General features: G+C 41.9%; 1 protein-coding gene across 3 annotated transcripts; it reads right to left on the reverse strand.

Annotated features, from left to right (window-relative positions):
* Positions 1 to 2,883: 2,883 nt before the first annotated feature.
* Positions 2,884 to 50,577, reverse strand: axin2 (axin 2 (conductin, axil)). Of its 3 annotated transcripts, none has more exons than XM_061885266.1 (11): positions 50,185 to 50,577; positions 45,357 to 46,294; positions 37,358 to 37,480; positions 27,270 to 27,372; positions 22,368 to 22,484; positions 21,770 to 22,257; positions 21,522 to 21,695; positions 19,468 to 19,686; positions 19,240 to 19,380; positions 13,723 to 13,890; positions 2,884 to 3,912 (listed from the first exon to the last, which is right to left on the reverse strand). In XM_061885266.1, the coding sequence occupies exons 2-11, from the start codon at positions 46,163 to 46,165 to the stop codon at positions 3,786 to 3,788; spliced, it is 2,469 nt and encodes an 822-aa protein (XP_061741250.1). In that variant the 5' UTR covers positions 46,166 to 46,294; positions 50,185 to 50,577; the 3' UTR covers positions 2,884 to 3,785. The 3 variants fall into 3 exon arrangements, with proteins under 3 accessions (XP_061741250.1, XP_061741249.1, XP_061741248.1); XM_061885265.1 differs by having other exon boundaries at positions 19,468 to 19,683; positions 22,344 to 22,484; positions 50,185 to 50,576; XM_061885264.1 differs by having other exon boundaries at positions 22,344 to 22,484; positions 50,185 to 50,576.
* Positions 50,578 to 65,826: the final 15,249 nt, after the last annotated feature.

Here is a 65,826-nt window from a genome sequence, read left to right on the forward strand (position 1 = left end):
TGTATGTGTGTGCATATGTATGTATGTATGTATGTGTGTGCATATCTATGTATGTATGTATGTATGTGTGTGCATATGTACGTATTTTTTGCGTATGTATGTATGTATGTATGTGTGTGCATATGTATGTATCTATGTATGTGTGTGCATATGTACCTATTTTTTGCATATGTATGTATGTATGTGTGTGCATATGTATGTATGTATGTATGTATGTGTGCATATGTATGTATCTATGTATGTATGTTTTTGCATATGTATGTATGTATGTATGTGTGTGCATATGAACCTATTTTGTGCATATGTATGTATGTATGTGTGCATATGTATGTATGTATGTATGTATGTGTGTGCATATGTACCTATTTTGTGCATATGTATGTATGTATGTGTGTGCATATGTACCTGTGTATGTATGTAATAATGTATGTGTGTGCATATGTATGTATGTATGTATGTGTGTGCATATCTAAGTATGTATGTATGTGTGTGCATATGTACCTATTTTTTGCATATGTATGTATGTATGTGTGTGCATATGTATGTATCTATGTATGTATGTATGTGTGTGCATATGTACCTATTTTTTGCATATGTATGTATGTATGTATGTATGTGTGTGCATATGTATGTATCTATGTATGTATGTATGTGTGTGCATATGTATGTATCTATGTATGTATGTATGTGTGTGCATATGTACCTATTTTTTGCATATGTATGTATGTATGTATGTATGTATGTGTGTGCATATGTATGTATCTATGTATGTATGTTTTTGCATATGTATGTATGTATGTATGTGTGTGCATATGTACCTGTGTATGTATGTAATAATGTATGTGTGTGCATATGTATGTATGTATGTATGTGTGTGCATATCTATGTATGTATGTATGTGTGTGCATATGTACCTATTTTTTGCATATGTATGTATGTATGTATGTATGTGTGTGCATATGTATGTATCTATGTATGTATGTATGTGTGTGCATATGTACCTATTTTTTGCATATGTATGTATGTATGTATGTGTGTGCATATGTATGTATCTATGTATGTATGTATGTGTGTGCATATGTATGTATCTATGTATGTATGTTTTTGCATATGTATGTATGTATGTATGTGTGTGCATATGTACCTATTTTTTGCATATGTATGTATGTATGTATGTATGTGTGTGCATATGTATGTATCTATGTATGTATGTTTTTGCATATGTATGTATGTATGTATGTGTGTGCATATGAACCTATTTTGTGCATATGTATGTATGTATGTGTGCATATGTATGTATGTATGTGTGTGTGTGCATATGTACCTATTTTGTGCATATGTATGTATGTATGTGTGTGCATATGTATGTATGTATGTATGTGTGTGCATATGTATGTATGTATGTATGTGTGTGCATATGTATGTATCTATGTATGTATGTATGTTTTTGCATATGTATGTATGTATGTATGTGTGTGCATATGAACCTATTTTGTGCATATGTATGTATGTATGTGTGCATATGTATGTATGTATGTATGTGTGCATATGTATGTATGTATGTGTGTGCATATGTACTTATTTTGTGCATATGTATGTATGTATGTGTGTGCATATGTACTTATTTTGTGCATATGTATGTATGTATGTATGTGTGTGCATATATACCTATTTTGTGCATATGTATGTATGTATGTATGTATGTATGTGCATATGTACGTATTTTGTGCATCTGTATGAATGTATGTATGTGTGTGCATATGAACCTTTGTGGTGCTTATGTGTGTGTGTATATGTATGTCTATATGTATGTGAGTGCATATGTACCTATGTATGTATGTATGTGTGTGCGTATGTATGTATGTGTGTGCATATGTACCTGTGTATGTATGTAATAACGTATGTGTGTGCATATGTACCTATTGTTTGTGTATGTATGTATGTATGTATGTGTGTGCATATGTATGTAAGTGTTATTTTTATGTATGTATGTGTGTGCATATGTACCTATGTGTGTGCGTATGTATGTATGTGTGTGTGTGCATATGTACCTATATATGTGTATGTATGTATGTGTGTGTGTGCGTATGTACCCGACGCCTTAGTGTGTAAATGCCATGTTTGCAGTAAAGGAAGGGTATCAAACATGCGGCCCAATACCCAGAATCCCATGCAGCTTTTCTGGACTACAATATAAACATCTACGCCCCGCCCCTTATTCTATCCCGGAAGAGTTATGGCTGCATGAGATGCTGGGTATTTGTTCTGTTGTGTTTATGTTGTGTTACGGTGCGGATGTTCTCCCAAAATGTGTTTGTCAATCTTGTTTGGTGTGGGTTCACAGTGTGGCGCACACTTAAAAGATGCACGCTTTAACTCGCACTCGGCTCTGATGGACAAATTAAAGCTACATGCTTTCATTTCCAACAGGGAGTAAATTAAGAGCTGATAATGGATGCAAATCTGACGGAGATTTCTCTACGGATCTTTTGTTTACCGACATGACGTCACGTAAAGAGTCGTCCACCTCGCCGGTCATCAGGGCAAAGATTAAATTACAACAATCAATCATGGCATTTACACACTAAAGTGTCGGGGCCGACACTTTAGTGTGTAAATAGCATGTTTGCCTTAAAGTCTCATTACTACACACTTAAAAGATGCACGCTTTGACTCGCTCTCGGCTCCGATGGACAAATTAAGGCTACATGCTTTCATTTCCAACTGGGAGTAAATTAAGAGCTGATAATGGATGCAAATCTGACGGAGATTTCTCTACGGATCGCCTCAGCAGGATGGAAGCGGATTGAAGTCAATGCAAGGCACACAATTAAAAAAGGCAGGAAATCCATACATTGCAGGGGGAAAACCAAAAGGAGGCTGTTTGCTCATTTGAAAAATAGAACATTTTATTTAATAAAGGCTACATCTCTTCATAATTACAATAATTAAAAGTACCAAGCTCTATAGGACGCATAATTTACAGTTTAAGTGGAGTCGAAGAAAGCCATGAAAAAATATTAAAAAAGGATGAGGAAACAAGATACTAATCATAAAAATGGCATAAAAATATCTTTTTTGAGGGGGGGGGGGGCGGCCCTTGTGAAAACCAAGGGAGTAACAGGACCCCTTAGAACGGGGTCAAACACGGCAAGAATCCATGTAGGCACAGCTGCTGTCCTCGATGTGACATGTACATCGTCATCACTTGCAACACACAAATCCGCTCAGTCTGGCGTACACAACAAGCACATGGGGGGGGGGGCTAACGTAGAGCTGCTGTTGGGATGTAAACACATTGTATATTTTTAGAGGGGCGGGGGTCTTGACGGCCTCTTGTGCGAAGGCTATTTGTGCAACGCCGGCGCCACTCAAACAAAAGGCACTAAGACGAGACAGATCAAGGCGAGCTGGGCACAATTAAATATTATATTTGTCGTATATGGTCCACTCTTAGCAGGGGGGGGGGGGGGGCACAAGTAGCACTGCAGTAGTAAATGTAATGTTCAACTTGGAAAGAAGAATGTGGAGTAGTTCTTGTCACTACCGAGCAGCAAGTCCAGAGTGTGGGCTTCTCTTCAATAAATAAACAATAAAGATCTTTACATGACAATACGATGCAATGTACACCTGCCGGGGGGGCGGGGCTTCGCTCACGAGTGGTCGCTCACCTTCAGAGTCCATACAGTTCCTTTTTTTTAAAAGAGTGCTTTGGTGCAAAGTCCACACTCTTTTTTTTTTTTTTTAAGTCCAACAGCCCCTTTTTTGTTTTGGAGGAGGTGCTCTCACTCCATCCTCTCCACCTTGCCCAGGATCTTGCCCTCGCAGGTGGGCAGCAAGGAGCAGTCGTCCGACACTTCCTCGAACACGGCGCCGCACTCGAACTCGTCGCTGGCCTTCTTGAAATAGTACCTGCAACAAGAACAGAGACGGGAGTTTTTAGTCCTGGATCTCCACACCTTGTAGTACAGGTCAGCCTGGGGGGTTTCTCTCGGACACGGCGCAGCCTTCCCTGTTTTGGGACTCAACGAGTACAGGAATACAAACCCTGTTTCCATATGAGTTGGGAAATTGTGTTAGATGTAAATATAAACAGAATACAATGATTTGCAAATCCTTTTCAAGCCATATTCAGTTGAATATGCTACAAAGACAACATATTTCATGTTCAAACTCATAAACATTTTTTTTTTTGCAAATAATCATTAACTTTAGAATTTCATGCCAGCAACACATGACAAAGAAGTTGGGAAAGGTGGCAATAAATACTGATAAAGTTGAGGAATGCTCATCAAACACTTATTTGGAACATCCCACAGGTGTGCAGGCTAATTGGGAACAGGTGGGTGCCATGATTGGCTATAAAAGCAGCTTCCATGAAATGCTAAGTAATTCACAAACAAGGATGGGGTGAGGGTCACCACTTTGTAAGCAAATTGTCGAACAGTTTTAGAACAACATTTCTTAACGAGCTATTGCAAGGAATTTAGGGATTTTACCATCTACGGTCCGTAAAATCATCAAAAGGTTCAGAGACTCTGGAGAAATGACTGCACGTAAGCGATGATATTACGGACTTTTGAGCCGTCAGGCGGTACTGCATCAAAAACCGACATCAGTGTGTAAAGGATATCATCACATGGGCTCAGAAACACTTCATAAAACCACTGTCAGTAACTACAGTTGGTCGCTACATCTGTAAGTGCAAGTTGAAACTCTGCTATGCAAAACCAAAGCCATTTATCAACAACATCCAGAAACGCCACCGGCTTTTCTGGGCCCGACATCATCTAAGATGGACTGATGCAAAGTGGAAAAGTGTTCTGTGGTCTGACGTGTCCACATTTCAAATTATATTTGGAAACTGTGGACGTGGAGTCCTCAAGAACAAAGATGAAAATAATCATTGTTCTAGGTGCAAAGTGTAAAAGCCAGCATGTGTGATGGTATGGGGGTGTATTAGTGCCCAAGGCATGGGTAACTTACACATGTGTGATGGTATGGGGGTGTATTAGTGAACAAGGCATGGGTAACTTACACATCTGTGATGGTATGGGGGTGTATTAGTGCCCCAGGCATGGGTAACTTATTAGTGCCCAAGGCATGGGTAACTTATTAGTGCCCAAGGCATGGGTAACTTACACATGTGTGATGGTATGGGGGTGTATTAGTGAACAAGACATGGGTAACTTACACATGTGTGATGGTATGGGGGTGTATTAGTGCCCAAGGCATGGGTAACTTACACATGTGTGATGGTATGGGGGTGTATTAGTGCCCAAGGCATGGGTAACTTACACATGTGTGATGGTATGGGGGTGTATTAGTGCCCAAGACATGGGTAACTTACACATGTGTGATGGTATGGGGGTGTATTAGTGAACAAGACATGGGTAACTTACACATGTGTGATGGTATGGGGGTGTATTAGTGAACAAGGCATGGGTAACTTACACATGTGTGATGGTATGGGGGTGTATTAGTGGCCAAGGCATGGGTAACTTACACATGTGTGATGGTATGGGGGTGTATTAGTGAACAAGACATGGGTAACTTACACATGTGTGATGGTATGGGGGTGTATTAGTGAACAAGACATGGGTAACTTACACATGTGTGATGGTATGGGGGTGTATTAGTGGCCAAGGCATGGGTAACTTACACATGTGTGATGGTATGGGGGTGTATTAGTGCCCAAGACATGGGTAACTTACACATGTGTGATGGTATGGGGGTGTATTAGTGAACAAGGCATGGGTAACTTACACATGTGTGATGGTATGGGGGTGTATTAGTGCCCAAGGCATGGGTAACTTACACATGTGTGATGGTATGGGGGTGTATTAGTGAACAAGACATGGGTAACTTACACATGTGTGATGGTATGGGGGTGTATTAGTGAACAAGGCATGGGTAACTTACACATGTGTGATGGTATGGGGGTGTATTAGTGCCCAAGGCATGGGTAACTTACACATGTGTGATGGTATGGGGGTGTATTAGTGAACAAGACATGGGTAACTTACACATGTGTGATGGTATGGGGGTGTATTGGTGAACAAGACATGGGTAACTTACACATGTGTGATGGTATGGGGGTGTATTAGTGAACAAGACATGGGTAACTTACACATGTGTGATGGTATGGGGGTGTATTAGTGCCCAAGGCATGGGTAACTTACACATGTGTGATGGTATGGGGGTGTATTAGTGAACAAGACATGGGTAACTTACACATGTGTGATGGTATGGGGGTGCATTAGTGAACAAGACATGGGTAACTTACACATGTGTGATGGTATGGGGGTGTATTAGTGCCCAAGGCATGGGTAACTTACACATCTGTGAAGGCACCATTAATACTGAAAGGTACATACAGGTTTTGGAGCAACATATGTTGTCATCCAAGCAACGTTATCATGGACGCCCCTGCTTATTTCAGCAAGAAACTGCCAAGCCACGTGTTACAACAGCGTGGCTTTGTAAAAAAAGAGTGCTAGTACTTTCCTGGCCCGCCTGCAGTCCAGACCTGTCTCCCATGGAAAATGTGTGGCACATTATGAAGCGTAAAATAGGACAGCGGAGACCCCGGACTGTTGAAGGACTGAAGCTCTACATAAAACAAGAATGGGAAATAATTCCACTTTCAAAGCTTCAACAATTAGTTTCTTCAGTTCCCAAATGTTGATTGAGTGTTGTTAAAAGAAAAGGTGATGTAACACAGTGGTGAACATGCCCTTTCCCAACTACTTTGGCACGTGTTGCAGCCATGAAATTCTAAGTTAATTATTATTTGCAAAAAAAAATAAAGTTTATGAGTTTGAACATGAAATATGTTGTCTTTGTAGCATATTCAACTGAATATGGCTTGAAAAGGATTTGCAAATCATTGTATTCTGTTTATATTTACATCTAACACAATTTCCCAACTCATATGGAAACGGGGTTTGTAATATTCCAGCATGCAGTATGTTCTAGAAACCCTTCTCTTGCGTTACAAATTGTGTGGCAGGCGCCCCCAACCAGAGCGATTGTTTTCCTTTCGCGGCAGCTACGTGTTTTTAACCGCAGTTGCAGCCTTGCGCCACTAGAGGCGCTGTATCGACCAGCGACTGGTAGGAAGACCACGGGGAAGACCCAGGACACATTGGGTAGACTATGTTGGAAATATGCAAACTTAGACATGCTAACTATGCAGAAAGTAGGCTCTATAGGACGGGTGGCCGATAAACGTTGAAGAAGGAGGAAGTGAGGGGGTTAGTATCATCATGTGGGCCGTTAATGATGCAACATTCTTATTGTGGAGGAAGAGAACGCAGCAGGAGTGTGTTGTTAGTGAAGAGGAGGGATGTCTCACTCATTAACCATCTCATGGAAAAATGCCTTCATTTGCTCCGTGTGTGTGTGTTCTTGTAATTCTAGCCTTCTTGAGACGTGAAGAAGGAAAAGTATCTTCCATATGAGGAGGTGTGAAGAAGTGATGGTCCCAATAACATTGCATCTAATAGAGAATGTCTCATTTGTGGTGACATCCATCAAAATGAGGGGAGTCCCAAAGAGGAGGGATTTAAAAGTGCTCCCCCTCTGGTCAACATATGAAATAACAAGTGTGTGGAAGAAATTGAAAATTTGGAAAAAAAAGACAATATGTTTATAGGGACAAACTGTAATAACTAGAATTTTTAATTTTTTTTACTTAGTAGTCTTTTTCGCACAATGTGTGGACTTTTTTCACACAAAATTCTCATATTCTTTCTGTTTCTGTAATATTGCAACATTTTCTCGTAAAATTATTACTTTTTTTATGTAAAATTCGTACTTTTTCATACAAAATGGTGAAATTTGTCATATAAAATTCTGACTTATCACAATATTGCCAATTATTTTGTTGTTTTTGTAAAATGTTTGAGTAAAATGATGACTTGTGTCATCATTTTGCCAAGTAAAATTCTGATTATTATTATGTTGCCAAAATTGTAACTTTTTCTTATAAAACTGTGACTTCTGTCGAGTAAAATTACGTCATTTTTTGAAAAAATTGCCAAAATGTTAACCTGTTCTTGTAAAATTGTGACTGGTATCGAGTAAAATTCCAACTTTTATCATAATATTGCACAAATGTTCGGTTTTTCTTGTAAAATTTTGACTTGCGTCGAGTAAAATGACGACTTATAATACTACCAAAATTCCAAGTTTTGTTGTGAAATTCCAACTCATTTTTCACAACAAGCTTTTTTATATTAGCATAGTATGTATATATTATTCATGTTGTAAATACACATCTTTATATATCTAGAAAGGCTGCTCCTAAAGAGGGAGGCATTTTTATCAGCTCTCAAGAAGGTAACAAATACAAGATTGTGTGTGTGTGTGTGTGTGTGTGTGTGTGTGTGTGTGTGTGTGTGTGTGTGTGTGTGTGTGTGTGTGTGTGTGTGTGTAACCATGTTCGTTTTTAACGAGAACAGGCCATTCTTATAAAAGGATAATGTTGAGAAAAAGCATTCTGGGTAAAGTTGCATGCATGGGGGGGGCCGGTACTAAAAAGCCGTACTATAAGGAAGCAAATGAAGAGAAGTCATCACGACCATCAAGAAGCGTCTCTCCGGGGTCAGCGACATGAGGAATCATCAAAAGAGCCATCATGATCCTCACACAGCCCGAGAGCCAGAATTTCCACTGGAACATGTTTTATGTGGCTAAACCCCCCCCCCCCCCCCCTTCTGACATCTGGCACCAATATCGCCTGGCAGGGCCCAGCATTACTGTTCTTTGTTGAACCGCTGCCATGCTGGAGAAATGACCAAACGTCACACATTCTCTGGCTGCTGCTAAACTTCTCTCCCTTCTGCCCCCAAACATGTGGACGTGCCACACAGGGACCTGAGATAGAGAGGAAGGGGGGGGGAGGGGCACACCCTCGTCACAACTGTTACTTTCCCGTTTCTAGGGAACAAAATAAGCAGGCTTGATCACGTTTGCTAATTAATTCCACAGCATCTTCCTTTAAAGTCCTACTGAAAGCCACTACTAGCCACCACACAGTCTGATAGTTTATATATCAATGATGAAATATTAACATTGCAACACATGACAATACGGCCGCTTTACTTTACTAAATTGCAATTTTAAATCTCGCGCCGAAGTATCCTGCTAAAACGTCGCGGTATGATGACGTGTGCGCGTGACGTCACGCATTGTAGAGGACATTTTGTTCCAGCACCGATCCCAGCTATAAGTAGTCTGTTTTCATCGCATAATTCCACAGTATTCTGGACATCTGTGTTGCTGAATCTTTTGCAATTTGTTCAACTAATAATGGAGACGTCAAAGAAGAAAGCTGTAGGTGGGAAGCGGTGTATTGCAGCCGCCTTTAGCAACACAAACACAGCCGGTGTTTCATTGTTTACATTCCCGAAAGATGACGGTGAAGCTTTACTATGGAACAGAGCGGTCAAGCGAACACGGTTGGATTGGACCACACACACAAAGTACAGTGTATTATGCAGCCATCATTTCGAAAGATCGTGTTTCGAAGAGGGTCCCTTGCGAAGGGCAGAGATGGGCATCGCCACCACCCGTCGACTGGTGCTGAAGAAAGGTGTGGGGGCGACCTTCAGGTTGTACAGGTACGACCATATAATCTCACTAAAACACTAGTAACACAATAAGCAAATAAGTGATTTTCCAGAAGTATACTAGTAAATTTGTCTAATAACATCTAGTCCTTCACTCTCACTTTCCTCATCCAGAAATCTTTCATCCTCGCTCAAATTAATGGGGAAATCGTCACTTTCTCGTTCCGAATCGCTCTGGCTGCTGGTGGCCATGATTGTAAACAATGTTCAGATGTGAGGAGCTCCACAACCCGTGACGTCACACGCACATCGTCTGCTACTTCCGGTACAGGCAAGGCTTTTTTTATCAACGACCAAAAGTTGTGAACTTTATCGTGGATGTTCTCTACTAAATCCTTTCAGCAAAAATATGTTGAAATGATGAAGTATGACACATAGAATGGAGCTGCTATCCCCGTTTAAATAAGAACATCTCATTTCAGTAGGCCTTTAAGTATTCCACTTAGAGATATTTTGGGGGGAAAATGTTGCTTTTTTTGTGTTTGCCATACAAAAAATACAGTTGTTTTTTTTTCTAAAGAAGGGCCCAATAAGAACGAACAAGAAACATAAACAACAATAAAAGTTATAATTGACGGATGGATCTGAAGTTGATCTCAAGACGGGGCGGTATAGCTCGGTTGGTAGAGCGGCCGTGCCAGCAACTTGAGGGTTGCAGGTTCGATTCCCGCTTCCGCCATCCTAGTCACTGCCGTTGTGTCCTTGGGCAAGACACTTTACCCACCTGCTCCCAGTGCCACCCACACTGCTTTAAATGGAACTTAGATATTGGGTGTCACTATGTAAAGCGCTTTGAGTCACTTGAGAAAAGCGCTATATAAATATAATTCACTTCACTTCACGATTGTGTTTAAAGTAAATAGTACCAAAAAAAAAGTTTGTTATTCTTAATAAGTAGGACCCTTTTGGATCCCCAATAATTTTAGTGCATTTTTTTCCGTCATTGCTAAAAAAATAATAACAAATTGTAATCAATGGTGTTATGTGTTGACATTTTTGAGGCTCCAATTATTCTATAATCTCAAATATTCCACTTTAAAATTCTATTAGGGGAAACTATTGCATATTTTGTGTGTTTTTTCCCATAACAAAACAGGGTTGTCTTTGACAAAAAGGGAATGCAACTTAAATCTTTAAAAACATTATATTGACAGACCTAATAATATATAACAATAATACAAAATAATGACACATTTTAAATATTTTTTGTCCAATATCCTTTGGGGTCCCTGGGATCAAGCCTGAGTGGAGGCCTACATGTATATTTTTACACATATTTTGTATTATTTGTTTTAAATAAAAACATATCAAAAGGGGCCCGACTTGCTTTGATTTTTCAGTGTGCGGCCCTCAGTGGAAAAAGTTTAGACACCCCTGGACTACGGCGTGTGTAAACATGGTGCATGTACACAGCAAAAAGGGCGAAGGAAGAGGAGTGTGTGTGTGTGAGCTGGGGGTGGAGGGGGTTGAGAGGGCCCCTGATAGCATCAGTGAAGCATTTGCATGCTGGCCATTTGTGAGAGTCTTTGTTGGTTCAAATGAAAGCGGCCGGGGCTTCAAAGCCGCGTATTAAGTGTGCCTTAGCATGGAAATCAATACCAGATGGGACCCAAAATCGCTGCAGTTCAAACTCTCCCACTAACCCCCCCACCCCCCAAACACCATACGCCCTCCCCTTCTCAAAACACACACCAGACACGGTCCTCGGTCTGAACCCAGCAGATAACATGACTCCCATGAACAAGCATTAAAACACAATAATAACCAAACATGGCCACCCTTTCAATTTGGACTACTTCTATTCCGTTTCCCGACCATCTTCTTCCGCTTATCCGAGGTCGGTTTACATTTAAAGCAGTGTGGGTGGGTAAAGTGTCTTGCCCAAGGACACGACGGCAGTGACTAGGATGGCGGAAGTTGCTGGCACGGCCGTTCTACCGACCGAGCTATACCGCCCCCACCAGGAAGGGAAATGACAACAGACACCCCAAATGACGACGAGAGAGTCGCAGAAGAGAAGAGGGAATATTCAAGCGGGTGATTTATATATAATAAAAAAAAACTAGTGTAAAGATGGCAGAGGGATGCTCTTCCTTAGATGTTTCTTTAAGCGATGTAGACCACGTGCAGGAAACCCGCAATGCGTCCACTTGGCCACATTTGGACAAATGTATGCGTCTGGATAAAACATTCATTTGACTTGTTTACCATGGAAGCCCAAATCTAAACTATTCTCCTTTTCGCAGCTGCCAAAAAATGTACACCGAAGTGAGGAAGACCACAGTCGCATAAATGAAGTCAAGTCACTTACTTGGCGCTGGCCAGAACATACATGCGTGACAGTCCAGTACATCCTACACCGGGAATTAAAAAGGGCCTGCCTGCAAATCATTTTTTTTATCTGAGTTTGATACATGTTGTATTATTTACACAGCTATGTTTTTTATTTTACGTTATGTCATTCTGTGCTACTGACACAGTTTATTTCCTGTGCTGTCAATACCCGTCTTGACTAACTGGGTTAATAAAAGTGTTTACACTACAGTTGTCATTCACTTCAATTTCACTGAATCTCGCTCAAAAATAAATATCATGTGTATACTTTCACCGGAAAATATATGGAGATATAGATCGAATATCGAGTTTAAGTGAAAATATAGTGTACTAGTAAATAGTACACAATAACTAAACCAATGCAAAAACTATACTTATTACTCAATTAAATATTTTGTGTGTGTACAAGGAATTATTCCTTGCCTTTGTAAACATTAACAACAACGACAAAATAAATGATCGATTTAATCACTCTGGTATCGCTCATATACTGATACTAGCCTTGGTATCAAAAGCACTGATTTCTGGATCAATCCGTCTTATTCATACGTGTATGCCTGACTGAGGTCGCTGCTAAAAACGGTTTAACTTCTGCTGTAACGCACTTCCATAACCAAATTCCTTAAGCTTTACTAAGCACTTATTTCTTCCGTTGCCATCCATCAATTTTCTTCCGCTTATCCGAGGTCGGGTCACGGGAGCAGCAGCCTAAGCAGAGAAGCCCAGACTTTCCTCTCCCCTGCTACTTCGTCCAGCTCCTAACCTTAAAGGCACTGCATTTGCGTGCCGGCCCAGTCACATAATATCTACACACAAGTGAATGCAAAGCATACTTGGTCAACAGCCATACAGGTCACACTGAGGCTGTTAAGACTACTAAACTCTGACGGTGCTCTGTAGCAACGGACACTACTACCAATATCCGCCTTGTGGTACTCAATGGACTACTAAATCTGCGACCTCGAGGACTCGATGTCGTGCCATCTCATGTGTGCTAGCGTGACAGAGTGTCTTAAATTAAATCAAAGCGTCAAGTAATGCCAGAGTTTGGCTGACGGATGACTAACAACTGTTGAAAAGTAACAAAACAACTATCCGAGAGGAGACTGAGGACGTACTGCATAACAGTGCGGTACGCCAGCTGCACTGAAGCAGACAAACAGGCGATTCAGAGGGTCATAAGTCTGCACAAAAAATCATCGGCTGCCCCCTGCCCTCCATGAAGGATTTACATAACTCCCGTTGCCTCAAGAAAGCAAAAAGCATCACCAAAGACAGCACACACCTTGGCTACCACCTGTTCCACCTGCTACCATTGGGCAGGGGCTACAGGTGCATCAGAGGCAGAACAAACAATCTGAGGGACTGCTTCTTTCCCAGAGCTGTCACCATCTTGAACTCTAACTTATAATAATAATAATAATAATAATAATTCACTCCTCTACAATATCCTGCCCTAATACCTACAGTGCAAGACCTCCCACACTGATTGTTACTTATTACTTCGGTACTCTTGTCTTGTTCTGTATATTGTACAGTATTTTGTATTTTGTACAGGATTGATTGTTATTTCCATTGGATAGTAGTCTGTTTATTTCAATTGTTACTTTTTCCTTTATTACTACCTCTTGTGTTATTTATTACTACCCCGTATTTGTTCCCACAACCACGACTTAAGTTGGAGTCTTTCATCTGGTTATATGCAAACATAATGACAATAAAGTCCATTCCCCCCTCGTTAAGCGCTACACACCTGTAGCTGCCCTTCTTGCGCAGCTGCTCCTTGAAGTGGCCCAGGGTGAGACTGTGGCTGTTCATGGTCCTCCTGTAGGGGATCTCCTCCCCGCAAAAGAAGTAGGTGACCACCGTCTCTCCGCTGCAGAGACCATGGCTTGCTGGACCCTTCCGACACTCAGGTGTGCTGCAGGAGAGAGAAAAGAAGACGGGTCAGAGAGAAATACGGGCAAGTGTGATAATGATAAAAAGTACTTCCTGTGGCAGTGTCAAGAGATACAGTCGTGGTCAAAAGTGGACATACACTTGTAGAGAACATCATGTCATGGCTGTCTTGACTTTCCAGTCATTTCTACAACTCTTATTTTTTTGTGATTGGAGCACATATACAAAACATTCATGAAGTTTGCTTCTTTTACGAATTGATTATGGCCGATTGTAGCTGAGATAGGCGCCGGCACCCCCCGCGACCCCGAAAGGGAATAAGCGGTAGAAAATGGATGGATGGATTATGGGTGCAAAAGTCAAAAGTATACATACAGCAATGTTAATTGCTGACATGTCCCTTGGCAAGTTTACCTGCAATAAGTCATCAACAAAATTCTGCTTGAGTTTTTTGGCCACTCCTCTTCACAAAAATTGGTGCCGTTCAGCTAAATGTGTTGGTTTTCTGATATGGACTTGTTTCTTCAGCATTGTCCACACGTTTAAGTCAGGATTTTGGGAAGGCCATTCTAAAACCTTAAAGTCCTACTGAAAGCCACTACTAGCGACCACACAGTCTGATAGTTTATATATCAATGATGAAATATTAACATTGCAACACATGACAATACGGCCGCTTTAGTTTACTAAATTGCAATTTTAAATTTTGCTCGGAAGTATCCTGCTGAAAAGTCGCGGTATGATGACGTGTGCGCATGACGTCACGCATTGTAGAGGATATTTTTTTCCAGCACCGTTCCCAGCTATAAGTCGTCTGTTTTCATCGCATAATTCCACAGTATTCTGGACATCTGTGTTGCTGAATCTTTTGCAATTTGTTTAATGAATAATGGAGACGTCAAAGAAGAAAGCTGTAGGTGGGAAGCGGTGTATTGCGGCCGCCTTTAGCAACACAAACACAGCCGGGGTTTCATTGTTTACATTCCCCAAAGATGACGGTGAAGCTTTACTATGGAACAGAGCGGTCAAGCGAACACGGTTGGATTGGACCACACACACAAAGTACAGTGTATTATGCAGCAATCATTTCGAAAGATCGTGTTTCGAAGAGGGTCCCTTGCGAAGGGCAGAGATGGGCATCGCCACCACCCGTTGACTGGTGCTAAAGAAAGGTGCGGGGCCGACCTTCAGGTTGTACAGGTACGACCATATAATCTCACTAAAACACTAGTAACACAATAAGCAGATAAGGGATTTTCCAGAATTATCCTAGTAAATGCGTCTAATAACATCTGAATCACTCCCACTTCCCTCGTCTTTTTTTTCCTACTCCTTCACTCTCACTTTCCTAATCCAAAAATATTTCATTCTCATTCAAATTAATGGGGAAATCGTCGCTTTCTCGGTCCGAATCGCTCTTGCTGCTGGTGGCCATGATTATAAACAATGTTCAGATGTGAGGAGCTCCACAACCCGTGACGTCACGCGCACATCGTCTGCTACTTCCGCTACAGGCAAGGCTTTTTTATCAGCACCAAAAGTTGCGAACTTTACTACTAAATCCTTTCAGCAAAAATATGTTGAAATGATGAAGTATGACACATAGAATGGAGCTGCTATCCCCGTTTAAATAAGAACATCTCATTTTAGTAGGCCTTTAATTCTAGTCTGATTTCGCCATTCCTTTACCACTTTTGAGGTGTGTTTGGGGTCATTGTCCTGTTGGAACACCCAACTGCGCCCAAGACCCAACCTCCGGACTGATGATTTTAGCTTGTTCTGAAGAATTCGGAGTTTATCCTCCTTTTTCCACTGTCCCATTTACTCTCTGTAAAGCACCAGTTCCATAAGCAGCAAAACAGGCCCACAGCATTATATTACCACCACCATGCTTGACGGTAGGTGTAGTGTTCCTGGGATTAAAGGCCTCACGGTTTCTCCTCCAAACACATTGCTGAGTATTGTGGCTAAACTGCGAAGACCGGGTCACATCGTGATGTGGGGTTTGTTCTCCCAAGGCTTCGGACACAGGTAGGAACAAATAATTTATTTAGAAATACATTTTAGAAAAACTTGCTCATAGCACTTAAGGCAAAAACTAAAGGAGCGCGGGAGCTAGAAGGTACAGAGCAGGAAACAAACGTCGTCCTCTATTGTATGAAAACAAAATAGGAAGCCAGACCGAGTGAGGCCAAGGCATGGACTAAATAGCCCTCTGATTAGTGACGGGGCAACAGGTGCGTGTCCCGAACATTAACCAGAGGTGAATGTAATCTGCCGTCGTGGCAACTGAGACACACAAACTCAAAAACTGTGCTGAGAACACGAGTGAACCCAAAAACGTAAATAGACTCTGATCCGGGCATGCAGATAATAACACAAAACAGCTCAATTTTTGTTTCATCTGACCACAGAACTTTCCTCCAGAAGGTCTTATCTTTGTCCATGTGATGGCAAAACATGTGGACAATGCTGAAGAAACAAGTCCATTTCAGAAAACCAACAAAATTAGCCGAACTGCACCAATTGTGTCAAAAGGAGTGGTCAACAATTCCAGCAGAAGCTTGTGGATGACTACCAAAAGCACCTTATTGGAGGTAAACTTGCCAAGGTCACATGTAAGCAAATATGAACATTGCTGTATGTATACTTTTGACCCAGTCACATTTTCAGTAGAGCCATAATAAATTCTTAAAAGAAGTAAACTTCATGAATGTTTTTTGTGACCAACAAGTATGTGCTCCAATCACTACATCACAAAAAAATACGAGTCAACAGCCATGACATTATGTTTTTTACCAGTGTACCGTATTTCCCTGCATTGCCGCCGGGTGTATAGTATGCACCTGCCTAGAATTACTGCCGGGTCAAACTCGTTTCGCAAAATAATTAGCGCATGCTTAGCATTACTGCCGGCTCAGGATTAACGCCAGGGTCAAACTTGTTTCGCAAAATATTATTTTTATTAGTGCATGTCTAGGATTTCCCCCGGGTCAAACTCGTCACGTCACGAGTGACACTTCACCTGTCATCATTTTCAAAATGGAGGAGGCTGATTTCAATCATTTGAAATCGCATAAAGGGAAGAAGATTAAGAGCTTTTCAGTAGGATTTAAGGTCCAAGCTATTGAATATGCTAAAAAGAACAGTAAGCAGCGATGTTTTATTAATATACCGTAGCTGTGTGTGTCAAATATGAGTCATTAAATGACTCCCGCCTCCTGGTGGTAGAGGGCGCTAGTGATCCTTCTTGCGACTACTCGGCTGCAGAAGAAGTGACAACAAGCAGCAAGAGTGAGCAGCGATCCTTTATTTTTTCCTCTCGCTTGCACTTTTAACATGGAGGATTACATATCTGTTACAACTGTTTTCTAAACTGGACTTTCAATCGAAGCAGGAGGTAATAAAGGAAGATCTCCATCGAGACAGAGAGACTTTTAAAACTGAAGAAAGATAAGGAAGACTTCTATAAACAAGTTATCGATGCTTTTGATCAGAAGGAGCTGCACATGGACTTCATTTATAAGTAAAGGTAAGACCATAATAACGTTTTTTTTTTATTAAATGTGCTTTTCATGATGGTATCCTTACATCACACTCAAATTTATAAGCGCAGGCCTAAATTTACCGCCTGCCTTTGGTAAGCGCCGGAGTGAGAACAGGTTTTAAATTAATTAGCGCCCCGGCGGCAGATCAAGGAAATACGGTATGTAAACTTTTGAGCACGACTGTATTATATTAGAAATGACCCCCGTTGGATGAAGACTGACCAAACTGGCAGTAACTAAGTGACCCAGTGGCGTGGCCAATAAATGTGTGTGTGCATGAAGAAAGGGGAGGGGTGTAAAGTGTTATCAATTCCCCTTCAGCTCGGTCCAAGGCTTTGTAGACTCACTTCAGAGGAGCTGCCTCTTTGCTGAGCTCTGCTTGGCCAACTGGCAGCTCAATGAAACAAAAATGATACATACAAATGAAAGAATATGTCTCGGTGTGGTGGTGCTGCCACTACTATCTACCGCAGGGGTCACCAACGCAGTGCCCGCGGGCACCAGGTCGCCCGTAAGGACCAGATGAGTCGCCCGCTGGCCTGTTCTAAAAATAGCTCAAATAGCAGCACTTACCAGTGAGCTGCCTCTATTTTTTAAATTGAATTTATTTACTAGCAAGCTGGTCTCGCTTTGCTGGACATTTTTAATTCTAAGAGAGACAAAACTCAAATAGAATTTGAAAATCCAAGAAAATATTTTAAAGACTTGGTCTTCACTTGTTTAAATAAATTCATTTATTTTTTTACTTTGAGAAAGACAATTTTAGAGAAAAAATACAACCTTAAAAATGATTTTAGGATTTTTAAACACATATACCTTTTTACATTTTTAATTCCTTCCTCTTCTTTCCTGACAATTTAAATCAATGTTCAAGTAATTTTTTTTTTTTATTGTAAAGGATAATAAATACATTTTGATTTAATTCTTCATTTTAGCTTCTGAATATTTGTGAAATATTTCTTCAAACTTATTATGATTAAAATAAAATAACAATTTTCTGGCAAATCTAGAAAATCTGTAGAATCAAATTTAAATCTTATTTCAAAGTCTTTTGAATGTCTTTTAAAATGTTTGTTCTGTTAAATCTAGAAGAAATAATGATTTGTCTTTGTTAGAAATATAGCTTGGTCCAATTTGTTATATATTCTAACAAAGTGCAGATTGGATTTTAACATATTTAAAACATGTCATCAATATTCTAAAAAAAATCTTAATCAGGAAAAATTACTAACAATGTTCCAAAAAAATATTTTTCAAAAAGTTTCAAATCAGCCAGTTTTTCTCTTCTTTTTTTCGGTTGAATTTTGAATTTTAAAGAGTCGAAATTGAAGATAAACTATGTTTCAAAATTTAATTCCTTTTTTTTTGTCTTTTCTCCTCTTTTAAAACCGTTCAATTAAGTGTTTTATTCATCATTTATTCTCTACAAAAAACCTTCCGTAGAAGGAAAAAAAAAGTACGACGGAATGACAGACAGAAATACCCTTTTTTGGGCGGGGGGGATATTTATCTTTCTATATATATTTATTGTGAGAAATCATTAAGATGATCAGTGTTTCCACAAAGATAAATATCATTCATTATTCATAATAACAGAGTTAAAGGTAAATAGAGCAAATTGGCTATTTCTGGCAATTTATTGAAGTGTGTATCAAACTGGTAGCCCTTGGCATGAATCAGTACCCAAGAAGTAGCTCTCGGTTTCAAAAAGGTTGCTGACCCCTGATTTCCCGGATGCACTGAAAATAAGCTTCAATTGTGAGTGAAGGCATGAAAGTATGGAGGTGAGTGAAGGTGGAGGAGGAAGGTGGAGGATGACATACTCGTTGGATTGAAGGCAGAGGCCGCCGCTGCTTTTGGTGGTTGAAGTGGGGTTAGGGTTGGCAGGAGACACGGGGGTGGACCCTGCACTCTGCAAAGGCACAAGGTGGCTCTTGTCCCGCTGGAGATTGGACACTGAATGCCTGCAAGAAAGCGTGGAGAAACTTCAGCAGAGAGCATCATCAAGAATACTATTGATGGCGCACACCGGAAAGTGTAAAAGAGGCTACCTTTGCTTGGTGGTCTTGACGGAGACCTCCTCCAGTCGACGGCAGGCCTCTTCCAGCTGGGCCAGGGTGTTAGGAGGGGGCAGCGGTGGCATGGCGGGGTCTTGGATGAAGGGCTGCGATGGCTGGTGGCCTCGCAGGTGAGCGCAGTTTCCACCTCCGCCCCACGTATGAGTCTGGGTCGAGGAGCCGCCGAATGCTTTTTTGGTGCTTTGGGGGCTGCTGGGAGAGAGAAGCACGGAAAATTAAGACATGAGTTAAAAAAAAATAAAATAAAAATGGCACATAGTTAGAATATTTATCACAGTGTTTTTTAACGGGTTTTTTTGTGTTTTTTTTTAAAAGGGGCCACATATTTTTTCATTGAAAATATCCGGAGGCACATCACCAGCAGAAATCATTAAAGGGGAACATTATCACCAAACCTATGCAAGTGTCAATATATACCTTGATGGTGCAGAAAAAAGACCATACATTTTTTTAACCGATTTCCGAACTCTAAATGGGTGAATTTTGGCAAATTAAACGCCTTTCTGTTTTTCGCTCTAGTGGCGATGACGTCAGAATGTGACGTCGCCGAGGTAACACACCCACCATTTTCATTTTCACATTACAAACACCGGGTCTCAGCTCTGTTATTTTCCGTTTTTTGGACTATTTTTTGGAACCTTGGAGACATCATGCCTGGTGGGTGTGTTGTCGGAGGGTGTAACAACACTAACAGGGAGGGATTCAAGTTGCACCACTGGCAAGAAATCTGCCGCCAGACCCCCATTGAATGTACCAGAGTGTCTCCACATTTGACCGGCGATGCTAAGACAGACATGGCACAGAGATGTATGGATAACCTGCAGATGCATTTGCAACCATTAAGTCAACCAAATCACAAAGGTGAGTTTTGTTGATGTTGTTGACTTATGTGCTAATCAGACATATTTGGTCGCAGCATGACTGCCAGCTAATCGATGCTAACATGCTATGCTAATCGATGCTAACATGCTATTTACGCTAGCTGTATGTACATTTGAAACTAGATACCCACATTTAATGTGAAACAAACACTTACCAATCGACGGATTTAAGTTGCTCCAGTGTCACAAGACGCGAAAGTCCTGATCGTTTGGTCCGCACATTTTACCGGCGATGCTAATAAGGCAGCCATGCTATGGGCCACTTCATTAGGTACACCCACACTATGGCCGAATAGCATCAATAGCTATTCGCTTAATAGCTTCAATTTCTTCTTCAATTTCGTTTTCGCTATCTGCCTCCATACTCCGACCATCTGTTTCAATACATGCGTAATCTGTTGAATCGCTTAAGCCACTGAAATCCGAGTCTGAATCCGAGCTAATGTCGCTATATCTTGCTGTGCTAACCGCCATGTTGTTTGTATTGGCAGCACTGTGTGACGTCACAGGGAAATGGACGGGTGGATATAACGATGGTGAAAATCAGGCACTTTAAAGCTTTATTTAGGGATATTACGGGACTGGTAACATTTTTAAAAAAACTTCAAAAAATACAACAAGCCACTGGGAACTGATTTTTATTGTTTTTAACCCTTTTGAAATTGTGATAATGTTCCCCGTTAATGCGATTTCAAATGATTAAAATCAGCCTCCTCCATTTTGAAAATGATGACAGGTGAAGTGTCACACGTGACGTGACGAGTTTGACCCGGCGGAAATTCTAGACATGCGCTAATAAAAATAATATTTTGCGAAAGGAGTTTGACCCGGCGTTAATCCTGTGCCGGAAGTAATGCTAAGCATGCGCTAATTATTTTGCGAAAGGAGTTTGACACAGCAGTAATTCTAGGCAGGTGCATACTATATATCGGCGGCAATTTAAGGAAATACGGTAGGTGAAATTACATAATCTCCCACGGCACACCAGACTGCAAAGTGGTTGAAAAACACTGATCTATCACATCAACTGAGAGCTGGTTAATCCAAAGAAGTATCTTAAGTCATTTAAAAGACATTTCATGCAAGAAAAGACTGAGGACAGCAAGAAAATCACATAGAAATTCCGCTGGAATCATCCAAGCTTACCTTGACTTGTGTTTGCCCTGACGTTTGCTTTCCAGGATCCACTGCAGGACGTTCTGAGCAGGGTCCGTGGTGTTGCTGGGTAGCTGGAGGGCCCCGCAGTCCTCCATGCACCTCTCGGCTACCCCGTCCTCGGCCCCTGAACGGCACACACGTCTGGACAGAGAGCTGGATCGCCTTGGGGGAAAGAAAATACGTTTATGCCGTGGAGAAAGAGGAAAGTGAGCTGGAGGTGTTTTGGGAGAACTGACCCCACGCTGGAGTCCGCGGAGACCACGGCGCACGTCTCTCGGCCCAGGCTGCGGCTGCGCTGGTAAGGCTGGCAGGGCGGGCACTCGCCGCTGCTGGAGCACAGAGCGTGCACCCTGAGCGCCGCCTCCCTCTCAAACTGCTCCTTTGTCTTGGGGCTGGCGTGATGGTGGATGTAATGGTGGTGGATGTGCTTGGTGGTGCTCTGCCTGCTCACCAGGGTGCCGCCGGGGCCCAAGGTGAGCGTGAAGGATCCCTGCTCGGGGCCGGAAAGGGACGCCTTTAGTCCGAACCCTGCTCGGGCTAAAGGTCGGTGCTCCGGCGAGCTGGAGCGAGGCGAGTGCCAGATGACGGCGGGGGACTGGCAGCCCGGCGTCTTGAGGACGCGCGAGAGGTGCTTGTCCAGGATGGCCTGGGGGTCCTCCTCGGAGGAGCCGGGCAGGAGGAGGAGTGGATGAGGAGGGATCTCCGTGTCCTCTCTCTCTTCCTCCTAGAGACAAAAGACGACATGCTCAGTGGAAGAAGAAGAAGAAGAAGCACCGAGGTGTACTTTACTCCACGGAGAAGCACACAAACCTCCTGAATCTGCTGCAGCCTCACCTCCAGGGAGCTGAGGGTGTCCTGTTCCCTCTTCAGGCTCTCCAGGCGGGAAATGAGCTGGGCCGCAAACTTTGCCGGCTCCACCGGGACCCCTTCTTTGGGAGGACAACGGGTGCGCTGTGTGCGGAAGGAGACTCCGTCAGCTGTGCCTTCATCGTGGAAGGCTTTTTTGTATTTTTCAAGAAAGGTACGGAAGACACGATTACGCGGTCACACTGGGCCCAAGAACTCAGGTCATCCTTAGCGGGTCTTTTTAAAGTCCTACTAAAATGAGATGTTCTTATTTAAACGGGGATAGCAGCTCCATTCTATGTGTCATACTTCATCATTTCGCCATATTGCCATATTTTTGCTGAAATTTTTTTGTAGAGAACATCGATGATAAAGTTCGCAACTTTTGGTGCTAATAAAAAAGCCTTGCCTGTACCTGAAGTAGCAGACGATGTGCGCGTGACGTCACGGGTTGTGGAGCTCCTCACATCTGAACATTGTTTACAATCATGGCGATTCGGACCGAGAAACCGACGATTTCCCCATTAATTTGAGCGAGGATGAAAGATTCGTGGATGAGGAAAGTGAGAGTGAAGGACTAGAAGAAAAAAAAAATACACAGCAGAGCGACTCAGATGTTATTAGACACATTTGCTAGGATAGTTCTGGAAAATACCTTATCTGCTTATTGTGTTACTTGTGTTTTAGTGAGATTATATGGTCGTACCTGTACAACCTGAAAGTCGGAGGGGTGTGGTGACCGCCAGTGTCTCCGAGAGAAGCCACTTTTCTTGACGAGGCGAAGGCAGCTGAGAGTTTTGTTTTTGTTTTCTTCCCCCTCCTCCACGGTGGAAGAATATGACGGTCGGGGGCAGCCGGTGGGAGGAGGCAAGAGAGTCCGCAGCTGCCTCTTTGACAGGTGCAGGAACGACGCAAGGTCTCCGCTCATGTCTACAGTAAGAGCCCACCATTTTGTCATCGAAACCTGCCTTTTGACATGTGGTAGGGAACCATGTTCGCTTGAGCGCTCTGTTCCATAGTAAAGCTTCACCGTCATCTTTCGGGAATGTAAACAATGAAACACCGGCTGTGTTTGTGTTGCCAAAGGCGGCCGCAATACACCGCTTCCCACCTACAGCTTTCTTCTTTGACGTCTCCATTATTCATTGAACAAATTGCAAAATATTCAGCAACACAGATGTCCAGAATACTGTGGACTTACGCGATGAAAACAGACAACTTTTAGGTGGGAACGGCGCTGGAACAAAATGTCCTCTACAATGCGTGACGTCACGTGTCATCATACCGCGACGTTTCAGCAGGATACTTCCGCGCGAAATTTAAAATTGCAATTTAGTAAACTAAAGCGGCCGTATTGGCATGTGTTGCAATGTTAATATTTCATCATTGATATATAAACTATCAGACTGTGTGGTGGCTAGTAGTGGCTTTCAGTAGGCCTTTAAGTCGGCTAACTTCAAAGTGTTGTCAAATATCAAAAACGCAGTAGGAGGGAGATGGTTTGATACTAGTGTGTGTGTGTTGGGGGTAGATAGATGGGAAGTAGTCACTTTACATCTCGGAATAAAAGGCACATATCGACAGGGGGTAGAAAGGAACTCCAGGGAGGAAGGATGGGGGATTAAAAAAAAAGATGTAAAGATGAGCGCAGGAGCCCAGAGAAAAGAGAGCAAAGGAGGCACATGAAGGTGCCACAAAAAAGGCTGCAAGATCAGAAAGGTTGAGATAATTTATCCCCCCCTCCTCTGTCACACACTGGGCACCTTTGAGCTAGAAAAGTGACAGAGAATATATATGTAGGTGTGTGTGTGTGTGTGTGTGTGTGCCCATATTAAATTATTTGCATTTTTTTTGCGCTGAGGCTTTCTTGATTTTTCCTTTTTTTTGTTTTCTCTCGTCCCTTTGTAGTAGAGATGAAGGGGAGGAGAGAAAAAAGTGAGAAAAAGAAGCGTTCCGATGGAGCCCGAGGCGCCGCGCGGCACCGAGGGAGCGGCAGCCATCGCCAAAAATCAGACGGGGGGGGAGAAAAACAAAAAAACAAGACTAAAAAAAGTGAAAATAAAAGCAAGGCGGGACAGCCGGAGAGAGGAGGAAGGGTTGCCGGATCCAATCCGCGGATCTATTCCTCCCGCACGTCAAAAATGGTGACGAAAGGCGAGGTTACGTGAAGTTTATTTTTGCGGCGGATACTTGTTTTAGCACTTATTCCAAACTCCGCGCCCAAGTTAGCTCCTATTAAGAGCCTTAAGCTACCGACTCCCCTTTGACCCACTGAAAGCTCACATGACATGCTCAAACTCTTCCCCTCAGATCCCGCACCTCCAGGGGGAGGTGGGGGTGCTGTGCTGCAGCAAAAGGGGGCCAAGCTCTGTTGGAAGTTGTCACTTTTCCTGCGCGCGTGCTCCATTCATCCTCAGATCAAAGCACCGCATGTGTGTGTGTGTGTGTGTGTGTGTGTGTGTGTGTGTGAGAGTGAACGTGTCGGAGAATCTTTGTGTTTTTGTTGGGCTCATTTCAGAGCCCTCGGGATAAAGCGGCAGAAGATCTTCCCCTCATCTCCACCTCGCTCTCTTCTCCGTATTTGCATCATTGGTTGGGGAAGAAGAACCCCGGCGCGTTGTGAGCACTGTGGCGATAAACAGCTTAGAGACCTCCTGCTCTCCCGCAGACTTCAAGGAACCCTAATGGGGGGTGTAGGTGACACCAAAGGTAGCGAGAGGGCTCGTGTTTGCATGTGTGTGTGTGTGTGTGTGTGTGTGAGTGGGAGGCGAGATCTTTTGACGGTTCTCCTCAGATCTTTGCTTGCCGCGCAACTATTCATAGAACCAAGGAGGGAAAAGAAGGTGGTATGGAAATGACGCTGGTTTAAAGGCCTACTGAAATGAGATGTTCTTATTTAAACGGGGATAGCAGCTCCATTCTGTGTGTCATACTTCATCATTTCAACATATTTTTGCTGAAAGGATTTAGTAGAGAACATTGACGTTAAAGTTGGCAACTTTTGGTCGCTGATAAAAAAAAAGCCTTGCCTGTACCGGAAGTAGCAGACGATGTGCGCGTGACGTCACGGGTTGTGGAGCTCCTCACATCTGAACATTGTTTACAATCATGGCCACCAGCAGCCAGAGCGATTCGGACCAAGAAAGCCACGATTTCCCCATTAATTTGAGCGAGGATGAAAGATTCGTGGATGAGGAAAGTGAGAGTGAAGGATTAGGAAAAAAATTTGGTACGTTATTAGACAAATTTACAAGGATAATTCTGGAAAATCCCTTATCTGCTTATTGTGTCACTAGTGTTTTAGTGAGATTATATGGTCGTACCTGTACCACCTGAAGGTCGGCCCCGCACCTTTCTTCAGCACCAGTCGGCGGGTGGTGGCAATGCCTATCTCTGCCCTTCGCAAGGGACCCTCTTCGAAACACGATATTTCGAAATGATCGCTGCATAATACACTGTACTTTGTGTGTGTGGTCCAATCCAACCATGTTCGCTTGACCGCTCTGTTCCATAGTAAAGCTTCACCGTCATCTTTCAGGAATGTAAACAATGAAACACCGGCTGTGTCTGTGTTGCTAAAGGCGGCCGCAATACACCGCTTCCCACCTACAGCTTTCTTCTTTGACGTCTCCATTATTCATTAAACAAATTGCAAAAGATTCAGCAACACAAATCTCCCGTCCAAAGGCAAAACCTAGTAACTCACTTCTAGCTGATTTTGCGAAAACAAAGGAAAACCAATCTATCTTGATGCTGTCTTACAAAGATCTACAAAGTCATCAAATGTAAAGATGTTTCCTTGAGCTTTCATTTTCTTGCTGATTGAGCCATGGATTGAATCTGCTCTCAGGAACGTGTGCACTTTCTCCAGATATTTGATCACAATCTCGGGTGGGCCCCATTCTGCGTTTGCACATTGGCCAAGAGCCGTGTACAGCGTCCACTTTTTATTTGGACCTCCACAGTTGTCTGCCCAAAAGAGTATGCAAGGGGAAGAATGAAGAAGAATACATTTAATGAAGGTGCTTGCAATCTTCCAAATATCTCCTCCTGCCATAATATCACATAGTCGGCCCCCATTCCTGCAAATGTCTCATTAAAGACAATAAGGCCACTGACAAAGAAGCTCCGATTGGTTCCTTGAGATACTAGGTTTTTCTGTTGTATCTACACGGTTATGTGAAGTGAATTATATTTATATAGCGCTTTTCTCTAGTGACTCAAAGCGCTTTACATAGTGAAACCCAATATCTAAGTTACATTTAAAGCAGTGTGGGTGGCACTGGGAGCAGGTGGGTAAAGTGTCTTGCCCAAGGACACAACGGCATTGACTAGGATGGCGGAAGCGGGAATCGAACCTGCAACCCTCAAGTTGCTGGCATGGCCGCTCTACCAACCGAGCTAAACAGCCCCAAAATGTGGTAGTTGCTAGGTCCTGCCATGCGAGTGACAGCTTACTTACGGAACAAATGATAATACCGCATACACTAATGTAAAGGATATCACCTAGGAACTCCAAAATTATTATCAGCTCAGTTTTGACCAAAATTTAGTTACTGGGTTTTGCCTTTGGACGGGAGAGAGTCCAGAATACTGTGGAATTATGCGATGAAAACAGACGACGGTGCTGGAACAAAATATCCTCGACAATGCGTCACGCGCACATGTCATCATACCGCGACGTTTTAGCATGATACTTCCGCGCAAAATTTTAAATTGCAATTTATTAAAGTAAAGCGGCCGTATTGGCATGTGTTGCAATGTTAATATTTCATAATTGATATATAAACTATCAGACTGTGTGGTCGCTAGTAGTGGCTTTCAGTAGGACTTTAACAACAACAAAAAAAAGGGGGCGCACAATGCGTGCACGTCGATGGATGTACTTACAGGAAAAGCAGGCAGAGACACTTGGCTGTTCATCCTCACGTTTCGCTGCATCTCCCGGTGAAGCTGCTTTTTGGAGCTCAGTTTGTAAGGAGGGATGCCATCGCTGGAAATAAACGGACAAGGGAGGGGGAGAAAAAATAGTTCAAGTTGTGCAAACGTCATGGAGGAACATTGTGTCAGTTTTATAGTGACATGGGATGGAGTCAACTAGGGATGGGTGATATGGCCTTTTTTTACTAGCCTGGAATGAATACTTGATGCATATAATGACAGCAGTATGATGATTCTATGTGTCTACATTCAAACATTCTTCTTCATACTGCATTCATATATGCTACTTTTAAACTTTCATGCAAAACTGGTTTTAAAACCCGTGGAGACCTGGCATTCCAGGCTATAGATCCCAGACTCTGGAACACCTTGCACCAGTCCCTCCATGATCTTGACTGTGTTGACACTTTTAAAGGGGAACATTATCAGCAGACCTATGTAAGCGTCAATATATACCTTGATGGTGCAGAAAAAAGACCATATGTTTTTTTTAACCGATTTCCGAACTCTAAATGGGTGAATTTTGGCAAATTAAACGCATTTCTGTTTTTCGCTCTAGAATGTGACGTCGCTGAGGTAACACACCCGCCATTTTCATTTTCAACACATTACAAACACCGGGTCTCAGCTCTGTTATTTTCCGTTTTTTCGACTATTTTTTGGAACCTTGGAGACATCATGCCTGGTGGGTGTGTTGTCGGAGGGTGTAACAACACTAACAGGGAGGGATTCAAGTTGCATCACTGGCAAGAAATCTGCCGCCAGACCCCCATTGAATGTACCAGAGTGTCTCCACATTTGACCGGCGATGCTAAGACAGACATGGCACAGAGATGTATGGATAACCTGCAGATGCATTTGCAACGATAGTCAACAAAATCACAAAGGTGAGTTTTGTTGATGTTGACTGCCAGCTAATCGATGCTAACATGCTATGCTAATCAATGCTAACATGCTATTTACCGGCGGTGCTAAAGCAGACATGGCACAGAGATGTATGGATAACCTGCAAATGCATTTGCAACTATATTACGTTTCCATCCACCCACATTTAATGCGAAACAAACACTTACCAATCGACAGATTTAAGTTGCTCCAGTGTCAAAAGATGCTAAAGTCCTGATCGTCTGGTGCGCACATTTTACCGGCGATGCTAACGCAGCTATTCGGCCATGCTATGGCTATGAATAGCGTCAATAGCTTCAGTTTCTTCTTCAATATTTTCATACTCCAACCATCTGTTTCAATACATGCATGAATCGCTTAAGTCGCTGAAATCCGAGTTTGAATCCGAGCTAATGTCGCTATATCTTGCTGTGGTATTCCCATTGTTTGTTTACATTGGCAGCACTGTGTGACGTCACAGGGAAATGGCCAGTGTCTTCGCAGAGAGCGAAAATAAGGCACTTTAAAGCTTTATTTAGGGATATTCCGGGACCGGTAAAATTTTGAAAAAAACTTCAAAAAATACAACAAGCCACTGGGAACTGATTTTTATTGTTTTTAACCCTTTTGAAATTAGTTAATGCACCTTTCAGCTATCAATTTTAATCCAGTGTTGTTTCAAATCGAATTGTTGTTTTACTTCTGCTCTGTTTGGTACAGCGCTTCGTGATTTTTTTTACTGTGAAAAGCGCTTTATAAATAAAATGTACTTACTTGATTAATTACTTACTAGTGATATGGGATGGAGTGAGCCCAAAAAGCTTTGTCGCCACTTGTACAGCAATAATAATAAAAAACGTGTTGGACTAGTTTAAAGTCTAATGTTTGTAGGTTTTATGGTACTAGCTGCGTTAGCTACATAAACAGTTGCGACATTAGAGACATGTTCGCCGCCAAGTTTTACGACAAACACACGACACAGTTGAGCGCAGCAATAAACCGATAATGACACTTTTTTGCTCACGTCTAGGGCGTACTCACACCCGGTGCTCCACTTGACACGCTGAACAAATGTCCTTTGTGCAAGATAGCATTGATTCCTTGCAGGAGGCACATGGCCTGTTTGGGTTATGACTTTCAGGTTATTTTTTGCATTCCGTTATGAAATATGTCCTGGCTCATGCAGACTGGACACTGGCTGAGAGTTGGTGGGCGGCTGAGGGTGAAGTCGGCTCTCTTGGTTGCTTTGTTGGGTCTGCTCCAGTCTCTGGCCATAGAACACGGCAGAGGCCACCACAGTGTATGTGGTTTTTTGTCTGTTTTTGTTGTTGTTTGACTTTTGTGGCTGTGTGTAGAAGTGGCTGCTTGCATCTGCTATTAGGGCTGCGAATTCTTGGGTGTCCCACGAATCGATTCGATTCAAAATCCTTTTTTTTTTTTCAATTTAACACGATGATCGATTTTAAAACGATTTTTTTCCCAATTTAAAAATATTCTGTATTCATTCAATACATAGGATCTACCCCAGTCTGCTGACATGCTAGCAGAGAATTAGATTTTTGTAAAAAGCTTTTATAATTGTAAAAGACAATGTTTTATCAACTGATTGCAATAATGTAAATTTGTTTTAACTATTAAACGAACCAAAAATATGACTTATTTTATCTTTGTGAAAACATTGGACACAGTGTGTTGTCCAGCTTATGAGATGCCATGCAAGTGTAAGCCACTGTGACACTATTGTTCTTTTTTTATAAATGTCTAATGATAATGTAAATGAGGTTTTTTAATCACTGCTATGCTGAAATTATAACTAATATTGATACTGTTGTTGATAATATTCACTACTTTTGTTTTGTTCTGTGTGGTGTTTGTGTCTCCTCTCAATTGCTCTGTTTATTGCAGTTCTGAGTGTTGCTGGCTCAGCTTTGCTTTTGGAATTGGGTTGCATTGTTATGGTAAAAAAAAATGAAAAAATGTTTTAAAAATCGATTTTTTAAAAATTAGAATCGAGTCTGAATCGCACAACATGAGAATCACGACTCATATTAGAATCGATTTTTTCCCACACCCCTATCAGCTATACTCTTTTAATGCCCTTTGATGTTTCCTTCTTACACACATGTTTATGTGTGCTAGGGCTATGAGTTTTTTTCCCCCCTTGGCCTCAGCCTGGGCCCCTGGAGACTTAGACAAAACTTTAATGGTAAATGGGTTGTACTTGTAAAGCACTTTTCTACCCCTTTTTAAGGAGCCCAAAGCGCTTTAACAGTATTTCCACATTCGCCCATTCACACACTGATGGTGGGAGCTGCCATGCAAGGCGCTCACCAGGACCCATCAGGAGCAAGGGTGAAGTGTCTTGCCCAAGGACACAACGGACGTGACTAGGATGGTAGTTGATGGGGATTGAACCAGTAGCCCCCAGATTGCTGGCACAGCCACTCTTTGCCACGCCGTCCCCTTAATGATCCACAGGGGAAATTGTTCAGACTTAGACTGAATGTACCTGCTTCTCAGCTTTTTTGTAAGGGGCACCGAAAGTTGGCAGACCCGTCAGCGATCCTGTTCCGTCTCCCTGTAATGTTTGATCCTGTTCTGTCTCCCTGTAATGTTTGATCCTGTTCTGTCTCCCTGTAATGTTTGATCCTGTTCTGTCTCCCTGTAATGTTTGATCCTGTTCTGTCTCCCTGTAATGTTTGATCCTGTTCTGTCTCCCTGTAATGTTTGATCCTGTTCTGTCTCCCTGTAATGTTTGATCCTGTTCTGTCTCCCTGAAAGGTTTTATCCTGTTCTGTCTCCCTGTAATGTTTCATCCTGTTCTGTCTCCCTGTAATGTTTCATCCTGTTCTGTCTCCCTGTAATGTTTGATGCTGTTCTGTCTCCCTGTAATGTTTGATGCTGTTCTGTCTCCCTGTAATGTTTGATCCTGTTCTGTCTCCCTGTAATGTTTGATCCTGTTCTGTCTCCCTGTAATGTTTGATCCTGTTCTGTCTCCCTGTAATGTTTGATCCTGTTCTGTCTCCCTGTAATGTTTGATCCTTTTCTGTCTCCCTGTAATGTTTCATCCTGTTCTGTCTCCCTGTAATGTTTCATCCTGTTCTGTCTCCCTGTAATGTTTGATGCTGTTCTGTCTCCCTGTAATGTTTGATGCTGTTCGGTCTCCCTGTAATGTTTCATCCTGTTCTGTCTCCCTGTAATGTGTGATCCTGTTCTGTCTCCCTGTAATATTTGATCCTGTTCTGTCTCCCTGTAATATTTGATCCTGTTCTGTCTACCTATAACGGTTGATCTTGTTCTGTCTCCCTGTAATGTTTGATCCTGTTCTGTCTCCCTGTAATGTTTGATCCTGTTCTGTCTCCCTGTAATGTTTGTCTGCTGTTAAATGGGGTTGCGCTGAAAATCTTCATTTCCCCTCGGGGATTATTCAAGTATTTCTGATTGTGATGTCAACAATTTGCAAGGAGGGATCGCATTACGGTCATTCAATGGTTCATTCAACGTGGAAGAGAATTGCGCCCAAGTTGACAACAACCAGACTGTTGGTGTGCAGGCGTGCTGCAATTAGCCTCGTGCGAGTACGCCCAGAAGAACACGACGCAACATGACTCTCATTATTTTGAAGCGCGTGTTGCTAAGCTACTTTTTAAGGCATCACAGGCGCTGATGAGGTTGAACAAAAGTCAACAAACAGGCCGACTTCAAACCGGAGCGAAACAGTTGTCTTTCCACCGCATTAAGCTGCCGTTTCCTGGTGGCCGAGCCTTAACTGAGGAGCACTTTTCTACTTTTGCTTTGAAATGCCACAGTCATGCGCATAAAGCCCCCCCCCCCCCCTGTACTGCCACCGCCTCCCCCGCCCCAATCTTCATTTGGCAAGCGCTGCCTCTGATCTCCGCACATCAAAAGGCTGGTTTGTAAGATAAGGTAATGTTTGAAGTCTGCGCAGCTGCATTCCCCAGCGTCCAAGCAAATCCATAAATAAGATATAAGCAAAAAAAAAAAAAAAATTCCCCCTCCACCGCTCTCGTTCTATTCCCACCCAACTGCGTCCTCTACTACTGCTGCCGCCCCTTTTTATTTCTTTATCCCAGCACGGGATTCTAACACTGCAATCCTGTTTTAACGTTATGAGGCGATGGCGGCTCGGTGCTAAGTACAAACCCCGTTTCCATATGAGTTGGGAAATTGTGTTAGATGTAAATATAAACAGAATACAATGATTTGCAAATCCTTTTCAAGCCATATTCAGTTGAATATGCTACAAAGACAACATATTTGATGTTCAAACTCAAACTTTTTTTTTTGTTGCAAATATTAATTAACTTAGAATTTCATGGCTGCAACATGTGCCAAAGTAGTTGGGAAAGGGCATGTTCACCACTGTGTTACATCACCTTTTCTTTTAACAACACTCAATAAACGTTTGGGAACTGAGGAAACTAATTGTTGAAGCTTTGAAAGTGGAATTTTTTCCCATTCTTGTTTTATGTAGAGCTTCAGTCCTTCAACAGTCCGGGGTCTCCGCTGTCCTATTTTACGCTTCATAATGCGCCACACATTTTCCATGGGAGACAGGTCTGGACTGCAGGCGGGCCAGGAAAGTACCCGCACTCTTTTACTACGAAGCCACGCTGTTGTAACACGTGGCTTGGCATTGTCTTGCTGAAATAAGCAGGGGCATCCATGATAACGTTGCTTGGATGACAACATGTGTTGCTCCAAAACCTGTATGTACCTTTCAGCATTAATGGTGCCTTCACAGATGTGTAAGTTACCCATGCCTTGTTCACTAATACACCCCCATACCATCACACATGTGTAAGTTACCCATGTCTTGGGCACTAATGCACCCCCATACCATCACACATGTGTAAGTTACCCATGTCTTGTTCACTAATACACCCCCATACCATCACACATGTGTAAGTTACCCATGTCTTGTTCACTAATACACCCCCATACCATCACACATGTGTAAGTTACCCATGCCTTGGGCACTAATACACCCCCATACCATCACACATGTGTAAGTTACCCATGTCTTGTTCACTAATACACCCCCATACCATCACACATGTGTAAGTTACCCATGCCTTGGGCACTAATACACCCCCATACCATCACACATGTGTAAGTTACCCATGTCTTGGGCACTAATGCACCCCCATACCATCACACATGTGTAAGTTACCCATGTCTTGTTCACTAATACACCCCCATACCATCACACATGTGTAAGTTACCCATGCCTTGGGCACTAATACACCCCCATACCATCACACATGTGTAAGTTACCCATGTCTTGTTCACTAATACACCCCCATACCATCACACATGTGTAAGTTACCCATGCCTTGGGCACTAATGCACCCCCATACCATCACACATGTGTAAGTTACCCATGTCTTGGGCACTAATACACCCCCATACCATCACACATGTGTAAGTTACCCATGTCTTGGGCACTAATACACCCCCATACCATCACACATGTGTAAGTTACCCATGTCTTGTTCACTAATACACCCCCATACCATCACACATGTGTAAGTTACCCATGCCTTGGGCACTAATACACCCCCATACCATCACACATGCTGGCTTTTACACTTTGCGTCTTTAACAATCCGAATGGTTATTTTCCTCTTTGTTCCGGAGGACACCACGTCTTCTGTTTCCAAAAACAATTTGAAATGTGGACTCGTCAGACCCCAGAACAATTTTCCACTTTGCATCAGACCATGTTAGATGAGCTCGGCTGGGCGTTTCATGCTGTTGTTGATAAATGGCTTTGACTTTGCATAGTAGAGTTTTAACTTGCACTTACAGATGTAGCGACCAACTGTAGTTACTGACAGTGGTTTTATGAAATGTTCCTGAGCCCATGTGGTGATATCCTTTACACACTGATGTCGGTTTTTGATGCAGTACCGCCTGAGGGATCAAAGGACCGTAATATCATGGCTTACGTGCAGTGATTTCTCCAGATTCTCTGAACCTTTTGATGACTTTACGGACCGTAGATGGTAAAATCCCTACATTCCTTGCAATAGCTCGTTGAGAAATGTTGTTCTAAAACTGTTTGACTATTTGCTCACAAAGTGGTGACCCTCACCCCATCCTTGTTTGTGAATTACTTAGCATTTCATGGAAGCCGCTTTTATAGCCAATCATGGCACCCACCTGTTCCCAATTAGCCTGCACACCTGTGGGATGTTCCATATAAGTGTTTGATGAGCATTCCTCATCTTTATCAGTATTTATTGCCACCTTTCCCAAATTCTTTGCCACGTGTTGCTGGCATCAAATTCTAAAGTTAATGATTATTTGCAACAAAAAAATAAAGTTTATGAGTTTGAACATGAAATATGTTGTCTTTGTAGCATATTCAACTGAATATGGCTTGAAAAGGATTTGCAAATCATTGTATTCTGTTTATATTTACATCTAACACCATTTCCCAACTCATATGGAAACGGGGTTTGTACAAACTGGATACAGTCAATATTCTTGAGACAACTCGTAAAAGCCAATGTGAGTGTTTGCATCCGAACGTTCGTAGTTACTCAAAAACTGATCAGAGCACTCCTGGATGTGAGCAATGACCACGGCGTGACCTCCTGTCACCTAAACGACACGTCATTACGCCCAGTAATCTGTTCCAGGAACTAGGCTGCCGGCACGTTCTTTTAACAATGATCATTGAACACTGCAGCACTTGGACGCCACCCAAACGGGTGTCATTGCTCCGTGACTGTGTGGCATTTTCAAAGGTTCCTGACATCATGAAAAAACAATGCGGCCTCACACTCAAACATCTTAAACGGGAATGTACGCATCGAGACTGTCATTTAGTGTAATTAGCTGGCGTGACACTTCCATTGGAGTGGCTGCATGGTAGACTTACACTACTCCCCTGTTACACACACGTTCAAAAGTAGCAAGTAGGCAGTATCCGATGTCACTAAAAAGGCCTCGACTTAAAGGGGAACATTATCAGCAGACCTATGTAAGCGTCAATATATACCTTGATGGTGCAGAAAAAAGACCATATTTTTTTTTTAACCGACTTAAACAAGCTGAAAAACTTATTGGGGTGTTACCATTTAGTGGTCAATTGTGCGGAATACCGTATTTCCTTGAATTGCCGCCGGGGCGCTAATTAATTTAAAACCTCTTCCCACTCCTGCGCTTACCAAAGGCATGCAGTAAAAGTAAGCATGCGCTAATTATTTTAAAACCTCTTCTCACTCCGGCACTTACCAAAGGTATGCAGTAAAAATTTGAGTGTGATGTAAGCTTGGACCTTAAATGCTACTGAATAGCTCTTAATCTTCTTCCCTTTATGCGATTTCAAATGACCGGTATTGAAATCAGCCTCCTCCATTTTGAAAATGACGACAGGGGAAGTGTCACTCGTGACGTGGCGAGTTTGAGCCGGTAGTAATTCAAGGCAGGCACATACTACACTGCTGCAATTCAAAGAAATACAGTATGTACTGTACTGTGTAATCTACTAATAAAAGTCTCAATCAATCAATCAAAATTATGTAATTTTTAACATTGTTGCGTATTTTCAATCCTATTTCATTTATTTTGTGGATGTTAGATGCACCGTAAAAGGACTACGGATCAAAATTAGCACAGCGCTAAATCTGGTGCAGCCTTTTTTTTAATGCAACTGCACACTGTCCTTCATATAAACAAATACAATACTAATTTCATTTACGTTTATGTGAAAACAATCAAAATTAAATCTGCAAGCAGCGTTGGTCGGGTCCGCCTTTGGCTGCTGCCCCCGAGACCCACGGCCGGATAAGCGTTAGAAGACGCCTTGGAGCCACTATTTTGATAATCTAATGCATTGTGAAAGTAATGCAGTTGTTGTATTGAAGTGAAAATATCAAACTTCCTGTTGATTTTTGCTAAAGTATGTTAATTATTAAAATGTAGGTCTAAGTGAGACCTACATAGTGGTTTTGTTTCATGTCTCTCTGACATTCCTACCGGAAGTTACCACCAGTTTTGTCTGTGTTTTCTTCCTAGGAGCAGTTTGTCCGTGTTGTATTCCTAGGGGGGCGGTAGAGCGCAATTTTGAGTTTTGAGGTTAGGTTTGTCAAGTTTGGTGAGTTTAGAAGCATTTTAAGGGGGTCAAATAACAACTCAAAGAGGCAAAAATGACATTTTTTAGGAGACTTTGCACAGGGGTTCTTTGAAGGTGCGTAAAATCAAAACCTGAGAACTTATCGAAACTCTGTTCAATACTTTTAATCAGAAGGGTTCAATCTCTCTCCTGTGCGAGTTTGAAGCCAAAACAACAAACGCAGTCAGAGGAGATAATGTTTGAAGAAAGGTGGCCGGTTTTTACAAAACTTTTTTTTGAAGGGGGATTGCAAACTTCCTGTTGATTTTTGTTGGGGGTTGTCAATCTATGAAATGTAGGTCTAAGCGAGACCTACATAGATGTTTTTGTTTCATGTCTCTCCGACATTCTTACCGGAAGTTACAAGCAATTGTGTCTGTGTTTTCTTCCTAGGAGCAGTTTTTTCAGTGTTTTATTCAAAAATAGCGCTAGAGCGCAATTTTGAGTTTTGGGGTTTGGTTTTTTCATTAGATCGCAATAATCGCCAGTCCTTATGTGGGCGCCATGTTTGGTGACTTTTGAAGCATTTTAAAAGGGGTCAAATTACAGCGCAAAGAGGCAAAAATTGCATTTTTTGCAAAAATTGCATTTTGAAGGGGTTTTTGCCAACTTCCTGTAGATTTTTGCTGAAAGAAGTGAGAGTATGAAAATTGGGTCTAAGTCAGACCTACATAGGAGTTTTTGTTTCATGTCGCTGTGACATTCCTAACAGAAGTTACATGCAGTTTTGTCTGTAATTTTTTCCTAGGGGGCGCTAGAGCGCAATTTTCATTTTGGGGGATTGGTTGCTTAATATGTTGGGAAGGTTTGCTATACCGACGTGTGTGTCAAATTTGGTAAGTTTTGAAGCATGTTAAGGGGGTCAAATTACAGCGCGTAGGTGCGGAATAATAATAAAACACAGCAGTTTCAATCGACACATAAGCAAAGATTGTTACATTCTATGGATTGCCACTATCCAACAAAAGGAGCTCTTCAAAGACAATGTTTTTTTTTGCAAACTTACACACTGCTGTCGGTGACGGACAGGGAATCGTCCGTCAAGGCGTCGCTGGACACCTCGCTGTCGTTGGTGCTGCTGACGGGGGCGAATGAGCCCATGTGACACACATCTCCTCCCTTGTGAGACCTGAAAGTTGCAACAAAAAACAAAAATCAGGCCAGCGCCCATGTTGTAGTGACCATCTAACACAGACCTGGGCAAGTTAAGGCCCGGGGGACACATGCAGCCCATTTAGATTTTCATTCTGGCCCGCTGGACATTCCCAAATAGTTTTTTTAGATGTTTAAGATGGAAACTGTAGCTGCAGTTATGATGTGTACTCATGTTTTCTAACCACCGCAAGTCTTGGACTATACTAAGTATTTCAATTGTCAGAATCCTACTTTATGGATGACATACTAGTTACTATGGTCATTTAATTAGTTACTATGGTCATCTAATTAGTTACAATGTTCATCTAATTAGTTACTATGGTCATCTAATTAGTTATTATGGTCATCTAATTAGTTACTATGGTCATCTAATTAGTTACTATGGTCATCTAATTAGTTACCATTGGTCATCTAATTAGACGAGGCACCAAGCAGTGTGGGCGGGAAGCGTTTCCACAGACCCGGAAGGTAGGGGTGTAACGGTACGTGTATTTGTATTGAAACGTTTCGGTGCGGGCGTACCGAACGAGTTTGTAAGCAGAAGTCTTCACAAGCTGCTCTGCTTTCTGCCTCTGTCTCAGCAGCAAGCATTGTCCCGCCCACACAACCATCTGATTGGTTACATACAAAGCCAATCAGCAGTGCGTATTCAGAGCGATGTAGTCAATGCTTCAGCGTCGAGCAGATATTCGTTTAGCAGGCGAGCGGCGGACAGGTTGCTCTCCCCAAATTTAAAAATACACTTCCCAGTCACAACTATTACAAACATCACTATGAGCCTTCTAGAAACTTAAACTGCAGCTCAGCTAGCTCACAGTATAGGCTTGAGGTTAAGGCTAATTACCTTTTAGCGTAACGTTAGCTCATTTGTTTGTGTGTGTGTGTGTTGGGGGCAGCAAAGCCCTGTCTGTTATTTCATTGAACTCCATGGTGTTCAGGGATGAGTAGTCTCTCCTATTGCTACAGTACTATTTTTTCAGCAATAGTTACATTAATCATTAGTAATGTAGCAGTCTAGTTTTGAAGGGCAGGGTCCCTGCTATCACATGTTGATAAAAATATAACATTTGCATAATAAAAGTCAACTACAGGCTTCCCAAATGCTGTAATAAATTAAGCATGATGAGTTGACTTGAAACTGTTTAGTGTTGCACTTTTTATATGTAGAAGAAAGTTTTTTTCATTTTATTTAATCAAAGTAACAACTTGAGGCAGTTTAACGTGGATTAACCTGGGCAGAATTATTATAGTGTTCCCAATGTTAAAAGGATAAAGCCATTGTTTACAAATTTGGTGAATAAATAACCCAAAAAATTGATATCTTATTGTTTTCTTACTGGACCGAAAATTAACCGAACCATGACCTCTAAACCGAAGTACATACCGGACCGAAAATGTTCTGTACCGTTACACGCCTAGCGGAAGGAGATTTTCACAACAAAAAGTTCTAAAGCTTAGTGACATATAGAATAGAATAGAATAGAATAGAACAGGGGTCAGGAAACTTTTTGGCTCTCTATTAGATGCAATGGTTTTCTGTATTGGGACCAACAGATGAGTTAAGTCCTTCTTTAGCTGCCGTCTTGTTTTATCATATATTGTTGCTTTTGCACCTATCAATGTTTACTTTTGTATGCGCATTAAATCAACAAAAAATCCTGACTTTGGAGCAATGTTCACAGACTCTAGTATTTGGCTCTCTATTACATGCAATGGTTTTCCGTATTGGGACCAACAGATGAGTTAAGTCCTTCTTTAGCTGCCGTCTTGTTTTATCATATATTGCTGCTTTTGCACCTATCAATGTTTACTTTTGTATGCGCATTAAATCAAAAACAAATCCTGACTTTGGAGCAATGTTCACAGACTCTAGTATTTGGCTCTCTATTAGATGCAATGGTTTTCCATATTGGGACCAACAGATGAGTTAAGTCCTTTAACTGCCAGCTTGTTTTATCACATATTGCTGCTTTTGCACCTATCAATGTTTACTTTTGTATGCGCATTAAATCAACAAAAAATCCTGACTTTGGAGCAATGTTCACAGACTCTAGTATTTGGCTCTCTATTAGATGCAATGGTTTTCTGTATTGGGACCAACAGATGAGTTAAGTCCTTCTTTAGCTGCCGTCTTGTTTTATCATGTATTGCTGCTTTTGCACCTATCAATGTTTACTTTTGTATGCACATTAAATCAACAAAAAATCCTGACTTTGGAGCAATGTTCACAGACTCTAGTATTTGGCTCTCTATTACATGCAATGGTTTTCTGTATTGGGACCAACAGATGAGTTAAGTCCTTCTTTAGCTGCCGTCTTGTTTTATCATATATTGCTGCTTTTGCACCTATCAATGTTTACTTTTGTATGCGCATTAAATCAAAAACAAATCCTGACTTTGGAGCAATGTTCACAGACTCTAGTATTTGGCTCTCTATTAGATGCAATGGTTTTCCATATTGGGACCAACAGATGAGTTAAGTCCTTTAACTGCCAGCTTGTTTTATCACATATTGCTGCTTTTGCACCTATCAATGTTTACTTTTGTATGCGCATTAAATCAACAAAAAATCCTGACTTTGGAGCAATGTTCACAGACTCTAGTATTTGGCTCTCTATTACATGCAATGGTTTTCTGTATTGGGACCAATAGATGAGTTAAGTCCTTCTTTAGCTGCTGTCTTGTTTTATCACATATTGCTGCTTTTGCACCTATCGATGTTTACTTTTGCATGCACATTAAATCAACAAAAAATCCTAACTTAGGAGCAATGTTCACAGACTCTAGTATTTGGCTCTCTATTAGATGCAATGGTTTTCCGTATTGGGACCAACAGATGAGTTAAGTCCTTTAGCTGCCGTCTTGTTTTATCATATATTGCTGCTTTTGCACCTATCAATGTTTACTTTTGCATGCGCATTAAATCAACAAAAAATCCTGACTTTGGAGCAATGTTCACAGACTCTGGTATTTGGCTCTCTATTAGATGCAATGGTTTTCCGTATCGGGACCCACAGATGAGTTCTTTGCAACACGGTAACCTCTAAACACCCGACATTTAACACGCGAGTGCACTGGGAGACCACCTTCCCCCCTTTTCTTATGCCCCGTTTCTTCCATCTTAAAAAGCCAGCAGCTTTCCACTTCCCTCACTCACTCTTTCCTGAACATTGATGTCCCGCTGTGCATGCATCCTTGCCACGATACAGGGGGAGGAGACCAGGGGGAGTGGCCATAATGGATGCATGAGTGTGTGTTGGGCAGCGAGGGGGTGGGCTAGCATGACTAACACTGTATAGGGACCCCCCCCCCCCCCAGCTCCAGGCTTGACCTTCAGAGGGGGGGGGCTTGCAAAGAGTCAGGTATTTAACGCAGCTGGCCTTGCATTCTTCCCCTGCCGTTTATCCTTTCTACTCCCTCGCTTTATTCCAAGAGGTGCCCCCTCGCTTTTGCACCAAAGGCATCCGTGACTTCTCCAAAAGGAAGGCGGGAAAAAAAACAAACACAAAGTGGAGAAAGGCAGGCGTGAGGGAACCAGGGGAGAGTTGACACAAACAAGAGGGAGGAAGAGAGGGCTGAGGGGGTGTGGAAGTGGAGGTGTGTGCCGGTTCTTTCTAAAGAGTCAGATGAGAAGATGCAAACACGGAGAGGGAGAACGCAGAAATGAGTTCCACATGTTTTGAATCAGTTTGACGACGAGAAGGAAAGAGACAGGGGGGGGGGGCTCACATCAAACCAGGACTATTCTAGAAGTAGGGGTAGGCGCTCATAAGAAGGTTAGGTCCTGTTTAACCCTTGCTTGTTGGTTTTTTTTGTAGGGTTTAAAAAAAGATAGTCACTGTATATTTCGGACTATAAGTCGCAGTTTTTTTCATGCGACTTATACTCAGGAGCGACTTATGTGTGAAATTATTAACATATTACCGTAAAATATCACATAATATTATTTAGCTCATTCACGTAATAGACTAAACGTATAAGATTTCATGGGATTTATCGATTAAGAGTGACAGATTGTCTAGTAAACGTATAGCAAGTTCTACAAACCCCGTTTCCATATGAGTTGGGAAATGGTGTTAGATGTAAATATAAACAGAATACAATGATTTGCAAATCCTTTTCAAGCCATATTCAGTTGAATATGCTACAAAGACAACATATTTCATGTTCAAACTCATAAACGTTTGTTTTTTTTGCAAATAATCATTAACTTTAGAATTTGATGCCAGCAACACGCAACAAACAAGTTGGGAAAGGTGGCAATAAATACTGATTAAGTTGAGAAATGCTCATCAAACACTTATTTGGAACATATGTGCAGGCTAATTGGGAACAGGTGGGTGCCATGATTGGCTATAAAAGCAGCTTCCATGAAATGCTAAGTAGTTCACAAACAAGGATGGGGTGAGGGTCACCACTTTGAGAGGAAATTGTCGAACAGTTTTAGAACAACATTTCTCAACGAGCTATTGCAAGGAATTTAGGGATTTTACCATCTACGGTACGTAAAATCATCAAAAAGTTCAGAGAATCTGGAGAAATCACTGCACGTAAGCAATGATATTACGGACTGCATCAAAAACCGCCATCAGTGTGTAAAGGATATCACCACATGGGCTCAGGAACACTTCAGAAAACCACCGTCAGTAACTACAGTTGGTCGCTACATCTGTAAGTGCAAGTTAAAACTCTACTATGCAAAGCCAACCCCATTTATCAACACAATCCTGAAACGCCGCCGGCTTGGCTGGGCCCGAGCTCATCTAAGATGGACTGATGCAAAGTGGAAAAGTGTTCTGTGGTCTGACGAGTCCACATTTCAAATTATATTTGGAAACTGTGGACCTGGTGTCCTCCAGAACAAAGATGAAAATAACCATTCGGATTGTTATAGGTGCAAAGTGTAAAAGCCAGCATGTGTGATGGTATGGGGGTGTATTAGTGCCCAAGGCATGGGTAACTTACACATCTGTGAAGGCACCATTAATGCTGAAAGGTACATACAGGTTTTGGAACAACATATGTTGTCATCTAAGCAACGCTATCATGGACGCCCCCGCTTATTTCAGCAAGACAATGCCAAGCCATGTGTTACAACAGCGTGGTTTCTTAGTAAAAGAGTGCAGGTACTTTCCTGGTCCGCCTGCAGTCCAGACCTGTCTCCCATGGAAAATGTGTGGTGCATTATGAAACGTAAAATAGGACAGCGGAGACCCCGGACTGTTGAAGGACTGAAGCTCTACATAAAACAAGAATGGGAAAGAATTCCACTTTCAAAGCTTCAACAATTAGTTTCCTCAGTTCCCAAACGTTTATTGAGTGTTGTTAAAAGAAAAGGTGATGTAACACAGTGGTGAACATGCCCTTTCCCAACTACTTTGGCACGTGTTGCAGCCATGAAATTTTAAGTTAATTATTATTTGCCAAAAAAAATAAAGTTGAGTTTGAACATCAAATATGTTGTCTTTGTAGTGCATTCAATTGAAAATGGGTCGAAAAGGGTTTGCAAATTATTGTATTCCGTTTATATTTACATCTAACACAATTTCCCCACTCATATGGAAACGGGGTTTGTAAATAACGACAAATAAAGATAGAATACTATTAACCACGCAACATGTAAGTGTAAAAAACAACATTATGATTTGTGCATTTTCAGAATGTGCTTGTTCTGTATTTAAAGAACGACAATAATCTGAAACTGTCTTTATTTTTAAGTTATCGTGCCGTGATTAAACAGTCCCGCCCACTTGGGAGTAGATTTTTCTCCATGTGCCCCCCCCCCCCTCCCCCCGATCTAAAATGTGCTTGAAAGCCCTGGTCTAGAGGGTGACTGTACCTCGTCTCTCGTACAAAAATTGAGCAGGGATAGGCTCCAGCTCCCCTACGAGACGGACAAAGACGTAGAAAACGGCCAGACGACAGCCGCCAGGAATTTCCCATTGAGATTAAGAATCTCTTTTACAAGGTTGAGTCCCGCACTCATAAACCGGCGTGGGCGGCACTGGAGGCAAAGGCGGGTGAAGTGTCTCGCCTGAGGACATGACGGCGGTGACTCGGGACGGCGCGAGACCTCGTCTCTCGTACAAAAATTGAGCAGGGATAGGCTCCAGCTCCCCTACGAGACGGACAAAGACGTAGAAAACGGCCAGACGACAGCCGCCAGGAATTTCCCATTGAGATTAAGAATCTCTTTTACAAGGTTGAGTCCCGCACTCATAAACCGGCGTGGGCGGCACTGGAGGCAAAGGCGGGTGAAGTGTCTCGCCTGAGGACATGACGGCGGTGACTCGGGACGGCGCGAGCTAGTATTCGCACCAGGAGCCCTTCAGGTTTCTGGATGACCGCTCTGCCATCTGAGCCACGCCGCCCTTTATAAACTTTATCCGTTTACGGAGTTATAAACCGAGCGCTTCATAGGCCATCAAACGTGTGCCGCCGGTGATGGTTTTACGAGGCTACAACCGAGCAAAGGTGCGTGATATCGTCATCAATCCGTTGGTGCCGCAGAAAGTGCCTCAAGGTCGGCGCGGCGTCATCAGGAAGCAGAGCGAGTCCTGCCAACACTGTGAACTTTTCCACTGGAAGATGATCCCCCCGCCTGTTCCACGGGACTATTTCAAAGTGCCGGAAATCCGGGTGGCCGGTGCCAGCAAACATGGCTGCCAGAGATGGTGACAGGGTGACATATGGGGGGAGGGTGGCACACACGGTAGAAGCCAATAGTTGCTTATGAAGCACACAAAATACCGTATTTCCTTGAATTGCCACCGGGGGCGCTAATTAATTCAAAACCTCTTCTCACTCCTGTGCTTACCAAAGGCATGCGGTAAAAATAAGCATGCGCTCATTATTTTAAAACCTCTTCTCGCTCCGGCACTTACCAAAGGCATGCAGTAAAAATGTGAGTGTGATGTAAGGAGACCATCATGAAAAGCACATTTAATTAAAATAAGTTACTACGGTCTTACTTTTATTTACAAATGAAATCCATGCCAGCTCCTTCTGATAAAAAAAAATCAATAACTTGTTTATAGAAGTCTTTATATCTTTCTTCAGTTTTAAAAGTCTCTCTGTATCGATGGAGATCTTCCTTTATTACCTCATGCTTCAATTGAAAGTCCAGTTTAGAAAACTGCTATCAGACCGCTGCTATCAGTTAGCTCAGCTCCTCAAGTGCTGGTGACAGAATTATCCTCGTACAACTCCCCCTCCCATTCTGCTCCGTGGGTGATCTCTATTATTATATAAATAATAGACTGGGTATTTAGGACTGGAACATGCTTTATTTCAGCCCGGTTGTTTACATAGCCAGCATAGGAGTGTTACGTCCGTCATATCCGTCCCAGCACATATCACGTCACTCATTGTCACTTCTTCTGCAGCCGAGTAGTCGCAAGAAGGATCACTAGCGCCCTCTACCACCAGGAGGCTGGAGTCATTTAATGACTCATATTTGACACACGCCGCTACGGTAATGTGACGGTTTCAAGCCGTGGTCTCGTGGGTTCCCAGGACCACCAAGGAAGGACATAGCTTGAGCAGTTTGACTTTACTTATTTTTCAATAAAACATCTGCTCGCTCGCCGTCTCCTCGTCGCCATCTGTCGGACCATTGGCTCCACTGGTATATTAATAAAACATAGCTGCTTACTTAATCATCTTCCCTTTATGCGATTTGAAATTACCGGTATTTAAATCAGCCTCCTCCATTTTGAAAATGATGACAGGGGAGGTGTAATACTAAGCATGCGCTAATTATTTTGTGAAGCGAGTTTGACCCGGCAGTAATTCAAGGCAGACGCATACTTAATACCCGGCGGCAATTCAAGGAAATTTGTCAGTCTTACCTGAAGCCCCTTTCCAGGACCTCTGCCCCCCTCGTGGTCACGTGCACCCTCTGCGCCTTCACCAGCAGCGCGGTCTGGGCTTTGGTTTTGAAGTCAAAACTCCACTCCTCCTCTTCGTTGAGCGTGGGCAGATATCCGCACATGACCTGCAGGTCGCCCAGGTTGCTGGGGTTGACGTGACCGGAGTTCTCCCCGCCGCTCCTGGCAAACTTGAAGAACACGTCCGACGTCAGGAACATCTGGTAGGCGTTCTCCTCCATGACGCTCTGGATCTCCGTCTGCGCCTGGTCGAACATGGCAGAGTCGATGTGCTGCTTTTTGATGTTGTCCCGGATGAAGGTTTTGGTCGCCGGCTTGAGCTGTTTGGCCACCACGCTGTTGTTCTCGATGTAGCGCTTGTAGATGGCTTTGGCCACCCTCTGCGTTTTGCCATCCTTGAGGTCCATCTGCCTGAAGCCATTGCAGGCGAACCAGAAGTCTAAAGTGTCGGCGCACTTCTCCCCTTCCAGGAATGTCCTGAAAAGAACGGCGCCGTCCTGGTCGCCCAGGAGAGAATGCAGGGATTTGGTCCACCGCGAGAGCGGCGAGTCCGGGGAGGCGCTGCCCTCCGGCTCCCCGAGACCGTCCTCGTTCCTCCTGGCCGAGGAGCCGGGAGGGCTGATGAGCTCCACAGACTTGGGGGGCGTCGGTTTCATCGTGGCGCGTTTGGAGGGGTAGCGGGGCGCCTCGCCCTCCTCCCCGGGCACCGGGGGTCGGGGAGCATCCTCTCGGAAACTACTGGCGATGTGGTCCATGAGCAGCCAGCTCATGGCTCTTGAAAGCAGCGGGGAGGAGGAGAGAGACCCGAGTGTTGTTCCGCCTTCCGAGCTTCTCCTGTAATCTCCTCACTCTCTTATGACAGCGGGGAGCTTCTTCTTCTCCGGCAGCCCGACTTCTCTCTGGAACACAAAGTATTGATCTAATCAAAACCTGATCCGGCGCAGCCTCAAAGGGAGTCTTTTTAGAGCCACATGCTGACTTTTACAGCAAGAGAGGAAATGTGCAGCTGCATTGCATCGTCAAGCACAAACAAACATGAACTGCACAATACATGTCAAACTAAAAAGTGTGTAACTGCTTGCTGGATCGGACTAACTTCTAATAAAGCTCGTTTGGAGCCTGCAGGGACTCAAATGCGGGACTAGGATGGAGGAATGATGGGAGAAGTTTTCTGGCTGCTACCTCACCCATAGAATGTCATTGTACTATTTCAATACATGTATGTGGAACATGCAGGTGCAACAATGTGATGCGTCACGCAATTCCAAGTTGTTTGATTACAGCACGCCCGAAAAGGAGCAGGAAGAAGCAGAGCTTATTTTATCTTAGCCCTTTTCATACCATTGCAATTGTATCCCTATTTATGGTTCTCTGTAACGGAAAACCATAAATAAATACAAATAAATAACATACCATAGTAAACAGACATACATTAAATACATAAATAACCCTTGTCTAAAAAAAATAAAGGTAAAAAAAGGGTTCAAGATGTTCATCATAATTATTGTACTATTTACGAGCATACAAACGTTTTAAATTACATTTTCCTCTAAGGCAGGGGTATCAGACACGCGGCCCGCGAGACGTTATTTTGTGGCCCCCACCTTAATATAAAAGATTAATGTTAGTGCGGCTCGCAAGTTTTATATGAATGGCGCATGACAGCGTTGTGTTATTTGGGTCCAAAATGGCTCTTTCAACGTTCTGGGTTGCCTACCCCTGCATTAGTGGATAAGCGGCAAATGAGTGAAAGCGACAGAGACGTTGCCATGGAGATGAGGGCTTTCTTACGTGCCTGGCTGCAGCCTCACCCAGACTCTGCGTCCGGTGGCCCCCCGGTAAATTGAGTTTGAGACCCCTGCTCTTAGGTTATATTTCTATGATTTTGTTGAGAAGAATTGTATTTTTATTGAACAAAAAATAGTAAACAAAACCCAGTAGGGTGGATTTCCGATTGAAATGTGTTACATTGTCAAAATAGATAGATAGTACTTAGTCATGCTGTTGGTTGAGTTGAGTTTATTTGGAACATGCATGCATGCAACATGATACATCACACGTGCATGCATACAACATGATGCATCACAGCATAGGAAGCGACTTAAATGTAAATTAGCCTTTTTTTTATGTTGGGATCGTGTTAAAAAGTCTTCAAAATAAACACAAAAACAGTTTTCGGGCTACCACCTCACACAGAATGAAATTTTACTACTTTTGGGAAGCAAAACATTCTGAATAAACAAAAATTGTCAACAACACCCAGATGGGTGGTTTTCCTGTTATAATGTGTCCATCCATTCATTTTCTACCACTTATTCCCGTTTTTGGGGTCGCTGGTGCCTATCTCAACTACAATCGGGCGGAAGGCGGCGTAGACCCTGGACAAGTCGCTACCTCATCGCAGTACTATAATGTGTTACAATGTCAAAATAGTCATGTTGTTATTGGTTAAAAATCCTATTGTATAGAAAGCGACTTAATGTAAAATAGCTTTTTGTATTGAAATCGTGTTAAAAAGTCTTAAAATAAACGCGAAAAAAGCTTTCTGGCTACCACCTCACACATAGAATGTAATTTCACGACTTTAGGGAAGCAAAGTATTCTCATTAAACAAAAAATGTCAACAACACCCAGTGGGTGGTTTTCCTATTATAATGTGTTACAATGTCAAAATAGTCTGTTGTTAGTGGTTATAAATCGTATCGTAAATAGCTTTTATTGTGATGGAATCGTGTCAAAAAGTCTTAAAATAAACACGAAAGAAGTTTTCTGGCTACTACCTCACACATAGAATGTAATTTTACAACTTTTGGGAAGGAAAGTATGTTCATTAAACAAAAATTGTCAACAACACCCAGTGGGTGGTTTACCTGTTTTAATTAGATTAGATTAGATAGTATTTTATTTATTCCGTCAGGAGAGTTCCTTCTAATGTGTTGCAATGTCAAAATAGTCACATTGTTAGTGGTTATAAATCTATATAAGGCGACTTAAATGCAAAATAGCTTTTTTTTTTTTTTTTTTTTTTAAATCGTTTTAAAAAGTCTTAAAAGCAAAAAAAGTTTTCTGGCTACCGCCTCACACATAGAATGTAATTTTACTACTTTTGGGAGACAAAGTATTCTCACTAAACACAAATTGTCAACAACACCCAGTGTGTGGTTTTCCTAATATAATGTGTTACAATGCCAAAATAGTCCTGTTGTTAGTGGTTATACATCCTATGCTATAGCATGTGACTTAAATTTAAAATAGCTTTTTTTTTTGTTGGAATCGTGTTAAAAAGTCTTAAACGCGAAAAAGGTTTTCTGGCTACAACCTCACACATAGAATGAAATTTTACTACTTTTGGGTGGCAAGGTATTCTCACTAAACACAAATTGTCAACAACACCCACCGGGTGGTTTTCCTAATATAATGTGTTAAAATGTCAAAATAGACATGTTAGTGGTTATAAAACATTTTCTATATAAGGCGACTTGAATGTAGTATAGCTTTTTTTGTGTTGGAATCATGTTTAAAAGTCTTAAACGCGAAAAAAGTTTTCTATCTACAGATAGAATGTAATTTATCTACTTTTGGGGGGCAAAGTATTTTCACTAAACACAAATTGTTAGCAACACCCAGCAGATGGTTTTCCTAATATAATGTGTTAGAATGTCAAAATAGTCTTGTTGTTATTGATTATAAATCAAATTCTAAAGAAAGCAACTTAAATGTTAAAATAGCTTTTCTGAGTTAGAATCGTGTTAAAGAGTCTTAAACGCGAAAAAAGTTTTCTATCTACAGATAGAATGTCATTTTACTACTTTTGGGAGGCAAAGTATTCTCACTTAACACAAATTGTCAACAACACCCAACGAGTGGTTTTTCTAATATAATGTGTTACAATGTCAAAATAGTCATGTTGTTAGTGGTTATACATCCTATGCGGTAGCATGTGACTTGAATTCAAAATAGCTTTTTTTTTGTAGGAATCGTGTTAAAAAGTCTTAAAAGCGAAAAAAGTTTTCTATCTACAGATAAAATTTAATTTTACTACTTTTGGGAGGCAAAGTATTCTCACTTAACACAAATTGTCAACAACACCCAGCGGGTGGTTTTTCTAACATAATGTGTTACAATGTCAAAATAGTTATGTTGTTAGTGGTTATACATCCTATGCAATAGCATGTGACTTGAATTTAAAATAGCTTTTTTTTTTAGTTGGAATCGTATTAAAGAGTCTTAAACGCGAAAAAAAAGTTTTCTATCTACAGATAGAATGTAATTTTACTACTTTTGGCAGGCAAAGTATTCTCACTTAACACAAATTGTCAACAACACCCAGCGGGTGGTTTTTCTAATATGTGTTACAATGTCAAAGTAGTCATGTTGTTAGTGGTTATACATCCTGTGCAATAGCACGTGACTTGAATTCAAAATAGCTTTTTTTTTCAGTTGGAATCGTGTTAAAAAGTCTTAAAAGCGAAAAAAGTTTTTTATCTACTGATAAAATGTAATTTTACTACTTTTGGGAGGCAAAGTATTCTCACTAGACAAATTGTCAACAACACCCAGCGGGTGGTTTTCCTAATATAATGTGTTACAATGTGAAATAGTCGTGCTGTTAGTGGTTATAAATTTTATATTGTATAGAAAGCGACTTAAATGTAAAATTTGTGTTTAAATTGTGTTAAAAAGTCTTAAAATAAACGAATCCCCCCCCCTTGCTAGCTTGGAACTTCAAAGGCAAGTCACCGCGACATCAAAGCAAAGAGAAAAAAGAAGGAGGGGGGAATTAGCTTACCATCGACCCCCGAGAGTTCACTCCTTAAATGTGTTGGAAAAGTATAAAAATGCTGAAGTAAAAGTAAGAATGTATCCAGGGGACGATATAATCCACAGCGGCAGCCGCGAGCTCCGCCACGTTCGCTGCGTCCACGCTTGTGCTGGCGAGGCGAGAGAGAGGGGTAAAAAAAAGTGTCCAGACGAGAGAAAGAAGGATCGAAAAGGGGGGAAAAGAGCGCTCTGCTCCCCGCCTCCTAGTCTCCACCTCCGCGTCCTGCTGGCGGTGTTTCAGGCGGCCATGGGGCGACTGCGGCTCTCCTCAAGGCGACTCCCGCGCGGAATGAGCCGCCAGTGCTGCGGGGCGGCGCACTTCAAAGTAAAAGCGCCGACTGGCGGGTCCTGGAAGCTACATAACAACACCGGCGACAGCTGTCTTTCCCTGCCTTATAAAAATCCAAACAAAGCGCGGGGGGTTTACCGCGTCCGCTCCTGGCACACGAGTGGACGTGGGGGGTTTTAATTTCCGGACTGCGTCTCCTCTTTTTTGTCAATTTGTTGCGTGTTTGCGGCCAGGACCTTATCAAAGGCCGGCAATCTTGCGCCAACTCCCTGAGGCTTTGGCGCGTCACAAGTAACTGATCCTGCCGCCCCAATGGCATTATCGCAACAATCCCTCTGATGCTAAATCAACTTAAAAAAGACACTTTTTTTTTCAGCTCTTTTCTTTTTCGACCTGCATAGTTGGAGAGATTAACCCGGGGATGCACAAAGGATAATGCTCTAATATGATTTAGCTGCTTCTTTTTTTTAATTGTTATTTGCTGAGGTAAAAGTTAACAATAAAAAATTAAGCGTGAGAGGACAAAAACAGCACTCAACAGCGCCCACCAGTGGCCACATGCACATCACATGTTAAAGTCCTACTGAAAGCCACTACTAGCCACCACGCAGTCTGATAGTTTATATATCAATGATGAAATATTAACATTGCAACACATGCCAATACGACCTTTTTAGTTTACTAAATTGCAATTTTAAATTTCGTGCGGAAGTATCCTGCTAAAACGTCGCGGTATGATGACGTGTGCGCGTGACGTCACGCATTGTAGAGGACATTTTGGTCCAGCACCGTTCACAGCTATAAGTCGTCTCTTTTCATCGCATAATTCCACAGTATTCTGGACATCTGTGTTTTTGAATCTTTTGCAATTTGTTCAATGAATAATGGAGACGGCAAAGAAGAAAGCTGTAGGTGGGAAAACAGGGTTTTCTTTGACAAAAAGGGAATACAACTTAAATCTTTAAAAACGTTATATTTACAGATAGACCTAATGTTGATCTAGAGATGTAAAGGCCTACTGAAAGCCACTACTAGCGACCACGCAGTCTGATAGTTTATATATCAATGATGAAATATTAACATTGCAACACATGCCAATACGGCCACTTTAGTTTACTAAATTGCAATTTTAAATTTCCCGGGAATTATCCTGTTGAAAACGTTGCGAAATGATGACGCGTCCGCGTGACTTCACCGGTTGTAGCGGACATGTTCTTCCAGCCCGATCCAAGCTATAAGTAGTCTGCTTTAATCGCATAATTCCACAGTATTCTGGACATCTGTGTTGCTGAATCTTTTGCAATTTTTTCAATGAATAATGGAGACATCAAAGAAGAAAGCTGTAGGTGGGAAGCGGTGTATTGCGGCCGCCTTTAGCAACACAAACACAGCCGGTGTTTCATTGTTTACATTCCCGAAAGATGACAGCAAAGCTTTACTATGGAACAGAGCGGTCAAGCAAACATGTTTCCCTGCCACATGTCAACCGGCAGGTTTCAGTGAGAAACTGAGGGTAATAAGTCGGCTCTTACCGTAGACGTGAGCGGGGAGCTTGGGTCGTTCCTCCTACATCTGTTAAAGAGGTAGCTGCGGACTCTCTTGCCTCCTCCCACCGGCCGCCCCCGACCATCGGATGCTTCCACTGCCTCATTGAGAAACGTGGCTTCCCTCAGATAAACTGGCGGTCACAGATAAGGGATTTTCCAGAATTATCCTAGTAAATGTGTCTAATAATATCTGAATCGCTCCGCCGTCTAGTTTTTTTTTCTAGTCCTTCACTCTCACTTTCCTCATCCACAAATCTTTCATCCTCGCTCAAATTAATGGGGAAATCCTCGCTTTGTGGGTCCGAATCGCTCTGGCTGCTGGTGGCCATGATTGTAAACAATGTTCAGATGTGAGGAGCTCCACAACCCGTGACGTCACGCGCACATCGTCTGCTACTTCCGGTACAGGCAAGGCTTTTTTATTAGCGACCAAAAGTTGCCAACTTTATCGTGGATGTTCTCTACTAAATCCTTTCAGCAAAAATATGTTGAAATGATGAAGTATGACACATAGAATGGAGCTGCTATCCCCCTTTAAATAAGAACATCTCATTTCAGTAGGCCTTTAAAGTACCAATGATTGTCACACACACACACACACACACACACACACACACTATCCATCCATCCAGCCATTTCCTACCGCTTACCATATTTCCTTGTATTGCCTCCAGTGCGCTAATTCGTTTAAAACCTCTTCTCACTCCGGCACTTACCAAAGGCATGCGGTAAATTTAGGCCTGCGCTTATAAATTTGAGTGTGATGCAAGGATACCATCATGAAAAGCACATTTAATACAAAAAAAAACGTTATTATGGTCTTACCTTTACTTATAAATGAAGTCCATGTGCAGCTCCTTCTGATCAAAAGCATCGATAACTTGTTTATAGAAGTCTTCCTTATCTTTCTTCAGTTTTAAAAGTCTCTCTGTCTCGATGGAGATCTTCCTTTATTACCTCCTGCTTCCATTGAAAGTCCAGTTTAGAAAACTGTTTTATTTTAGATATGTAATCCTCCATGTTAAAAGTGCAAGCGAGAGGAAAAAATAAACTCTTGCTGTTTGTTGTCACTTCTTCTGCAGCCGAGTAGTCGCAAGAAGGATCACTAGCGCCCTCTACCACCAGGAGGCGGGAGTCATTTAATGACTCATATTTGACACACGCAGCTACGGTATATTAATAAAACATAGCTGCTTACTGTTCTTTTTAGCATGTTCAATAGCTTGAACCTTAAATCCTACTGAATAGCTCTTAATCTTCTTCCCTTTATGCGATTTCAAATGATTGAAATCAGCCTCCTCCATTTTGAAAATGATGACAGGTGAAGTGTCACTCGTGACGTGACGAGTTTGACCCGGTGGAAATTCTAGGCATATGCTAATTATTTGACAAAACGAGTTTGACCCGGCGTTAATTCTAGACATGCGCTAATAAAAATAATATTTTGCGAAACAAGTTTGACCCGGCGTTAATCCTGAGCCGGCGGTAATGCTAAGCATGCGCTAATTATTTTGTGAAACAAGTTTGTAAAGAACATAATGAACTCTTGGTGATAGTTTCATCTGACACCACAAGGACAAAGATAAGACCTTCTAGAGGAAAGTTATGTGGTCAGCTGAAACCAAAGTTGAGACACAATACCCAGCAATATGCTTGCAGGAGAAAAGGTGAGGCCTTTAATCCCAGGATCACCATGCCTACCGTCAAGCATGGTGGTGGTAGTATTCTGCTCTGGCCCTGTTTTGCTGCCAGTGGAACTGCTGCTTTACAGAGAGTAAATGGGACGATGGAAAAGGAGGATTACCTCCAAATTCTTCAGGACTACTTAAAATCCTCAGTCTGGAGGTTGGGTCTTGGGCACATTTGGGTTAAATCAGGCTAGAATGAAGGTTTTAGAATGGCCTTCCCAAAGTCCTGAGTTAAAGGTGTGGACAATGCTGAAGAAACGAGTCCATGTCAGAAAAGCAACACATTTAGCTGAAGTGCACCAATTTTGTGGTCAAAAATTCCAGCAGAAGCTTGTGGATGACTCGCAAAAGTAACTTATTGCAGTGAAACTTGCCAAAGGACATGTGAGCGAATATTAACATTGCTGTATGTATACTTTTGAATGGTTTTGAATTTGGACCAAAAAGTAGTTTTAATTTCCAGAATGGTGAGATGTGTTGAAGGTGGAATGGTTTGAACGGGCTGAAAAATGTAGAAATGGTAGAAGTTTGAAAAATGGCCAATTCATTTTGAATGGGAAAAATGTCCCGGAAAACTTGGAATTCTAGGAAATCTGGGAATTTTTTGAGTTTGTCAAGGAGAAGCCTGTAATTCCTGAATAAAATGAACAGTTTGAAGTTGGAACAGTTTGAATCAGATGAAAAATAAGGCATTGGAAAACCAGGAATTTGGGAAAATCCTGGAATGTTTTTGAATTTGAAAAAAAAAAGTAGTTTGAATTTCCAGAATGGTGGAATGATTAAAATCGGTTGAAAAATGGCCAATTCATTTCAAATGGGAAAAATGTCCCAGAAAACCTGGAATTCTGGGAAATCTGGGAATTTTTTGAGTTTGTCAAGGAGAAGCCTGTAATTCCTGAATAAGATGAACAGTTTGAAGTTGGAATAGTTTGAATCAGATGAAAAATGTGGGGATTGTGGAATTTTGAAGAATGTCCCATTGATTTCAATGAGAATTTCCCCAAAATTTGGGAATTACGGGAAAAGCGGGATCAAAAAAAAAATGGTAACAAACTTGAATAGTCTGAATAAGTTCAAAAGGTTCGTTTTGGAATTTTTCAAATCAGTTAAGAAATGTTGAAGTAGTAACAATTATGGAATTCCTGGAATTTCAGGAAAAAGAGGAATTGTTCCAGTTCAAAAAACAACTTTGTTTTTTTGTCCTGATGAAGAGGAATGTTTTGACGGTGAAACGGTTGAAAAATGTGGGAGGAGTAGTCGCCAGAAAAAATAAGGCATTGGAAAACCAGGAATTTTGGAAAATCCTGGAATGTTTTTGAATTTGGAAAAAAAAAAGTAGTTTGAATTTCCAGAATGGTGGAATGATTAGAATCGGTTGAAGAATGTGGAAGTTTGAAAAATGGCCAACTCATTTTGAATGGGAAAAATGTCCCAGAAAACCTGGAATTCTGGAAAATCTGCAAATTTTTGGAATGTGACAAGGGAAAATATGTTATTCCTGAATAGGCTGAACAGTTTGAAGTTAGAATAGTTTGAATAAGATGAAAAATGTGGGGATTGTGGAACTTTGAAGAATGTCCCATTGATTTCAATGGGAATTTCCCCAAAGTTTGGGAATTTCGGGAAAAGCGGATGAAAAAAATGGTAACAAACTTGAATGGTCTGAATAAGTTCAAATGGTTGGTTGAGAAATTTTTCAAATCAGTTAAGGAATGATGAAGTAGTAACATGTTGAATTGAGAAATGGTAGTACGGAATTCCTGGAATTTCAGGAAAAACGGGAATTTTTCCAGTTCAAAAAACAACTATGTTTTTTGTCCTGATTAAGAGGAAGGTTTTGACGTTGAAATGGGTTGAAAAATGTGGGAAGAATAGTCGCCAGAAAAAAGGGTGAAAGTAGGGCTTTGGAAAACCAGGAATTTTGGAAAATTCTGGAATGTTTTTGAATTTGGAAAAAAAATAGTTTGAATTTCCAGAATGTGATGAAGGTGGAATGATTTGAATCGGTTGAAAAATGTGGAAATGGTAGAAGTTTGAAAAATGGCCAATTCATTTTGAAGGGGGAAAATGTCCAGGGAAACCTAAAATTCTAGGAAATCTGCACATTTTTGGAAAAGGAGAAGGAAAGCATGTTATTCCCGAATTGGTTGAACAGTTTGAAAATGTGGAAGGTAGAAGGCGCCAAAATCTGGAGAAAAAGTTGAAAAATTACATTGGATGTCAAGTGGATCTAGTTAATAGTATAAGAGTCCAGTCCATAGTGGATCTAACATAATAGTGTGAGAGTCCAGTCCATAGTGGATCTAACATAATAGTGTGAGAGTCCAGTCCATAGTGGATCTAACATAATAGTGTGAGAGTCCAGTCCATAGTGGATCTAACATAATAGTGTGAGAGTCCAGTCCATAGTGGATCTAACATAATAGTGTGAGAGTCCAGTCCATAGTGGATCTAACATAATAGTGTGAGAGTCCAGTCCATAGTGGATCTAACATAATAGTGTGAGAGTCCAGTCCATAGTGGATCTAACATAATAGTGTGAGAGTCCAGTCCATAGTGGATCTAACATAATAGTGTGAGAGTCCAGTCCATAGTGGATCTAACATAATAGTGTGAGAGTCCAGTCCATAGTGGATCTAACATAATAGTGTGAGAGTCCAGTCCATAGTGGATCTAACATAATAGTGTGAGAGTCCAGTCCATAGTGGATCTAACATAATAGTGAGAGTCCAGTCCATAGTGGATCTAACATAATAGTGAGAGTCCAGTCCATAGTGGATCTAACATAATAGTGAGATTCCAGTCCATAGTGGATCTAACATAATAGTGAGAGTCCAGTCTATAGTGGATCTAACATAATAGTGTGAGAGTCCAGTCCATAGTGGATCTAACATAATAGTGTGAGTCCAGTCCATAGTGGATCTAACATAATAGTGTGAGAGTCCAGTCCATAGTGGATCTAACATAATAGTGAGAATCCAGTCCATAGTGGATCTAACATAATAGTGAGAGTCCAGTCCATAGTGGATCTAACATAATAGTGTGAGAGTCCAGTCCATAGTGGATCTAACATAATAGTGTGAGAGTCCAGTCCATAGTGGATCTAACATAATAGTGTGAGAGTCCAGTCCATAGTGGATCTAACATAATAGTGAGAGTCCAGTCCATAGTGGATCTAACATAATAGTGTGAGTCCAGTCCATAGTGGATCTAACATAATAGTGTGAGAGTCCAGTCCATAGTGGATCTAACATAATAGTGAGACTCCAGTCCATAGTGGATCTAACATAATAGTGAGAGTCCAGTCCATAGTGGATCTAACATAATAGTGTGAGAGTCCAGTCCATAGTGGATCTAACATAATAGTGAGAGTCCAGTCCATAGTGGATCTAACATAATAGTGTGAGAGTCCAGTCCATAGTGGATCTAACATAATAGTGAGAGTCCAGTCCATAGTGGATCTAACATAATAGTGTGAGAGTCCAGTCCATAGTGGATCTAACATAATAGTGAGAGTCCAGTCCATAGTGGATCTAACATAATAGTGAGAGTCCAGTCCATAGTGGATCTAACATAATAGTGTGAGAGTCCAGTCCATAGTGGATCTAACATAATAGTGAGAGTCCAGTCCATAGTGGATCTAACATAATAGTGTGAGAGTCCAGTCCATAGTGGATCTAACATAATAGTGAGAGTCCAGTCCGTAGTGGATCTAACATAATAGTGAGAGTCCAGTCCATAGTGGATCTAACATAATAGTGAGAGTCCAGTCCATAGTGGATCTAACATAATAGTGTGAGAGTCCAGTCCATAGTGGATCTAACATAATAGTGAGAGTCCAGTCCATAGTGGATCTAACATAATAGTGTGAGAGTCCAGTCCATAGTGGATCTAACATAATAGTGAGAGTCCAGTCCATAGTGGATCTAACATAATAGTGTGAGAGTCCAGTCCATAGTGGATCTAACATAATAGTGTGAGAGTCCAGTCCATAGTGGATCTAAAATAATAGTGAGAGTCCAGTCCGTAGTGGATCTAACATAATAGTGAGAGTCCAGTCCATAGTGGATCTAACATAATAGTGTGAGAGTCCAGTCCATAGTGGATCTAACATAATAGTGTGAGAGTCCAGTCCATAGTGGATCTAACATAATAGTGTGAGAGTCCAGTCCATAGTGGATCTAACATAATAGTGAGAGAGTCCAGTCCATAGTGGATCTAACATAATAGTGTGAGAGTCCAGTCCATAGTGGATCTAACATAATAGTGTGAGAGTCCAGTCCATAGTGGATCTAACATAATAGTGTGAGAGTCCAGTCCATAGTGGATCTAACATAATAGTGTGAGAGTCCAGTCCATAGTGGATCTAACATAATAGTGAGAGTCCAGTCCATAGTGGATCTAACATAATAGTGTGAGTCCAGTCCATAGTGGATCTAACATAATAGTGTGAGAGTCCAGTCCATAGTGGATCTAACATAATAGTGAGAATCCAGTCCATAGTGGATCTAACATAATAGTGAGAGTCCAGTCCATAGTGGATCTAACATAATAGTGTGAGAGTCCAGTCCATAGTGGATCTAACATAATAGTGTGAGAGTCCAGTCCATAGTGGATCTAACATAATAGTGTGAGAGTCCAGTCCATAGTGGATCTAACATAATAGTGAGAGTCCAGTCCATAGTGGATCTAACATAATAGTGTGAGTCCAGTCCATAGTGGATCTAACATAATAGTGTGAGAGTCCAGTCCATAGTGGATCTAACATAATAGTGAGAGTCCAGTCCATAGTGGATCTAACATAATAGTGAGAGTCCAGTCCATAGTGGATCTAACATAATAGTGTGAGAGTCCAGTCCATAGTGGATCTAACATAATAGTGAGAGTCCAGTCCATAGTGGATCTAACATAATAGTGTGAGAGTCCAGTCCATAGTGGATCTAACATAATAGTGAGAGTTCAGTCCATAGTGGATCTAACATAATAGTGTGAGAGTCCAGTCCATAGTGGATCTAACATAATAGTGTGAGAGTCCAGTCCATAGTGGATCTAACATAATAGTGAGAGTCCAGTCCGTAGTGGATCTAACATAATAGTGAGAGTCCAGTCCATAGTGGATCTAACATAATAGTGAGAGTCCAGTCCATAGTGGATCTAACATAATAGTGTGAGAGTCCAGTCCATAGTGGATCTAACATAATAGTGAGAGTCCAGTCCATAGTGGATCTAACATAATAGTGTGAGAGTCCAGTCCATAGTGGATCTAACATAATAGTGAGAGTCCAGTCCATAGTGGATCTAACATAATAGTGTGAGAGTCCAGTCCATAGTGGATCTAACATAATAGTGTGAGAGTCCAGTCCATAGTGGATCTAAAATAATAGTGAGAGTCCAGTCCGTAGTGGATCTAACATAATAGTGAGAGTCCAGTCCATAGTGGATCTAACATAATAGTGAGAGTCCAGTCCATAGTGGATCTAACATAATAGTGTGAGAGTCCAGTCCATAGTGGATCTAACATAATAGTGAGAGTCCAGTCCATAGTGGATCTAACATAATAGTGTGAGAGTCCAGTCCATAGTGGATCTAACATAATAGTGAGAGTCCAGTCCATAGTGGATCTAACATAATAGTGTGAGAGTCCAGTCCATAGTGGATCTAACATAATAGTGAGAATCCAGTCCATAGTGGATCTAACATAATAGTGTGAGAGTCCAGTCCATAGTGGATCTAACATAATAGTGTGAGAGTCCAGTCCATAGTGGATCTAACATAATAGTGTGAGAGTCCAGTCCATAGTGGATCTAACATAATAGTGTGAGAGTCCAGTCCATAGTGGATCTAACATAATAGTGTGAGAGTCCAGTCCATAGTGGATCCAACACAATAGTTTTAATTTGTCCTCTGCATTTGACCCATTCCCTTGCTTCATCCTCTGGGAGGTGAGGGGAGCAGTGAGCAGCAGCGATGGCCGCGCCCGGGAATCATTTTTGGTGATTCAACCCCCAATTCCAACACTTGATGCTGAGTGCCTGGCAGGGAGGTAATGGCTCTCGTTTTTACAGTCTTTGGTATGACTCGGCCGGGGTTCGAACTCACGACCTACCCATCTCAGGGCGGACACTCTACGTAGGTTTGAGTACCTTGAGGGTAGAAGAGCACCATACCAGTACAACCCATTCACCATTCCCCGACCTGGCAGACACAAGAAGTACAGAACCACAGGGTCTGACCTCTGACAGTAAAACCCACCAGGGTGGAGAACGTCACCATGCCAATGGCGGGGACCCCCAGCTGGTAACCGGGGGGGGGCAGTCCTGCCTTGTCAGCCCTCACCCCCCCTCGACCCCGTGGCTCACGGGAGGTCCCCTTTACAGGTTGGCTGGTCCCTGGGTCTGGCCCGGACCTTGTCTGCCGGCCCTATAAAAGGACCCCTTTTGAAAGCGGTCCGGGAGGGAAGAGGTTACGGGGGTTGAAAGGGGGTCTATTATTACCAGGACAGGTCACGGACTACAAAGACGTGCTATAAACAAGAAGAGGGACGTAAATCAGGCTGGTGTCCGACTAAGTCCGCTTCTTTTAGTTCTTCTTCTTCTGCCGCCGCCGTCCAAAAGCGGCGAAAGCGCATCCTATTTTTTTGTTGTGAACGTGTAGTTTTTACGGCGTCGTAACCGCCATTGGCCACCTCGAGACCGGAGGGTGTGTGCGAGTCCGGCACAGCTAACTGCTCTCAATTACAAGATTGTGCGGCCTTCCTTTCGGCTTCGGGGGGGTTAAACTCTTCTGCCTTTGAAGTATTCATCCCTTTATCTGGAGCCGGAGCCAAGAATTTGGGGGGTGGGCGGGGTGGGGGAGGCAATGGGGGGTTTGGAGGACAATGGAAAACGAAACCAAGAGGGAAGCTTACGGCAATCATCAAGAAGGGCCACGAGGAGGAAGTCGGCTCGCGCGGACCCGGGCGAGGGAAGCCGGCAGATAAAGGCCACCGGAGCCAGACCGTGTAGCACCGGGAGGGGGGAGGGGGAGTTGTTTCAAGTTTGTTTGGTGTGTACACACCCCGGGCCACAACCGCCAGAGGAAATGGAGGCGGGCTCTTCAAAGCAGGGTGACAACAGTGCAAGGTGGGGTAGACAATGGTCTCCGACAAGGGGGACAAAACACCAGATGAGTGAGACGGTGACGCCGCGTTTCCACTGACAGTTCCACTTGTCGGTCACGTCAGACGTATTAATCGATGTACGTATGCGGCATATCATGCACTGTCTTCCTTGAAAGGCTTAGTGTCCACATGCGTGGACCGCACCTTTTAGCTCTTATTTCCAAAATGGTGTACACTACTGAATTGGGGTCTTGTGGCCACTTATGTGGACACCTGACTGCCATCTGGTGGTATCAGAAGAGTTTATTATTTATTTTATTATTATGAATTTTTATATATATATATATATGCATGTCTGATAATGTCAAGAGGGATTTTTTAATCACTGCTATGTTGAAATTGTTTTGTTGGATTGAATTAAAAAAACAAACAAACTAACCCAAAAAAAAACGTGCTAATAGATGTACATATGCGTCATATCTTGCACTGTCTTCCTTAAAAGGCTTAGTTGGCCACATGCGTGGACAGCACTTCTTAGCTCTTATTTCCAAAATGGTGTACACTACTGAATCGGGGTCTTATGGCCACTTATGTGGACACTTGACTGCCATCTGGTGGTATCAGAAGAGTTTATTATTTATTTTATTATTATTATTATTATTTTTATATAAATGTCTAATGATAATGTCAAGATGGATTTTTTTAATCACCACGAAAGAATTACGGCCGCCACAAATGAAAAAAATGTTAAAAAAAAATATATATTTTTTTCGGCTTTTGACTTGCTCAACCGCTCATAAAAGCAATGGGACTCTGTCTGTGAATGGAGCTTGTAGTTACATATGATATAAATATGTAAATTTATATAAAAATAGTGGGGCAGCATGGCGTAGTGGGTAGAGCGGCCGTGCCAGAAACCTGAGGGTTGCAGGTTCGCTTCCCACCTATGGACATCAAAGTCGCTGCCGTTGTGTCCTTGGGCAGGACACTTCACCCTTTGCCCCCGGTGCCGCTCACACTGGTGAATGAATGATGAATGAATGACAGGTGGTGGTCGGAGGGGCCGTAGGTGCAAACTGGCAGCCATGCTTCAGTCAGTCTACCCCAGGGCAGCTGTGGCTACAGATGTAGCTTACCACCACCATCGTGTGAATGAATGATGGGTTCCCACTTCTCTGTGAGCGCTTTGAGTATACAACAATAGAAAAGCGCGATATAAATCTAATCCATTATTATGTACATAAAGTGTTGTAATTATATTCCAACTCCGCGTTCTTCTTGGTCTTCGCCGCCGCCGCTGGCCCCCCCCCCCGACCACACCACCACAAATAGATGCCTGACCTGTGGGAAACACTGTACTGACAGTGGTTTTCTGAAGTGTTCCTGAGCCCATGTGGTGATATCCTTTACACGCTGATGTCGCTTTTTGATGCAGTACCACTTGAGGGATCGAAGGGCCGTAATATCATGGCTTACGTGCAGTGATTTCACCAGATTCTCTGCTTTTTATAGCTGTACTTCTATCTTTTTTTGGGAACAACGTCTTCTTCCAGATTCAGTCAAGTGTAGCAGAAACTAGCATATCATGCACCATCTTTCAAAAAAGTGGTCGAGTTGTGTTTCCACCAAGTGAGCTTGAGCAGTTGTACTTACCACAATGAGACAAAGGGGCAGTATAGCTCGGTTGGTAGAGCGGCCGTACCAGCAACTTGAGGGTTCCAGGTTCGATCCCCGCGTCTGCCATCCTAGTCACTGCCGTTGTGTCCTTGGGCAAGACACTTTACCCACCTGCTCCCAGTGCCACCCACACTGCTTTAAATGTAACTTAGATATTGGGTGTCACTATGTAAAGCACTTTGAGTCACTAGAGAAAAGCGCTATATAAATATAATTCACATTCACACACTGTCTCCACCAAAGAAGATGGTAACACTCGTGTTCGGTTTTTGCAAAGCCAAACTATGTCACCTGGATTATGTGATCAGAACCCACATCCCCTTTGAGGGAGTGTACTGCGGTAGAGGACCCCGAGTATTGTGCAGGCAGGCAAAAACATGCAATAAAAACGTAGTAACAATTGTCATGTAGAGGAGATGGTTTACTTGCTTCACAAATGAAAATAGAACATTTTCAAGAGCATCGATGGTAGAAAAAAAAGAAACTGAGATTTATTTAAGTAGGTAGCTTGTTAGAATAATTATGTGTAAGTTATCACACAACTCTTATGCTTAAAGGTCGTTGCTATGGTTATTATCAATTGTGCTGAAGTTGTACTTGTCTATCTGTGCTAAGGAATAACTTCTAATTGCGAGTTGTCTCGTGTCAGCAGTTTGGTTCCAGACCCTGCCTGCTGACAGCCAAGGATGGACATCGAGTACCTCAACGCAGACCAAACAGAGACAGGGCGAAATCACGAGTGTCAGCACATTTCTATTCTGAATAATCACAAATTGTGTCTACTGGGGACTGCTTGCATTACTCCTCCCTTTAGAAGCAGCCTCAGTGATGTTAACTAGGGAACTACCGAATAAATAGAGGAGCACGTGGGACTGTACCTTAGAAGGTAGGGTGAAACTGCAACTGAGTGTGCAGCCCAATACTCTCCTCATGAGCAAAATTCAAGTCTGTCTCTGCCTGATTCCTTCTTCTTGTCTTATGTGATAAATAGTTTGGTGTTTGAACCTGACAAGCTAAGGAAACGTAAAATGTCGCCTTAATTAGGACTCCCGAACAAAACAGGAATGAGATGAAAGATCATGTAACAGGTATATTAAAGGTCAATAATAAAGTACACACAAATCTCTTCACGCTGCATTTGTGCGCCCCAACCTGATTCACTTTCCACTACAGTGCAAAGGGGTACAAAGTTTCCGGTAAATTTCCTGAAAACCACGGGAAGTTTGGAAATATTGACCTTTTTTTTTTTATTATTCAAAGTTGCACACTGTCCATGGGAATTAATGGGAATATATGGGAAATAACGGGAATATATGTGAAATAATGGAAATATATGGGAACTAATGGGAGTATATGGGAATTAATGGGAATATATGGGAATTAATGGGAATATATGGGAAATAATGGGAATTAATGGGAATATATGGGAAATAATGGGAATATATGGGAATTAATGGGAATATATGGGAATTAATAGGAATATATGGGAATTAATGGGAATATATGGGAAATAATGGGAATATATGGGAATTAATGGGAATATATGGGAATTAATGGGAATATATGGGAATCAATGGGAATATATGGGAATATATGGGAATTAATGGGAATATATGGGAAATAACGGGAATTAATGGGAATATATGGGAATTAATGGGAATCAATGGGAATATATGGGAATTAATGGGAATTAATGGGAATATATGGGAAATAACGGGAATTAATGGGAATTAATGGGAATCAATGGGAATATATGGGAATTAATGGGAATTAATGGGAATATATGGGAAATAACGGGAATTAATGGGAATATATGGGAATTAATGGGAATCAATGGGAATATATGGGAATTAATGAGAAAAAGTTTGAAAATATTGACCATGTTTTGATTATTCAAAGTTGGACACCATCCATGGGAATTAATGGGAACATATGGGAAATAATTGTAATGTATGGGAAATAATGGTAATATATGGGAAATATATGGAAACTAATGGGAATATATGGGAATATATGGGAAATTATGGGAAAAATTTTGGAAATATTGACAATGTTTGGATTATTCAAAGTTGGACACTGTCAATGGGAATTAATGGGAATATATGGGAACTAATGGAAATATATGGGAAATCATGGGAATATATGGGAAAACGTTTGGAAATATTGACCATTTTTTGATTATTCAAAGTTGGACACTGCCCATGGAAAAAAATGGGAATATATGGGAAATTAGAGGAATATATGGGAATCAATAAGAATATATGGGAATAAATAAGAATATATGGGAATAAATGGGAAAATGTTTGGAAATACTGACAATTTTTGGATTATTCAAAGTTGGACACTGTCCATGGGAATTAATGGGAATATATGGGAATATATAAATGATAAATGGGTTGTACTTGTATAGCGCTTTTCTACCTTCAAGGTACTCAAAGCGCTTTGACACTACTTCCACATTCACACACACATTCACACACTGATGGAGGGAGCTGCCATGCAAGGCGCCAACCAGCACCCATCAGGAGCAAGGGTGAAGTGTCTTGCTCAGGACACAACGGACGTGACGAGGTTGGTTCTAGGTGGGATTTGAACCAGGGACCCTCGGGTTGCGCACGGCCACTCTTCCACTGCGCCACGCCGTCCCTATGGGACCTGTATGGGTCCCTATATGGGAAATAATGGGAAAAAGTTTGGAAATATTGACCATTTTTTGATTATTCAAAGTTCGACACCGCTCATGGTAAAAAATGGGAATATATGGGAAATAAAAGGAATACGTTGGAATCAATAGGAATATATGGGAAGTAATGGGAAAAAGTGTGGAAATTATTCAAAGTTGGACACTGTCCATGGGAATTAATGGGAATTAATGGGAATATATGGGAAAAAGTTTGAAAATATTGACCTTTTTAATCATTCAAAGTTGGACACTGTCCATGGGAATTAATGGGAATATAATGGAATTAATGGGAATACATGGGAATTAATGGGAATATATGGAAAAAAAAATTGAAAATATTGACCTTTTTTTTTATTATTCAAAGTTGGACACTGTTCATGGGAATTAATGGGAATTAATCGGAATATATGGGAACATATGGGAAATATTGACAATTTTTGGATTATTCAAGGTTGGACACTCTCCATGGGAACTAATGAGAATGTATGGGGATAAAATGGGAATATATGGGAATTAATTGGAAAAAGTTTGGAAATATTGACAATTTTGGGATTATTCAAGGTTGGACAGTGTCAATGGGAATTAATGGGAATATATGGGAATTAATGGCTGTCTGACAGCAAAACA

Source organism: Nerophis ophidion, linkage group LG23 (genome assembly GCF_033978795.1).
Source record: "Nerophis ophidion isolate RoL-2023_Sa linkage group LG23, RoL_Noph_v1.0, whole genome shotgun sequence".
Lineage (NCBI taxonomy): Eukaryota > Metazoa > Chordata > Actinopteri > Syngnathiformes > Syngnathidae > Nerophis > Nerophis ophidion.

Coding starts and splice junctions, on each gene's coding strand:
- axin2 (XM_061885264.1), bottom strand. CDS start 46,165: ATGAGCTGGCTGCTCATGGACCACATCGCCAGTAGTTTCCGAGAGGAT. Junction 22,258..22,343: donor GGCTGCAGCAGATTCAGGAG/GTTTGTGTGCTT, acceptor TTTTGTCTCTAG/GAGGAAGAGAGAGAGGACAC. Junction 19,687..21,521: donor CAGGGCAAACACAAGTCAAG/GTAAGCTTGGAT, acceptor TCTCTCTCCCAG/CAGCCCCCAAAGCACCAAAA.